The 72,089-nt window shown below is 39.5% G+C and overlaps 1 protein-coding gene across 1 annotated transcript; it reads left to right on the forward strand.

Moving 5' to 3' along the window:
• The first annotated feature begins 22,577 nt into the window (after nt 1–22,577).
• BOD1L1 (biorientation of chromosomes in cell division 1 like 1) lies at nt 22,578–59,483 on the forward strand. The gene is made up of 25 exons (XM_066548611.1): nt 22,578–22,772; nt 23,170–23,294; nt 24,526–24,716; nt 25,887–26,492; nt 26,960–27,106; nt 28,424–28,587; nt 29,466–29,589; nt 29,940–30,084; nt 30,781–30,856; nt 31,747–37,861; nt 39,936–39,997; nt 41,412–41,472; nt 43,945–43,988; nt 44,908–44,995; nt 46,049–46,128; nt 46,718–46,802; nt 47,778–47,851; nt 49,102–49,177; nt 49,258–49,292; nt 51,146–51,191; nt 54,479–54,513; nt 54,619–54,703; nt 55,152–55,305; nt 56,974–57,117; nt 58,237–59,483. Exons 1-25 carry the CDS (start codon nt 22,578–22,580, stop codon nt 58,343–58,345), a joined length of 9,066 nt encoding a protein of 3,021 aa, XP_066404708.1. The 3' UTR covers nt 58,346–59,483.
• The last annotated feature ends 12,606 nt before the right edge of the window (nt 59,484–72,089 follow it).

Consider the following 72,089-nt stretch of genomic DNA (forward strand, 5'->3'; position numbering starts at 1 on the left):
AAAGCAGAAGCACTGGGGTTGCAGAGTGGGAGACAGGCTGAAAGAAACATAAGAGCAGACAGGCATGTGTGTGCAGTCTTGAGGGAGGAAAGCCAAGTCTGGACACCTGGAGCAAACATGGGAGCTCAGTGGAAAAACAGGATTCTGCATGAAGTGTCTGAGAGGTAGGAGGTTTGAGAAGAAAGAAAAGGAATCTGCTATGCCTACAGGAGAAAGCAGGTATACTGCCACCAGCAACATTCCGCTATGCAAAATAAAACAAAATTTACCTAGTGAGTGTTATTACTGAAAGAGGCAGTTTCAGGTGTCACATCCACTCATGTCTCACACTGTTCAGTCTTTATTAATCTACCCACACTTACTTCTTTTTATACCCCAGTCATACTGGTATTTCTGAGCATTCTGTTGGACCTGTCCTTATTATACTCAATAAGTATTCTTCAAAAGTATTGTTTGCTGTGTTGTGGGAAAAGAAACTGAGAAATGGAGCTGAATTTTCTGCCTTGTTTGCTCTGTATTTTTTTCTAGACTGCATCACTCTCTTATTTTCTTTTTTTAAGTACAGCCAGTTCTTTACAGTCTCCTACCCTTAGCAATTTTTCTTATGCTCTTTATTACTGACAGTGTTCTTTGTTATGTCCCTCCAGTCTTATTTACAGCTGGGCTGGGCCAGTGTTGTTCCAACTGTTCTAGCTGAGGTCCTGGGTGACATGACAGACAGTAGTCACACACCCCCTGAAATACCAAATACACATACATGTGTATGTGTTCAGTGTTTGGTTTTGGTAGGAGTTTATACATCATCTGTACATCTGAGCATGCCTCTTAGACAGGTACAAAGACTTGCACTTGAGGAAGAAGACAGTAGGTTTGGGATTATCCTCATCTGCTGTGGGTGCTTGGTCTAATCTTAGACAGGCTGCCAAGAAACCTCTGTTCTCAACACAGACAGCATCACCTTTATCTGTAGGAAGTTCTGTTTCACTGGCGACATAGAAACCTTGTCTTTATCACAAAGCTTTTGTTAACTGTGTGAAAACTGAACCCCAGACATCAGAGGTCAGAAACACGAGGTCCAAAGCCTTGAATTTTTTTGGACTTCTGCAGGTTGGTTTGAGGAAGAGAAAAGATATTGTGTTATGTGGGTTCACGTTGTTTTCTGTAATGTGCTGGAATGGTCAGAGTGCCAACCCTCTCCACACTTACTATATATTTATCAGAGATAACATCCTGCTACACAGAGCTTCTTTTATTCTAGGGTTCCTGTATGCAATGAACAAACAGCAGCAAGGAAGCACAGATATATCTGCCAAATACTGTTTTCTTCTTCAGGTTCTGGAAAATTTTTATATTTGATGAACAAATATAGATGTGATTATTACTTTAAGACCTTTTATTTCATTTGAGAGCTGAAAGTTTTTCTAAGAATGTATTTAAGATCTGTAGTGGACTCTTTTTTTTCTGCATGTTTTGCAAAAAGAGGCAGTCAAAACTTCATTTTTTCCCTTTCAGTTTTCTCCATTAAAGTTGATGTTGAAAATTTGACTTTATGTCTTATTATTGACAATATATTAAGGCCACACACCATTGGTAATTTGCTCATGAATACCACATAACCAGTAGAAACACATTTTTAAACTGGTGGCTTCTCACACCACCGGAATTCTCTTCTAACACTGGAACAAATTTCTGATGAAAGGGAGGCACTTATGCAGTTGCTAGACAAGAGCTCACACCTGTACAAAGCAATGGACCTGTGTCCACAGATTTTTTCCAGATCCCAGTAAATGCACCAGTCCATGTGTATTTTTCTTGGAGTTACTGATATACTATTTTTCACAAATGAAAATACCTATGAATCCTGTCTGTAAATCAATCAGCTATAATTTTCAGCCTCAACAGCAGTACAATGTGATAGATAAAATACCTTGCCAATCCAATTTCTTGATCACAGCTGACTGTCTTGGACAATGCTGTGAGAAGTAAGAAAAGAAAGCATTCCTATTTCATAGTAATGCCATGGTTCTTTAATGACAGTGAGGCCTGTTGCTAAGAATCCTCTTTATAATACTGACTTCATACACCTCTATCTTAGGATATGTTTTTCAAGTCACGATTATCTAATCATGAATTCATTCAACAAGAACTTTGTCGTCACACGAAAAAATATATTATACAGTTTTAAATAAAACGTGGAACTGCAACCATGTAGTTTACTTTTGCTTGCAATGCCAGAATACACAGTTATGCTAGCTTTTCAGAGGAAACACAAACTAAAAATGCATATTATGAAACACATTTCATGCGAACAAATGTCAAAATGGCAGTTTCACCATTCGACTAAGCTAAAGAATTTATTTAATATATTAAAATGAAACTACATCAATTACAACAGAGATAACATTGGCAGAGTAGCAAATTCAGATTATTATTACCTGCTGTCCTACAGAGATTGCCTAAAAATGAAGGATTCTATATTCTTGTTTTTCTACTTCAACTCACCATCCACCCCACTCACGGTTAGAAATCATGTTTAGTTTAAGGAAGATATACTGGGGTGGCAGATGTAGTTCACACAAGCCTGTGGGTGAGCTGTAATGCAGAGTTGTTAAATCTTAGGAGCAACACTGCGCATTCCAACCTCTGCATCACACAGCCCAACACCGAGACTGCAGGGATGCTGCAGGGCGAGGGTGCACCAAAGGTACAGCCCTCTTTAAAAGCCCTTCACTGCACTTCACTAATACAAATTACAGTGAGACAGAAAGGAAAAGATAGCACAGATTACCACATTAACAAAATTTCCTACAGCCATGGATTTTTAAACGGTAAGCAGAATCTGAAATCTGTCGTGCTTTTAAAAGATAAGAAAGGGCTAAAGCATCTGCACACATACAGCAGGTAGCTAATTTCAGTCCTTTTCCCTACATATATTTGGGAGAAACTAACATAATTATTAATAGCAGAACCCCCATTTTGAAAGCATTTTCTAACAGAACAAAGTGTGTAATAACACTATCTCATGGACACTAAATGCACATAGGACATGGGAAGAAGCTAGAGAAAACAGTTCAAGTAGGAAAGCACACTGAGTTTAGCAGCTGTTTTCCTCAGCCTGGATCCCATTCAATCCATTAAATAAGGGCATAAATAGTTAAATAATAGCACCTTCTGAAGGTGCTCAGCTTGCTCCAGGGTGACCCAGAACAGGCTATCTAGCCAATGGCCATTTACGCCTCCCTCCTGATCCTCTTACTGAAATGTTTCTCCCCACTGATAAAGGCTGTTAAGCATGATTTTCCTTGCACCTGCTTTGGGGACTTGCACAGCTTTGCAACCAGTTCAGCTACACAGGGGAAAGGCTATAAGAGACTTGGGTTTCATAGTTTAAATTTTTTAAGCATTCATGGGGGTCAGGTGAGATCAGACCTCATCCTAAGAGAGAGTGAGAGTGAACAATGGTAAGACTGAGCGAGATAGGAGTATTTAGGAAGAATAGACTTTGTCCTTACAAAGAGGAAATGATAGAGACAGAAACTGCTTTCTGCCGGAAAAAAAAATGCACTGCATATGCAAAGCTGGAAGATGCCTAGGGGAAAAGACAAAGTTGATATCAGTGTGAGTGGCATCTTGGGGAAAACCTCAGCTGACAGAAGGAGGCTGCATAGAAGGAAGAGTGCTGGGAACTACTAGACGACTGACTGGCACATATGTGCTTTCTGGTGATTAAAATAAGCCATTTAAAAACAGACCTGCCTGAAAAGCAAAAAAGTAAATTACATTATACTGGATGGAACAGCTACCAGATGGTCCAGTTACCAGCAGCTACTAGATTTTGGTTTTGTTTTTTTAAATGCACACATGCACTCACACAAGCAAACGCTCATGGGCCAAACTGGACTGTAAAAGCCATCTGGCACTCCCTGTGTAAGTTTACTACACTGTGAAACCTCATTCTCTCTGACATTATTTGTGGTTAGAAGACTAATTCCAGTTTCAGCCAGGCAACTAGACTGCAATCTGGAGCATAAGAATCAGAGGGCAACAGAAACAAAGAGGGAGCCATAGGGTGGATTTTCAGCTGCAAAGAAGCAACTTCCAAAAGGAAAATGAACTTTATTCTCTCAGTTCCTAAAATGAGTAATGGATGGCAAAAAGAAAATTTGCTCCATTCTTTGCTAAATCAAATACTGTAAGACACACATATACCCCTTTACACATGGCAGAGGTCCACAATCCTTTTCTAAATAGGATTTGTATTTTTTACAGTCACCTACTGCTTTAGTCACCTACTGTCCATTAGGACATCACAGTATTAGATGAGTTTCTATTCTCTATTTACTCATCTATACTTCCAGTTCAATTCCATTTTCCTGCTCTGGCATATTGATGGTTCTGTAATCAAATCCAGGTATATCCTAAAAATAAAGAAGTATCTGCCACCATGCACAAATGACATTTGATGTCATCACAAGGCATTTATAAAATATGCTTATAGCACTCATCATATTAACATCTCCTATGCATCTTTCTCCTAAATTTAAGGATGATGTTTAACAATGAATATTCCTAAAGAATTTCATTCTGGTAGTAACTAGGAATTATTTTATAAAACAATCAAGGCAATAAGAAAAAGTTAAACATGTACCTATTGTTGCACTAGAGACAAAATCCTTGCCCTGAGATCTATTCTGGCAAATAACTCAATACAGTCAGAATTCAGCTCAGTTTCATTAAATACTCTCCTTGGCTATAATTTTTTTGTCATAAAGAAAGAAAAAGAAACAAAATGCAAACAAAAAATTTCAGATCTACAAATATGCACCAACAATCAGTATAGAGCTAGTTTTCTACCATATTAAAAGCTACATCTGCATCATATGTTTTATGGGTACCTTCCCAGCTGAGGATGTAGTACCAGTGCCTCAATATTGGTGCTAGACCCAACGTCCAGAGCCCAAGCTGAGGTTCAACACACAGTACAAGCACAGCCCAAAGTAAAGGCTTGGCCCCTGTTTACCTTCGAGTCGCCAGAATTCCCTGACAAAGCTGTGAATTGTGTGAACATGAAATATCTCTGATCTTCAGAGCATCCTGACCAAGCTTAAAGCACTGCAACCAATGGACAAGCTACTAACACTGCTACATGGCTCACCTGTGAGGGCAGAGAGGCTCAGCCTTGTTGAATTCATCTACATAGACTTGCCCTTGCTGTACTTCACAAAGAAATTTCTAATAACATAAATTGTGGCTGAGCACATTTGCACAGGCATTGGATGTAGTTCAGTTTGTTTCCAGTATTCTGACATGGCAGTTTAGAACTCTGAATTAGGAGGTTATAAAATTTATGAGTCTTCAATATAAGAAGAAAAATGCTTGTGAAGGAGGTAGTGGAAGCTTCAAGCTCCTCCCTGTAAATCTACTAACTCTTTGTAACCAATTCAACCCAAAATGTTCCTAGGAGAGTAGCAAGTCAGATAAAATGTTATAAAAGGCCAATTATCACTATATAACTCATTCTTAAATTAATTGAAGTTACGGATAATGCTCTGGTCACAAAAGATGACACCTGCAATGCTTCTAAGCCATTTTCTCCTCAGAAACACTCTAGAAAAGTAAAGCAAATATAGTTATTTATAAATATGTGGAAGCTAAGATAGCTCACTGGGATTTCCATAATCCCCTTTCCTCTCCTTCCCATCTTAAAAGCATTGTTTTCATGCTTGAAAACATCTGCTGAGGAGGCTGATCCACAGAGATTCAACCCAATTCTCTACAGAGGTCAGGGTGGGCTCAGTCCCACATCTGATTATTGTCTATATTTTAGAACTGTGATATCAGCTATATATAATAGACTAACTTTAAAAAGCAGAAATATCAATATTTTGATTACAACAATTTTATTATAGTCAGGCTGTAGGTATTTCATTTTACAGCAGTGGAAGTACTAAGCTTTCATTATGATAATTCTGTGGAATTTAGAGAGAAAGATCTATTCCCCAAGGACCTGTGAATCTCTTCACCAAATGTTACAGCAGGCCTCTGAATTCTAAAACTTGAAACCCACTAACTCTTTACATGTACTTATGATGCCTTTAATGGAATTTTGCTGATGGAGGATAGCTCTTCAAAACTTCTTGTTGTAGGACCAGAAGATGACAAAGCTATTTCTTTGCTTGAACTCCTGAGAAGCTGTGTACAAAAATGTTCATGAGTCAGACTGGAATTTCTCAGCCCTCTCCCAGTCCCACCACAAACAAAAAGTGGGCTGGAGGTCTCACTTCCTCAACTTGTAATAATCCCTCTAATTTAAAAAATACAGTTTGCAGCAGATTTGGTGTATTTTAATGATTTCTGGTTCATTTGTGCTTATTTTCTGATCACATAAACTAAGAGACATTCCTTTGGATTTTTAAGTTTTTGACAAAACTAATCCTTTTGGTGCACTGATAATCTTTTAGGTAAGCCCCAAAAGATCAGACCTGAGCACACTTTCCCAAGGAGGACACAATCAGATGTGCCATAGCACAGAATGCTCTGTTCCTGTGGTCCTAGAATCCCTGGTTACTCAATACACAATCTCCTATTTAAAAGCAAATACTCCCACTAAAAGAAAAATATATATATCCACAGTTAACCTACCCTTCTGCAGGCACCTGCCTCGTCTTTTCTACTTGCAGCTACATGCATTTTCTGGAGGAAAAAGAAAGAGTTAAAAGAAAAGCAGCCTAATCTCCACTCACACATTTGTCAACTTCCCCAAAATAGCTGCAGAATTTGAGCATAGTATGCCATTTTCCTCCCTGACAGGTTAATCCGTTTATTATTCATCCATTTAATGAAAATACCATGTCTCCATGCTAAGAACAAAACAAAACCTCCAACAACACTGGTTCTCTTTAAATCATAATAATAATCTTGCACAATTTGATTTGTCTTTGAATTCAGCTTCATTTTTAACTCCAATTTAGAAGCAGGAAGCCTATTTCTTCAGATTTCATATTGCTGCCTCTAGCCACATTTATGGAATGTTTTCTGCAAAATTATCAGCATTTCATTACCTGCTTCTGCAACAGCCATGTATCTACTGTGAAAAGGTCACCCAAAAGTTAATGAACCTCATGCTTATCCAAGCTGCTCTTCTCCAGTGGGACAGAAATTTTCATGAAACTCTGCAAGGCTCATCTTGCAAAGTTTCCTGAATATGCTCTAAAAAAAGAATATTTAGTAAGTCATGGAGCAAATCTGTCTCCTTTTCACAGGCTCCATTAAGTTTTCTGCAAAAACTTGGGGCTTGAGTTCTCAATGGCATTACTCCTAAAGGGAAGCTACAGCAGTGTTTTGAACCAGTCACAGAACTATTATGACCATGTACTACACAGAACAATCATACTCCTTTTCAGGATTTAATTCTTTTGCAGGATTCCCTGTCTTACCTGGAAGCACCTTTAATACAAAAATGTGGGGGTTTTTACAGATTTGTCATATTAGAAAACTGGATTCATGATCCATTCAAGTAGCATGCCTAGATCTTTCTAGCCCAGCACCAGCCAACCAGCATGGCTCCCTATGTTTCATTGATGAAGGGAAGAAACAGAAATGGCCCTATGAACAATATTTTATTATCTCTCTGGTACTTTTTTCTCCAGTACTGATGACTTTTGTCACAGTCTCTGCCTTTCAGTTCCTTCAGGTAGCCTCTACTCCAGCAGCTCTCACTTCAAGACCATACCAAAAGTTTGCTTTTATCGAGGGGTGACATGAGAGAAGTGCAGCACAATCTATTATTTGTGAGCCTCTTTTATTATACCTCACTTGCCTTTATTAGGTCCCAACACCAGAGAAAAAACTGTGGCCATTTACTGCGTGTTTAGTTGGAGCTCACAACACTCTGAAACGTCTTTGTGGAGCCTGACACTGTCTCAAAAGCGAAACACTGCTGTGACTTAGATTTTTAATCCAATCTCCTGCTTAGACAGAATATGTGGCTGAAAAAATTGCTGGGAAAAAAGATGATGAAAGGATGATGATGATGAGAATGATGATTATTAAATTTTTGGAAGACAATTTCTTGTACCGAGGATGACATTTAAAAGGCAAATACAAAATTAAGAAGAAAAAAATAAAACATAAAAGTCAAAGACAGTTGTTTTGGAATAGTTCTGCTTTGCATTACAGGCAAATTGCTCCAATAAGAAGAGGGATGTTTTGTCTTTTAGTCTCAGAGGAAACGATTACAGCACTAAATGTCTGTAAGGAACTACAAATAGAACAAGACTTGAGTTTAAGGATTGTTAACTCAACTGAATGCAGATTCTGCTAGACTCTGTGGAGTCTGGATTTCATTCACTGATATCCATAGTTTCTAGTTCAAGTGAACTGTAATTTCCACCTGCATTGGCCACTCAGTCCAAACAATGCCATTTGCAAATGAAACTATGTTTTCTAATGCTTTCAGCTCACAATTAGGAGTTGGTGTTTCCCAGCTGGATAAGGTTATGGAATTGAACAAAAGGTGTGTTCTAATAAAAAGCCAGATTAACAGCAAGGGAAAAATGTAATAGGGGTAGATAGGTAGATAGACAGATAGATAATTTTTTTAAGGGGGGAGGATGGAGACAGCAGAGTAAGTTTGTAGAAACTACAAAAGCTTTTGGTAATGACTAGAAAAAGACTAGGCAAATCCAGAATATCTACAGGTCAAAAAATCCATGGTGTTTCTCATTGGCCCAGAAATGGTAACCTTGTCTATTATATGTCCTACCAGTACACCTCTCAGTTATTGGTTATTCTTGGATCCGAATAAAAGAAAAAAAAATTCTTTCTCTATCTTGTCTTTGAAATGTCCAGATTTCAGCCTAGTACAAAACAAGAAATTAATTTGGAGTGGAAAAATGGTTCCTTCTCCAGCTGCATTACCAAATCCCAATCTCAGCCCTCATGGAGGTCTCCCTGGGGCTTCAGCCAGGGTCACCTATTTCATGGTTTTCCCTACAGTAATATGGGATAACAGCTCCCAGAACAACTGAAGGTTAAGTGTTGTCTGAAGCACAATTTGGAAATGACTGGCATTGCAGATGTCTTAGGGCCAGGACTCAGAGGCACAGCAGGGCTTGGCCAGGTTCAAGGCTTGAGGCATTGCACAGGTCCATGTGCATGAGCACAAGAAGTCAGGCTGGAAGGAACCTCCAGCAGGCTTTAGACCAACCTCCTGATCAAAGCTGGGTCAGCTGAGATCAGATCAGGGATTTAGCTACTTGGGTCTTGAAAACCTCCGAGGGCAGAAACCGTAGAACCACTCTAGCCAAAATGTGTATTTAAAATACATGTTGTTCAAGTGGTGCCTCAGAACAGCAGTTATGCCAGGGCTGAATATCCCACTGGTTTTAAGTCAGCAACCCTTCCTACTTACCTGTCTTGACTGGAGTTGTCACCATGGCATCCAAGACCCTGAAGCAACTACCCAAGGAACAATACTGAAATTGCAAGGCAGCTCCCAGCACAGCTATGAGAACTCAAGGACAGCACAACACCCAGTGCATTTGCAGGCTGCCAAGGGCTAACAGGATATTCTTATTTCTCCCTAAATATGGGTGACCCTGCTCCTGCATGAAACCTCCAGCTGCCTGCTTGTGGTGAAAGCCAGCAGTGCTTCCCAGGCTGCCAGAAGATGCTCATTACTCATCACCAGCAGCACAAGTGTAGGTGGAGCAATGAGACAGGTCATAAACAAAGCAGGTGAGGCTCTTAAAAAAAGCGACTCTCTTTGAGAAGTTACACTAAAAAATGTCATGAACTGCACTTTTTTTTCCTTATCTGCTGCTGTAACTACAAACTGCATAAAGCTCTCACTTCAGTCTTTAACTGAACAAAAATAATGTTATATACTCTGCTTTTGACCACCAGACAGAATGAATCTGTGCAGGTTCATTTGTTCAGGTAGACTGCATGCCTCAAGCATAATTATTTAACTTAACTGTAACACAATTTCCTAATAATCCTCATCAAATTTCCTCGAGCTGCCAGAATACAGACTGTATTTAGATAGCAAATTCTAGATATTAATAGTCCAGAGCAAATGGCAGTTAAACAATGAAAAACCTATTTTTTTCTTGAAACTGCCAATAGACAAGCAATCACAGTATTTTAGCTTATGTATTTCAGGCAGAAAGGCTAAGATCAAAATACCTTTTGTGAAAAGACTTACACATATGTCTCTCCCAATTTCAAAGAGAAATTCAAATATTCCACAAAGTTAAAGCAAAAAAAAAAATCAGTATTCAATAATTTTCATATGAAACTATGACTGCTGTAGCATTTTGGTATGCAAAAGAGTTCTCAGAATGGGGCAGGGAGAGGGAATATCAGTACTGAAAGAACCTCAGAGCTGCTTTGCAACACTGCACTTACACAGCAGAGAGCTCAAGGACTTGCTGACCTTGGATACAGTTACTGGCCAATTGTTCCTCAAGGAAAGGACATTACATTGCTTGGACCTAATAAGTGAGGCAAACACTTAACAACAGGCACGGAAAATATCTGCTTCTTTTTTTCTCATTCCATTACCTGTTTACAGGATTAATTTAAAATATTAATAAGTAACATTGAGTCTGGATGTTTGACCATGAAGTTTATGAGGTCTGAGTAGTGGCATATTAATTAATGTCTGTGGTTCACAGTAAAAGACATGATACGCACAACTCGATTTATATGGCTGAGTTTTGAATTGTGGGAGTTTCTGTCTGTAACTGAGAGCTGGGAATGGGAAAGGAACAACTATGACTTATAAAGCAACAGGCTTTCTAAGTTCTGCTTTTAGAAATACTTCGATGACTAAGTAAGCGTTCAAATGTTAAGAGAGATTTGGAATGAGATCTCGCCCCGCCGCCAGTCAGAGCAGAGGCAGCTCTTTGAACAGAGCTGGGGCTGGGGGGGCACAACTTTCCAAAGTTCTCACCGAAAGTAGAGATTGCCACCTCCTGGCCGAACCCAGGGCAGCGCCGGGGACTCGCAGAGACATCCAGGCTCGGGCGAAATTATGTACGGGGACCTTATAAATGCTTCAACCACAGAGGCAAGCTTCAAACCAGAGCTCTCAAATACCAAAGATAATCACAGATGGATAATCCGGAGGAAAGCAAGCTACATCAGAGCAAGGCCTCACACTTTAACAGGGGAACCAGGCATTATGATATGCTAATTCCTTTTCATACTGTCAGGAGAGTACAAATACTCAAGGAAATACTTGCTTTGTTTTCTTGTTAAAACAAAACAGTCTATTCCAAGACATCCATTGTACACACTACTAGAAATTTGTAAAATATAAACCCTAAAATATAAATTTTGGTATTCTGTTTTCTTTTTTATTTTCCCTTTCTCCCCCATCCCGATTTTGGATTTTTTCATTCAGGGTTGAATTGAAAGCAAAATGTCACATTTTTCCAACCTGAAAACACAGCCTGATGTGCTCAGGGGCAGCTGCAAGAGGCCACTGGACACTGGTCCTGGCCTCATTTGGCTCTGAGAACAGAGCCAAACCACACAAAGTTAAAGCACTGGAGAGAGATTACTTTCATATTGCCCCAAAAGACCTTGTGTGGACTAACACCATGTCACCAGCATCCAAGCTCTGCGTTAAACCCCAGTTCAGGAACCATGGTGAACTCCAGCTGTCCTAAGGAGTCCCTTCCTTTCCTCCCCAGCTCTGGAGCAGCTGGAGAGCTGCCCTGCAGGAAGGGTCTGGGGGTGCTGCTGGCCAACAGCATCTCAGTGTGAGCCAGCAGTGGCCCTGGGGCAAACCCCACCCTGGGGTGCATCAAACACAGCACAACCAGCCAGGCAAAACAGGTCACTGTCCTGCTGGGTAACACAACAGATCACTGTCCTGCTGGGTAAAACTGGTCACTGTCCTGCTGGGTAACACAGGTCACTGTCCTGCTGGGTGACACAACTGGTCACTGTCCTGCTGGGTAACACAACAGGTCACTGTCCTGCTGGGTAAAACTGGTCACTGTCCTGCTGGGTGACACAACAGGTCACTGTCCTGCTGGGTAACACAGGTCACTGTCCTGCTGGGTAACACAACAGGTCACTGTCCTGCTGTGCTCAGCCCTGTCCTGCTGTGCTCAGCTCTGGGGTGGCCTCACCTGAGTGCTCTGTGCTGTGCTGGGCTCCACAATTCAAGGATGTTCAGGTCTCTGAATGCATCCAGAGGAGGGTAACAAAGCTGGTGACAGGGCTGAAAGGAATGTCCTGAGAGGAATGGCTGAGGACTCAGGGCTTGTCTAGTTTGGAGAAAAGGAGGCTGAAGGGTCACCTCATTGCTCTCTGCAGCTTCCTGAGGAGGGGAGATGGAGGGGGAGATGCCAGTCTCTTCTCCCTGGTATCCAGTGACAGGACATGTGGGAATGGCTCAAAGCTGGGCCAAGGGAGGTTCAGACTGGACATTAGCCAGTATTTCTTTACCAGGAGGGTGACCAAACACTGGAACAGGCTTCCCAGAGTGGTGGTCAGTGCCAAAAGCCTGTCAGGGTTTAAACAGCCTTTGGACAGTGCCCTAAACAACATGTTTGAAAACTTTTGTTCAGCCCTGAACTGGTAAGACAATTGGAGAAGAGGTTTTTTGTTGGTCCCTTCCAACTGCAGTATTCTATTCTAGTCTAGTCTATTTTATTCAAAACTGTATGTTAAGCAAAACCAGGAGCTCCCAAATTGCCAGAAAATAATTTATTATTGTGAAAAAAATGTTGCTGCAATAATGCTCAAAGTGAAAAGAGCTTTTCTGTGCTGCAGGCACAAGCACAGATACTGAACCTGCTGGTGTCTCACTGCTAACTTGTATTCATGACTTCTAAGCAAGTTACTTACTTTGTAAGTACATTATTTTGTACAGGTATGTATTGGCCATTCAGTCAACTACTCTCTTGCACCCTCCTGCCCTCCTTCCTAGCCAGCAGATTATCACCCACTAAAGAAGCTGTTGAAGTTTGTCTCAGAGTTGCCATTTTGCAGCAAGTGGCACACAAATCCCAAACTGCCTATTATATGTGTTGTTGATGAGGGCATAAGAAATTCTGCCTGCTTCAGACTCTTTCCAAAATGTGTAAGTCACACACCAACACACAAAGTGATTTGTTGTAAAGGTGAATTTAGGGCTGAGGACAGTTGGAGGATCTCATTGGATTACTGCCTATCTCTTCTTACAGAGAACATGGGAACATTTTCCTCAACAACAAATTTAAGTTTCTGGATATTGGAGGGAATGTGCCCCTTTGTATAAATGTTGGAGAGCTTCTTTCACTGAAGACAAGGTTCAAATATATGTAGCTATTGAGTTACACAGGTGTCCTCAATGGAAGACTTTGACAAAGCATCTTGGAGAGGACACAAGGAGAAAAAACTAAGAGAACTGTCATCCTTCAAAAAAAATGTGGAGACTATTGCTATTGATTGGAAGAAAAGGAATTATATGGTCCTTGTTTGGGAAATAAAGACACTAGATTGAAAAAAAAAACATCAACAGAACTAAGCCTGTACATCAGCAGAAGAAATAAATATTGGCAATAAATAGACCTGCAAATACTTTTGTGGAGACAGTAGTATGCCTGAACTGTCTAAAGTTTGTTACTTTAAGTCAAACTGCAGGAGCTGTGAAAAGAGGGTTAAATGAGAAAGCACAAGGAAATAAACAATTGGAAAGTTTTAATGAGTTTTGCAGTCCTTTAAAAAACATGAAAGACCGCTGGAGATTTACAAATGAACAAAGGCAAGATAGAAAAGGAAATCAGGTGCATGTTAGTGGAGATAAGAGCAGCATGCAGCCAAATAGCAAATACTTAAAGAAAATTTTCACCTCATTATGTTTAAACCTCCAGGAGAAACTTTGCTCTTTTACACTCTTACAATATGAAGGCTAAAAGTAAAATTGTGCTTTGAGACTTTAAATAGATCATGACTCCCTAGCAATTTTAATTAGGATGCTTCTGTTTATACAAATGTGTCTTTGGGGAGCTCATATGAAGAATAGAATAAGCCTAGATGAATAAATGGAATAATTTTGGTATCCATAACTTAGGTTTCCTTTGTCTGCCCAGGAGCAAAAGGACCCCAAAATGCATAAAATTAATATTTTTAAATTAGAAAATTCCCTGTTCATTTAATACACTATTTACATTTTCCTAGCTTGCTCATATGCTAGTGCAAATAGACATCTTAAATAGCATTGCAAGTACACACAGAGCAGTATCTCAACAGAATGTAATTGTGAGAGGCAAGCTCTAGCTGCAGTTAAGCAGGAATTTAAAAATATAGGGTGTGGGGATGGGAGGGAGGGAGGGAGGGAGGGAAGGAAGGAAGGAAGGAAGGAAGGAAGGAAGGAAGGAAGGAAGGAAGGAAGGAAGGAAGGAAGGAAGGAAGGAAGGAAGGAAGGAAGGAAGGAAGGAAGGAAGGAAGGAAGGAAGGAAGGAAGGAAGGAAGGAAGGAAGGAAGGAAGGAAGGAAGGAAGGAAGGAAGGAAGGAAGGAAGGAAGGAAGGAAGGAAGGAAGGAAGGTTAAATGAAATTCTTAGATAGCAGGCTATCTTTGCTATTTTGTGACAGGATGAGAATCTTGAGGTGAGCTTTATAGAGGAAACAGATATTGAATGCCCTTCCTTCCCTATTCACTCTGTCTGGTTTAATAGCAGAGGGGTAATCTATAATATACAATCCCAGGAGAATCTAGAAATACATTCACCTGTCCAAGAGTTTTGGATTACTTGTCTAATAAATTGTTTTAATCCTTCCCTCAGGCAAAGTGAGAAATTTGGCATATGGCAAATCTGTCCTTCCCTCCTCTGCTACATAAAGGTAAAATCCCACTCTGATTTACATGCAATACTATACCACCACAACTAATGAAATCGTGTCAGGAAAAGTCAAGGCATAATCTAGTGCTACAGATGTTTTTCAGGAATGGTAGATTTCACAAACTTTCACTGTTACCAGCTTTTATTGAGTTCTGAAAGTTCATGTATCTTTCTCCTGACTCCCTTTCTCTTTCGAGATACTTTATTGCAGGCTTGTAAAGTTCTGTTATGGTGCATAGGATTTTAGTTTATGGGGAGTGATCATATTTTTATAATCTTGTCTCTTCAGACACTTCAACAAGAGGTAAATCACAAATTTTGCCAGGGAGATCTTTGTATTAGTTCTTAAATAAAACTGATATTAACAATCACTCAGTAAACAAAGTTGAAAAAAATACCTTCCAAGCTCATAACAGGAGAGGCACAAAACCAGGATATAGAGAGTTGTTCTATTCATATGAATAGGCAAATTTTGGAACAATCTAACAGATGGATTTGGAGGCAGCAGTCCTAAGAAGCTCCTTTCCTCTTTAGCTTTCTCAATGGCTACACAACTTCATGTTCTTGCTCCTTTTTACTTTAGAAATCAAGAAAGGAAGACTAAAGTATTCTTGTCTAATGTGGGCAATTGCTCATTCTGTCTCCATGGAGGAAGAGTTGGAAGCTAGTGCTTTTTTCATTAATGGACAGAAGTAAATACAATCAAAACTCTGGAAAATTTCAGACTGTTTTCTCACAAGAGAAATCAAACAGTCCTGGGAAAGGAATTCAGACTTATGGAGAGTCAAAGAAACAAATTGTCATCTATTCTCAACACCCAGAATGAGAAAACTGTCACCACTTTAGATCATTTCCTTTGATGCCAGCTGCCCTGGCAGGACTAGAATATTTTGTTATCAGCGATAAACACTGCAAAACATCCCACTGTGTGTATCATCTGAGGGTAGCAGAGCAGTCTGAGGTCCAGGGGGAGTTGTCCTTGTTTCTCAGGTTAGACACCTCAGCTACCAGCCTCTGAACCTGGCACACATGTTTTCAGCAAGCCAAAAACCACCTTGTCCCCCTGCAGCATGCAGAAGCATTCCCCTCCCTCTACCAAAGCACCTACATTTCTAACTCCAAAATAAATCTACCGAAGTGCAATGCTGCTCTCTTAAGAATTCCTTTTACTAAACAAGCTCTATGACATTAACAAAGCCAGTCAGGTGATGATCACTAACACACAGCAATAAAGATGACAGGACAAAATCTATAAAGGACCTGTTTGTGATATCCAAGGCACAGAAAAAGCTGCACACAAAGCACTCCTGCCTCTCCTCACAGAAGGGGCTACAGCCAAGCCAGCTGGATCCTGTGACAGCAGAGCTGTTTCAGCCACCCATCTCCCTTCCAGCCAGCATACCCATAAAACGGGAAAAAAAGGCTTTTGCAAAGTTGTCTTCTTCCTTTACAGCCTCACTAGCTCCTTTTTACTGAGCAAAAATGTATTTTTACTAATCCCATTGCTGAAGCAAACACGACACTTCTCCATTTCAGGAAGGTTTAAAACCTTGCTAAGAGCAAATAAAAGCTAAAATCCCAAGACATTCAGGAGAATAAATTTTAAAAATGCTCTCTTCCTACTGTACAATCAAAATTGGGATGTGTGAATGTTGGGGCTTAGCATTGGTAATACTGTTAATACTTTTTCTTGACTTTCCATTCTCCTCTGGTTAAACAAATTAAATAGGAAACATTGCATTTCTCACACTCGCCAGCGTGAGTCTGGGATTGTTTCCCCTTGTCTGACTCCTATATCAGTTCCTATTCAGAAAGCAGCTGGTCTCTGAATAGATTCAGAGCTGGTTATCTCCACACACAATATATCACAGTCGATCCAGGCTTCAATTATTTTTTTTTTCCCCAGGAAACAATTATTTCACTATTTGTCAGTCTTTCTCCAACCCCTGCCCCATAACTTTTGAAACGGTTGGCCAATTTTAATGAAACCTGGCAAAAAAGCACAAATCTTAAAGACATTAAATTCATATCATCTTTGTGCAAATCAATAGGTGAGGAGGAAAGATTTTGAGCAAGCATTATTATTTCTGCTGTTTCACTGAAGATTTTTTTTCCTCACATTTTTCACATTCTTCAGAACAAGTCCCAAGGGTTGTCCTTGAAGTGCAATAGCTGGGGGGCACTCCTCTGGGAAGGCAGTAAATCTCAAGTCCCATTCAGACACTCCACCTGGATTTACACTGGTGTCAGCCTCAGGTGGGCAACGCACTCCTTTCTCTCTGCCCCCATGACAGAGAGACAAGCAAGGATGCCAGGCCTGTGCTGGGGTATCCAGTGGGATCTGCAGCAGACTGGCAATGGGTGCACCCTGACTGCACCTGAGCCACTGCCTCAATTTGCAGCCAGAGCCAGCAGGGTGGTGTTTTCCTACAGCACCTTCACATTGGCCCCTTCCACACACCCACCTTTCCAGAGACCTCAGACAGCGTTCTCTTCGTGCTCAGCAGTACCAGGAACCAAGCATGGAGGCAGTCAACAGCAACAAAATGACCCACCTCCTTCCCTGCCTCCACCCCACCTGTCCTAAAAGAATGCTGTTAAAATGTGACTCACCACTCCTACTCCTCCAGACCTTCGGCACCCCCAACAGAAGAGAACAAGACAAAAGCCCAAATTATTATTTTTTATTTTTGCTATTTTCCTAAATAACACTTTAAAATTTTTCACAGAAAGTACTATTTTTGCACTAGATACAATAACTCTCATTTTTGCTTGAGGATTACAACCAAGGTTGCAGAAATGATGGCATGAGCAATTTTGAGCACCCTATTATTTAGTAGCAAAGTCCTGCTTTGATCCATCTCCCTGCTGACTTCAATGGAACTACACCAGGTATAAATTAAAGCAAAATTCAGTCCATCAGCTCTACTTTAAGCTTCATGCATTCCATTTAAGCAATGCCTCCACCTTGATTTCACCTTGCTGTAGTCAGCAAAGAATGCTGATATAAAATGTGTCATGCTTTTGTGTATCCACTCACTCTGCTTTCATGTTTAAGCTGTACCATTTTACCTTATCATTAAAATTACATTTAGGCAAAAGTGAAAGAGTGTAGAAAGAATGCATAATCTCTTGTGCTCTCTGGAGAACAAGCTTCCATTAAATTTTCTCTGTCCCCCTGTACACAAATAGCAAAAACATGTATTTTCCAGTCAAAAACAAACACCAAAGTAAAAACTCTATTAAAAGGAGAACAGTAACTCCTTCTAACATTTTTCTCCAGAATGGAGAAATAAAGTGGTATTTCTCCAGCATGCAGGAACATACATTTCAAAAAAGGAAAAGAAAAGGCAAGGGAAAAAAAAAGGAAAAAAAAGATATGCTGAGATCATCAATCACATTAGCAGGAATTAGATGTCTGACTCCCTAGATGCCAATAACAATCCAAACAATATTACATCCATTAGTCATTGTTTGCTTGTGAAGAGGTAAGAAAGCTGTAATGTGCCTGTCCCTTCTCTCATTGCCATGAAAGTGAACAACACAACCTCGCATCACCAGTCACAGCCACAGCCACACAGATGGGCTTTCCTCTCACAGGCAGGTCAAGGTTCCATCTGCCCTGAAGATTCCTTTCTTGGTTACAACAACAACAACAACAACAAAAACACCCACAAAAAATCATGTAACACTGTGTATTAAAGTAATTTGTGACAGTAATATTTTTTTGCTCTCAAATGTCACCCTCTAAACAGGCTCTATTCATCTCACAAAACCTGGGCGTCCAGAAACTCAATTTCTTGGCATTGACAGAGACATAAAATAAGAAAAATTGAGAAGAGGCATAGCTGTACCTTCAAAATAATGTACTTTAAAAAGCATTATGTGAGAGTTTGGTGTCACACTGAAGTTCTGAAATTGGAAAAAATAATCTTAACTTTTCAGATAAAGTTATACACAGATCTGTAACTTTAAATGCTTCTACCATGTTAAGCTGCATAAAATAAAATTAGTTAATGTCTCTGGATATCAATAAAAAGTATTAAAAAATGCAGGTTGATGAAATGTGAGTTAGAAGACTTCTCAACTTTTTCTCAAATTATAACCAGACAATCTTCCCAGCAAACACAACCGGTTATATTAGGTAATGAACATGAAACTTTAGTATTTTTACAAAGCACTTCAGTCTATTTATTTAACTTGCCAATTTGAGAAGCCACCAAATGTCCATCTCTGCTGAGCTTAAGCATCACTGACAACAATTATCCTGCTCTCCCTACTTGAAGAACCAGGGTCTCATGGTAGTTTTAGTTTTGCTCAAGGAACCTCATAGAAGCGACCAAAAAGTCTTAGAAGTGTCAGTGCAAGGTCATGACAGCCTATTCCAAATAAAAGATTTCCTTTCATCTCTTTAAAATGTGTTGTCTAGTCACTGTTTTCATTTCTGCACTTGCCAAAGGCTTGCCTGTGGAAAACACTTAGGACAGGCAGCCTCCTATTGAAGCAAAATACATTAGCTGTTCTACAGATAATTCACTAAAGCCACAAGCTTCACTTATGCCACAAGCTTCACATATTACACAGGATCTACTTGCCAGTCAAACAAGAAAAATATATACTGGTTTGAACAAATAAAAACATAACTGACACCTGGAGAGAAACATGGTTGCAAAGCCAAAAAGAGTACTTCAAGCATGCACCATTAAACAACAGTTTATCTAAATGCTCTTATTTACATACCAAAAAAAAAGGTGACAGAATTATATCCTCCATTTATGGCAGTCCAATAACATTTTATCTGCTGCAGCTATTCCCATGTAAGGATATGGACGTCACTGCAGTCACATCACAGCTGAAGGTACAGTCCGTGCCTTGGCTGCATTTCGGTCTTGCAACTACAGCGTTTCACGCTGCAGCTCAGCTGAGGCCACATATGCTGTTATTGATGAAGCATAAAACCTCAGCAATGCTGGCACCATTTCTCTGCTGCTCCAAAACACAGTGCACTAGATTGTGATTACTAGTGCTGCTCCAAGGCATAATTTTGCCATTTTTTTAGAAAAATTCCATAACAGTAAGCACCAGAAAATCTGAGGTTTTCTCTAACTAGAGACAATTATACCAGTATACTGTTTATACACAGGGAGTAACAAAAATGAAATATGCATCAGGCAATACACATTCATACAACAAATCAATTCAGCATCCACAGTTCTGGGGTTTATCATGCCATAATGAACATACCAATAAGCTACACACTAAAAGATAATAAACCTCAGGGATGGATGGTAACACAGATGGTGCCAGGCACAGACATGTTATCACATATGTAGAAGAAGAAGTGAGCAATTCATCCATGACAGATCTCTTGTTCCTGTTGGGCAGCTTTAGAGCTTTTACTATCCAAGAATCTCCTCAGGCATTTCAGTTATTCCTGTTGAAAAGTCATGATTTTTACTACAGAACTCAAAATGTTACTAAAGAGCTCCCCTTTCTGTGTACCCTTGTCTGTAAAAGATGACAGTGGTTAAAGAGGAACATCACCTTTGTATGCTCAGTACTGACAGCAGTACTTTATCTTTGCAGAGCACAGAATTTTGCAACAGAGTTCATCACAAAGGAAGGGCATCTCCTACCACTACCAAATTTGTTCAGATTAATCCTTGACTCCCATGCAAAGTGAAAGACTTTTACCTTCTTTTTTTAGTTTCTTAATTCAGCTGTCACCTGGATTTGAGATACTTTATAAACTTAGATTCATTATCAGCATAAACAGAATGAACAAAGTTTTTGAGGAAAAACTACACAAAGTGTTTCACTGAAAAACAGAAACCAGAAAACATCAACTAACCTGTCAAGCTAAGTTACTACTTTTATCAATTATGGTATGAACTGACCTCAAGAGAGTTTATGAACACTCAGAATCAGCTGGGCACGTTGGCCACTCTGAATCTGATGCTTGTGGTAGGCATCCACAGAATAACATTTCTGCAACATTGTCTAAAAAAGAAAGTGAGCTATTGCCAGTGCTTTATTTTTATTCATGCTACTACAAGTAACAGTGTTTCCAAATTCATCATAGTATTTTATTCCTATTTCTGCTTCAGGTGAAAATCATGCCATTTGTGCCCCTAGTTAGACAAAAATGAGACAAAACGTGAGACAAAAATATGTTAATCTGAAATCACAAGTTGCATGGCTTGCTGACGTGACAGCAATGGCTGAAATGGGTCTGCCCAGCCCTGGAGAAGTTCTCATATTCAGGGACAAAAAGCAAGCGTAGAGCCAGAAAGAAAAAAAATACTTTCCCAGTCCCCTACAGAGAAGGGATTCCGAGCCACAAGCACCTTCCCTGAATTTTGTGACTTGTACTTTCATATACTTGTCCAGCCTGCAGCCATGTAACAATTTATTCCCACAATACCATATACATCTCATTTCTGTTTGTCTCATATCTTACTAATTCCTCAGCAATTTAAATATTGTTTGAAGTTTAGCAACTGCATCTGGAACTACATCTGCTGTCTACTTCATTTGGAAGACATTAGGAAACTTCCTGAGACTTCCTGTATTAAATATATGTCAAAAATATTTAAAAGTTAGACTGTCCTAATAGAGAATGCAAAAGTAACTTTAGTCATAACCAGTTCGTAGACACATAAAGCAAGGGATACATGTTAAATTGAATCACACAGCACCAGGTCCAGATGCCTCAAACAATTCCAGGGACGGTGGCTCCACCACCTTGCTGGGAACCCCACTGCAATGCCTGACCACCCAAACAGTGAGAAACATGTTTTCTAATATCTAATATTAGAAATATATTGGAATATATATCTAATATCCTATCTAATATTCCTTGCCTCAGCACATTGGACAGTTGTGACCGTAACACTGACACGTGAAAAACAATGGCTAAGAAGGTAACCAGGACACAAGAAATGGGTGGAAAACATTTCTTTTACAAGAGCACGTGAGAATACACTGATGCGTAAAGGTAACAAGCTTAAATCCAAGTATTTTAAGTATCATCTTCCAGCCGCCTTCTCCAGGGATACGGCGACAGCGGCCTCTGAGGCCGGACGGGGCGGGAGAGGAGGCAGTGCCCGTTATCTGCCAGGAACAGCTCCCCGGCGTCCCGAGCGGGGATGATCCCGGTCCCGGTGATCCCGATCCGCCGCCGGTGACCCCGCGCGGCCCCGCCCCGCCCCCGCCCCGCCCCTGAGGGAGGAAGCGCGCGGCGCCGCCCGCACCGTGATGGCGGCGGGCGCAGGAAGGGGCGGGCCGCAGGGCGGGGCCGCGGCTCGCCGCCGGGAGTGCGGCAGCGGCGCGGGGCGGCCGGGGAGAGGGGCGCGCCCGCGGTGCCCGCAGCGCCCGGCGGCGGCCGCGCCACGCGGGGGGCCGTGGGCGCGGCGGGAGGAGGCCGAGCGGCGCCGCGGCCGCTCCTCTCCCCCCTCAGCCCGGCGGATCGGGGTCGCACCGGCCCGGGGGCCGCGAGCGGCTCCGCCCCCTCCGCCCCTGTGCAGGGCCCGCGGCGGCTGCGCGCGGCCCCGCCAGTGCTCGTCCCGCGCCGATGGCGCCGCTCTCGGCGGCGGCGCCTCCGCCTCCTCCCGCGCCGCTTCCTCCCGCCGTCCCCTTCCGCTTCCGGGGTCAGCGCCGCCGCTGCTCGCTGAGCAGCCCCGTCCCGGGGCCCGGCCGGCACCGCCGGCAGCAGCCGCCGCCCCGCCGCCCCCATGGCCACCAACCCCCAGCCCCCGCCGCCCCCGCCGCCGCCCCCTCAGCAGCCGCCGCCGCTGCCGGGGGCCGGGGCCGGCGCGGGGGGCGGCGCGGCCGAGCCCGAGCTGGTCTCCATGATCGTTAACCACCTCAAGAGCCAGGGGCTCTTCGACCAGTTCCGCCGCGACTGCTTGGCCGACGTGGACACCAAGGTGCGGGCGGGCGGGACCGGAGGCTCGGGGGGCTCCCAGCGCTCCGGGCTTTGGCAGGTCGGGGACGGGCCCGGCCCGGGGCAGCGCGCTCGGCGGGGCGGAGCGGCCGCTGGGCCCGCGTGGGGCTCCGGCTCCGCTCGCGGCCGGGGGAGAGCCGGAGGCCCGTGTTTGGCGGGGAGCGCGGCTGGCCGGCCGTGCACGCACGGTCACACACACCCGGTTCGCGCAGGATCCGGCGGGCAGCGTTTAACGCGCTGCCACCGCCACAGGGCAGCGGCTACGCCTGCACAGAACGGGGGGTCCGACGGGGCTCCCGCTGTACCAGCCTGGCCTCCCGGAGGATGACCAGCCACTCTCATGATCCTCCCAGTCCAACATCTCTGCTGTTGCTTTCCAGCCTGCCTACCAGAATTTGAGACAGCGCGTTGACAACTTTGTTTCCAACCACTTGGCAACTCATACCTGGAGTCCTCATCTCAACAAGAACCAGCTGAGAAATAACATTAGACAGCAGGTTCTCAAGTAAGTGACAGCTCTGGGATTTCTCTGAACATGCCCGTGTGCTGTGATAGGTGACAAAGGGTCTGGGTCAATGTAAAGTGGGTTGCTTTCTTCAGACACTTCTGAGGAAGTTGGGTTGTTTTCCGCTCTCAGTGTTTAAAATGTAATACTGCTGGAGGTAGTAACTCGCCATCAGTATTAGTCAGGATGAGACTGCAGATGTCCAAGTTTATGCAGGGGGGAAAACCTCGATTTTGATTTGAGTTGTAACCCCCTAGCTAAAGGCAACATTACTTTTGCTTTTAGGGGAGGTGTTAATAAAATTGCAATTATCATTTTTAGATCTAAGGAGAAACATTCCACGGACTACACTCTACAAAGTATAAAGCTAAAGTCACAAAATAGAAAAATGGATTTAAATCTGGCTGGACAGAGAAGAGGTTTAAGAACTGGTGTTATGTTAAAATTATGTCAGACACTTTAACCTGTATGACGTTATTTCATGAAGGTTCCTCCAGTCTTCTCAAATTTTAAGGCTCACAAGAAACATTAGGAAATTTTTTCAAAGTACCATGAGTTTGGCCATTAAATTGGGTCAAACCACGGATTTGGGAACAAACTTAATGACTTGTGTTGTGGTGGTACCATTGGTAACTTGTACTGAGGACTGTTTGGTTTGTAGGGAGGGGAGCAACCATTCTTGTTAAAGAAGCAATGACAACAAGAGGTAGCGTATGTTCCACAGAGGACTACAGGGGTCTGAAGAGATAAGCTTTATAGCTGTGGGTTTTCTTTTCTGTGTTATTTTACTGAAGGTAGATGTGTTCTATAAAGCTGCAGAACGTGCTGCCTAATACTAGGCAGAAAGTAACTTAGGGTAGTGACCAGTGGTTTTGTAGCTATTTATGCCTCATGCCAGCTATATTTCATCTCTTTTTTGCTATGGTAATTGGTAATACAAGGTTTTTTCTAAATTTTCTTCCAAAATATGTTTTTTGCAGTTAGATAACACTTGTAAGTGTAACCACTAATGATGTAAGAACAGGCTGCTTGTTGTATCAATTCTGTGTGCTTGGATTGTTTTGTTTCTCTAGCACATTTTTTCTTACAGGTAAGGCACAGGCTAAAAGCATAGCTGTGGGAAGGCTCAGAAAATATTAGTGCTTCATTGGAGCACATCTAAATGATAATATTTCATTAATATGTTCTTAAAAACTAATTTTTCATACTAACTTATGTAACTTTGTTCCAGGTCTGGAATGTTGGAATCGGGAATTGACAGAATTATTTCTCAGGTTGTGGACCCAAAGATCAACCACACATTCAGACCTCAGGTGGAAAAAGCTGTCCATGAATTTTTAGCCACATTGAATCACAAAGAGGAGGCAGGCCCCAGTACGTCTCCAAGTGAGGAGAAAGCAGATGCTTCTGTTACAGTACAAGGTATTCTGCTATTTCTCTGAGCAGTCTATTAACAAAAGAATGGGGTTTAGGAGAGCAGAATCATTGACTAGGTTTTCTGCTACCATAACATTGCTAGAATCAGTATTAGCAAGCTGAGCTCCAGGCAGCATGCCAGAACACTTGTCTCTTACTCTATGTGTAAAGGTAGAAAGCACAAGAGATGTCATGCTGTTATGACCATGTCACTCTTTCACTTCTGCTTGAGATTATGAGGGATCAGTTTATTGTGGGGAGAAAAGTTGGTCTCAGTATTAGAGGATCAGATGAGACATAGACTGTAAGAGAAGAATGATGCAACTTTTTGTCTGTCAGTAGAGATGAAAGAATTCTTTAAGAGACAGTTACCTGTGCAGTTGCTGTGTGTCATAAAATTTGGATGGCTATGGTCCTAAATTACCTGAATCAACTTCTAAACACTCCTGCAGGTAATTGTCTATTCTTTCCTGTTCTAAGAGGCTCCACAGCCATCTGTCTATTTGTAACCTTTATTTAAATCCAAGTCTTTTTCCTCTGAGGCCCAATTCCTTTAAAATGGGTTAACAAGCCAGCTGCAGTTCTCAGTGCTAGTCTAGTTAATGCTTAGTTGTCCATCTTCAGAGCTGGTTCTAAAATGATAGAAAAGTGATAAGGTATTTCTGATAGTCCTGTTTTGTATAGTCAATATGCTGAGTCAATTTTCCATGAAATTTATGGAGATATTAGAGGTGTGAGCTACTGACTTTCTGTTGCAGTGTATATACATATATATACATAGAATATATATGATATACATAGTATTTTAGCCACAGTTGTCATCCTGCTTAGGATGCTGGTGAAGTTGAACAAGGGCTGTGCTCAGGTGTCACTCCCATTGCCAATCCTCGTTTTCTCTAGGCAGAGCTCAGGAACAGTGGTGTGCCACAGAGCAAAATGGATCTCTAGTAATTGTACGGTGCTTGCTGCAGGAATGCAATGTCTTGGAGATTTTTGTTCGGTTCTTTTTTTTTTTAGCCAAAATCTCTCAAGGCAAAATTAGTCAAATATTTTTGTTAGGTATATGTATTTTGTAGGTATATGTATTCTGTTTCTTTTCACATGTTTAACCTTCTATCAGAACAGAATTATGGAAACTAGGGTGAAGTAAAACTCTGTTCTTTCTTACTATTCAAGGTGTCTCTGCTACAACTCCAAGTGCTAATGTAGCTAGTGATGCAATGTCCATTTTGGAAACAATAACTTCTCTTAATCAAGAAGCAAGTGCTGCCAGGGCTTCAACAGAGACCTCCAATCCCAAGAACAATGACAGAATTGCAAAAAAACTCTCATCTCAGCAGAGTGTGGATGGTAGCACTGATAAAGAGAGAAATGCAGAGGACTTGCCAGACAAAGAGAAAGCAATTTGTGACCTTTCTGGAGAAGGGGCTGAAACACTTGCAAAGTGTGAAGATTTAAATGAGCTTCTCTGCCAAAGTGAAGAAACAAAAAATTCAGCTAAGGATGCTAATACGTTTACAAGTAAAGATATTCCACAGGAAAGTGAAGATGTGAAGAGTAAATTATTGGATAAATCTGACAAGAAATCAGAGAGCAGTGAAAAAAGTGAAAGAAGAAAAGAAAAGAAGGAAAAGCTTGACAAGAAATCTGATCATTCAAAGAAAAGCGATGATACTACAAAGTCAAAAGAAGAAAAGCAAGCAAAAGAGTCGGAGCCAGTGAAACACTTTGTTCCAGAAAAAAATAGCAATAAACATAAAACAACTGAAAGTGCTAAAGAAGGTATGGTGTGGGCAATGATCTTCCTCAAAATATGGATAAGGAGTGAGGTTTTTAAGTTAATTCAGGAGTTGAATCAGTATGTTTGGAATGTAAGTTTTCTGCTAGTTCTGGCAAAGTGGTCTGCTAATGACAATTGGATTTGATCTATCTCTCTTAACTGAGGTAGCTGAATTAGGAGTCAGATGGCCTTTGATTTCTCCGGTGTGTGATTGGTCATTTTAATCTGACAAGTCCTCAGCATTTTCAGTCCTCATTTAAAGTTTATCATTCTCCTTCAGAGTGATTTTTGTTTTGAATAAACCAGAGTTAGCCTGGTTATTTCATTACAGTGTTATAATTTTGTTTTCTTATTTCTAATTTTAACATAGTTTTGTTTTCAGTGACAAAATTGATGTTTTGGTAGGAAAAGTTTAACAGACTCAGTGTGCTGCCTTACAGCTCTTTGTTTTTACTTTTTGCTTTGCAAGAAAACATGTTAATAGATTCAGATATGGATGTACTCAGTGACATCACGGTCAGCTCTGTCCACACCAGTGATCTTTCTTCCTTTGAAGAGGAGAGTGAAGAGGAGCCTGTAATTTCTGACAGTACTGAAGAGGGGGAGATCACATCAGGTGGTAAAATAATTACATTGTTAACTGGCAATAAGGAGTATGTAATGCTCTTGTTGTTGTTACCATGTTGTAAATTTGAGGATTTGCAATCTTGTACCTACCTCTGAGAGAGGCTTTGAATGTGAACTGGATAATATTTGTGCAGTTGCAAAAGATGAGTAGTAGGTTTACTTTTAGAATGTTTTTATTAATATAGTATATTCTAAACATTGTAAATCTTTTTATGATACAGTATTACATTGGTGACAAAAGCACTTAATGGTGAATGTCACTGTTCTGTGGCTTTCTTCCCCTCCCATCTGCCATGAACTTGGAATAACACTGAAGTGCTTTGTGATCCCATGGTAGTGGTTGTAGCTGACTTTGTAGATCAGATTGGGTTTAGAGCATTAGGATTCAGGAGTTTGGCCACAGTAAAAAGAACAGGAATGGATCTAGCTTTAAAAGTTCAGAAACACCAAGTTGTTTCACTGACTGTGTTGCCTTTTTGTGTTCTCCCTGTGTAGTACAGACTTCAGACTCTGTTTTCTGTAATTAATAAAACTTTCCACTTTATAATGCAGAATGCCTTAGTACCTGAATGAGTTCTCTCTAGTATGCTCACAGCTTACCTTTTCTGCTTCTAAATTATATTCTGAAAATATAATTTAGAAGCACTGAGTCACTTGTGTATTCTCTGGCTTTGGTTTTACTTTGAAACATGACAGATTGTGTTCAGTTACGACTAAATATTTATGAAATGAAGGCAAGCCTTAAGTACGTTGGATGAATACAAATAATTTGTACAGTATTGCACTATATCTAACAATGATAAAACTGGAATAGATTTATTTATTTTTACTTGATTAATACTTAGATGTGTGTAACCAACAATGTGTTTTGTGTATGTATTTCAGTAAGCCAACTAGTTTTTTGTGCTGAAATACCGTACTGATATTTTTGGTGTGGGGAGAACTAGAATTTAATACATAGCAGAAATTATATTGACTTCTCATGCATAGCTATTTAGTAAAATATTATATGTAAAGGGGCAGTGGGATTAGAGGCAAGAGGGGTAAGTTGTTGTGTTGTGGTTTATTACTGGGCTTGTGTTGTGCAATTTTTTGGCTGAATGATGTACACAAACACATCAATGCACTTTTGATTTTTTCATAATCTAGTGATACTTTGAAACTCAAAGGATTTAATTTACCAGTTTATGGTGTTAGAGTAAATAATGGTTGATAGGTTTTGAGTAGCTTTGCCTTCTTAAAACTTACGTTGCAAGCACTGGCCTAATTTATCAATATATCTCTACACTGACCAACCTGTGTTTAGATGAAGAGGAGAAAAGCAGTCAGAGTAAGACGAAGCCGCAGGAGCTGAGCGACGGGAGAGCCAAGCCTGTGCGCCACGCGTACGTGCGCAAGCCATTCCTGTACTCCAAGTACTTCAGTGACTCTGACGATGAGCGAACCGTGGAGCAGCGCCGGCAGTCCATTGTGAGTGCGGGCGTGCTACTGCTCACGCTCCTGCCCCAAAACTTTTAGGAGCAGAAATTCCACTGCTGGTTTGGTGGTGGTTTGTGTGAGGGGGAGTCTTCAGTTTCTTCTCCCTTCAGGGATTTTTTTTTTACCCTTATACTACAGCTGCCCTTTCTTCAGGTTTCCATCAATATGGCATGATCTGCTTTCCAGCACAGCACTTTGCTGGTTATAGTTTGATGGCTTCTGGCAGTGAAAGCGATGACAGAGTTTTCTATCTCCTTCCCGCCCCCGAAATACTGTGACAATTTGAATGAAAAATGTAGCCCATATCTACCTGCAGCCTGCCTTCAGCAGGGTTTTTTGGTAGATCAGGCTTGTGTAGAGTACTGCAGGCTGATTCATTACCCCAGCTCTTTACAAATGTAGTCCTTGCTGACCATGAAATCAGTAGTTTGTAGCAAGTCTGCGGTCGCTGAGAATGGAAACAGATTTAAGCATGTGCACTCTATTCTGTGGCAGAAGAGCCAGCAGACAGAAGAGGGAGCAGCAGTTGTTTTAGATTTTCTCTGTTGGCCAGATACATATATTTATACTTACAATTAAAATGTATATATTGTATGTACATACAGATAAAACATATGTTCTTTGAGAAGGTTGCATAGCTTCAGTCTGCAGTGTTGAGCAGCAAGGAGATTCTGGAACTCAGCTAATTTAACTTCACAGAAATATTAGAGGATTCCATTAACTTTTATATGATTTCGAAGGTGTATTCATGTTTTAGTTTTCTCTAAGCTAGAGTGTTCTGTTTTCTATGAGGTTTAGACTTATATTTGTAGTCAAAGAATGCTCTTTGACCTAATGATAAATTGTTTTCCTTGGTTTTGTATCTTTAGGCCAAAGAAAAAGAAGAGAGACTCCTCAGAAGACGAATTAACAGAGAGAGACTGGAAGAAAAACGTAAACAGAAGGCTGCAGAAAAGACAAAATCCCTAAAAACTGGAAATCAGAATGCTAAAGGTATGAGTAGAAAAGCTTTGAGTAGCCCACACCACCCTGCTCTCACTTACCTTCCATAGAATAAAACATTGAGCTTTGAATAATGGTCATATAGGGCTGTAGTCATTTCCTTCCCTTAATAACCCAACATCTCAACAGTGATGTAACAGAAAAAATTATAATGCAAAGAATTAATAGAGAATTTCTTCTTCGCTTTTTCATATATCCATTGCACTACTTAAGCTTAATTAACGCCTAACTGCAATTCTCTGCTATGCCTTAGTACTCTATGTACTGCTTTCTGTCATGTTCATACCTGAAACTCTAATATAATGATGTGTATCTATTTCACCATTTGTGTATTATTTTAGGAAAAAGTGGCTTGCAATTCGAAGAACCTTCATCAAAAAGTCTAGAGTCAAAAACAACTGGTACCAGCATTAAGGATGTGCTTAAAGAACAGAAATTTTTGGAAAAAAAAGTGGCCTTGAGCAGAAAAAGAAAAAGAGATTCAAGGTATTTATGCATTTGCTCAAAAGGACTTAATGTTTTGAATATTCATTTTTGCAGATTGGAAAGGTTCTTTTCAACTTTGTACTTGGCCTTATCCATTTAAACAGTTTTCTTCTTAAAATATTTGCATCATATTGTTACTAATAAACATGAAATTCTGGCAGAAAAATTACAGCTGATTAAATATGTTGCAGCTCAGACTGCAGTAGCAGTCTTTGTGGTTTTTCACAGAATAATAATAAAGTAATAAAGATAATAAAGGCATGAGACTGGAGAACTTTTACATGTTTGTGTATCTAATAGGCAAGTCAAGTTGGCTTCATCTTTAGATAGATGTTTCATGTACATATCTACATGATAGATAACTGTATATAACTGTACATAACTGGCTACATATAAGTAGATATGGGGCAAGGAGAACTTTTACCCATTTTACAGGGACAACAACAGTACTAATGTCATCCTAATACTGCTTAAAAGCACTGGTATTCAGGGTGTTTTTGAAGCTGCTATATATAATTTTACAAGAGGAAAAAGCCTGGGTGCATTGGTTAGTCAGAAGTTTGGTGATTGTGCTCTGTTTCTGTATTTTTAGTGGGCATTTCTCTCTTGCATTCAGTTTTGAAAGCAGAAAGTTTGCAAAGCAGTGTTAGGCTGGTACCAATTGTTCTTGTTAAATTGTCCAAATACCTGTTTCAGGCATGCTGAAGATAGCTGCAGAAAGAAAAATGAGCCAACTGAAGATGATTCTAAAGAGATGCAAAAGACAAATGAGGTAGGTGTCTCTTAAGTATAAATGTTACAATCTTCCTTTTAATTCTGATGGTACTCTTTCATATGTCCACAACAAACTGCATATAATTGCATTCGTTCTCACTTATAAGTTTTTCCCTGCCTGTTCCTTCCGTTGTATTAGTGATCTGACATCACTGTAGTAATGTTTTCTGAATTGCAAGAGCCACTGAAATGTGATCTGTGTATTCAGTGCTGATGCATGTTGTAGTAGAACCTGAGATGCAGTTTGAGCCCTAATCTGTGAAGCAGGCTGGGTTTTTAAAAAGAGCAGTATCTTTTATATAAGAAAGACTTGAGCTTGATCTATTTTAACTTCTCACTGGAAAGTCAAAGGAAGACTGACTGTGCTCCACCACAAAAGGAAAGAACATTTTTATGGTGAGAATTTTATGAATAAAATTGTTTAAACTAAAAAAGGTGGGAGTAGGAATTCAAGTAGAAGTCAAGATGTATAATTTTTAAGTTTTAGTGTGTTGTTTAATTTCAGATTTTTAGTTACAGTTTTGTTTTACCAGACAGCATAATAGCTATTTAAGGTAGCTTTAGAGAGTACTTGAAATTGTGGTTGTCTATTCAAAAACCTTTTAAAGTCATTTTAGAAAAATTACCTTATGAAGAAAAAATAATAAAGTTCAGACGGCTTAAGGATAACTTCTTCTGCTTTCGATTTTTCCACTATAGTGGATAGCTGAAAGGAAAATGGCAATTTTCATTTCCTGGCTAGAATGATTTTTTATTATAATGTTAAGTGTATTCCCTAGTATATTAAGGTTTTTTTCAAGAATTTGTGCTTGCCGTTTCTGTTCAGGCATGTTAGTGAGGGAACTGCATAATGTGTACTTATATATATTAAAAAAATCTCTTTTGTAGACCTGTGAAAAAAATTCTTCCAAAGAATTGAAGCACAATCATGGAAAAAATGAAATCTGTAAACAACTTAGAAGACTTTCGGAATGGGGGCATTCAGCTGAGGAAAGCAAAAGTGATTCTAAAGCAGAAAAAGAACACAAAAGAAAAACTTCCTCTTCTCTTCAGGCTGAAGGAGCTCAGCAGGACAATGAAACAAGGGATCCAAAAAAACAATTGGATAAAGCAGAAGTCAATACTGAAGAACCACAGAAGCAAAAATCCATATCTAAGAATGAAAAACACCCCAAAAAAGATATTGACACAGAAATTCAACATATGAGAAATTCTGCCAAAAAAGAAGCCAAGTCTTACAGAGATAAAAATGAAAAGGAAAGAACTGCTTTAGAAGATAAACTTCCTTTAAGGCACAAATATAAAGGAGATGGTATTCACAAGTCAGGTGAAGATGTTGAACTTCATTCATTTGAGCGAAGTTTGAAAGGAGAGGATGGTGGCCAGAAACATAATCAACAAATAAAGGTTTCCTCAGATGACAAATGTGAAAGAAAAAGCAAACACCGAAGTGAACGGAAAGTGTCAGTAACAGGGAAAGATGGAAAAAACCCTTCTGAATCAACCTTAAAAGCTGAAGAATTGCTGCGGAAGGAAAACAGAAAAGACAGACATCTCTTAACAGACAAACCAAGAGCAGAATGCAAGACCAAAAGGTCCTTGAGTGATTCTAAGCCACAGAAGGATTCCCTAAGTGCCTCAAAACAACCTGGTTCAGCATCACACAGAAGGAGTGAAAGCTACTCAGAAGATAAACATGAAACAGAATCAACTAACTCTGATAGTAATGTAAAACTTGAAGATGGTGTTCATAAAGATAGACGAAGATCTAAGAGCCTTGCAGAAGACAAGATTTTGTTAAAGTCCAAGTCCAAGAGTCATAGTAAACAGTTCAAAGCATCTGAAACAGAATTACAGGAATTAACAAAACAAGACACTGGACAGAAGCTAGACAAAGATAAGAGCATGGAAGACAATGATTCGGATAAACAGCACAAATCCAGGAATGAAGATAAAGGTTTGGAGGAGAGTGGTGCTGAGTTTCAGCTTGCAAGTGGCCCACAGTCAACTCAGGGATCACAAAAAGACTTTAGTCACAGAGTTAAGGTACATTCTGGAGAAAAAGGAGCTGTAAAAGAGAAATACAGAGGTGATAAAGACTTAAGTAATTCCAAACTAGAAAGAAGGTTCTCTGCTGAAGGTCATAAAAGCAGAAACTTAAAGCACAGCCACAAGGAAATAAAGAAGAAGGAAGAGAGCATCAAATTAGAAGATAAAGATACTAAAGAAATGGATAGTGGGCATGAAAGATTATCTAATGTCACAATGGCAGTGGATAAAAAACAAAGCAAGAAAGTCTCCTGTGAAAATAGGAAAGGCAGTATATCAAACCAAGATTTCCTTAAGGAGGAAAAGCAATCAGCTAGCACAACTGAAAGCAGCCAGGTTCCAGCCCTTCAAAAGGCAACTATGAATAATGATGACTCACATGCTGGTCATGAAGAAGAGCTGATTGAACTTGATTTGAAAAAAACAAAAGCACACGAAGCATCTAACATTGATGGGAAAAACATTCAAAACTCTCTCCAAGCCACAGATGCCAAGTGTGCAGTAAAACAGAAAGGATCTCGTTCTATTTCAAATAAGGAGTTAAAACACAGCTTGGCAGATCCTGCAGCTTGTGAATCACAGTTTCTGCCTGCAGCTGGAAAAACTGTTGAACAAGATACTTCTAATAAACAAGTTGGTGCCTTAGACTCTTTGTCCAAAAAAGCTTCCATGGCTCAAGGTCCCAGTAAACAAGGGGCTTATAAGACAAGTATTGTGTATGAAACAAGTGGTAGAACCTTAAAGAATGCATCCAGTAAGGATCAGGCTTCAAAAGACAGCAGAAGACCAAAGAATTTAAAAACTGTGATAAATTCTAATTCAGATGATGTTCCTTTAGCAATTAATTCTTCAAGAGAAGATGCTGCTGATGCAAAGTCCATGGATATGGATATGTCAGATTCTACAGATTCTTTAGGTACCTTGTCTAAAGAATGCCACAATTCAGATGGGACTTCCTTATTGGAAGATGCTTTCCTTATGAAGAATGATACAGCACAGGTTGTGTACATGGAGCAAGATCGTGCAGTGCCAAGCTCTGTCATGAAAGATGGTGATAACACCATCGTGGCAAACAGTACGGAAAAAGTGAATGAGGTGTCCCGGCCTGATGGACAGGCAATGGAAGACAGTACAGCTGGGGTGCGTAGGCAAGAAGATTACAATGAAGCAGCAAAGTCAGATGGCTCTCAAAAAAGGAAGTTAAAAAGAAAAGAGGGAAACTTGATGTCTGGCAAAACTGAAGATCATGGAGATGTAACAACAAAAGAACTTACAAGAAGAAAAGGAAGAGAGTGCTTGAATATAGATCCTTCCACAAAGGGAGAAAGAAGCACAATAATGGATAGTGTGGAAAAGAATAAGGTGCATAACACTGATAATATGATCCAGTCTTCCTCTGTTTTAGTGCCTGAAGGAGTTCCTGAGGAAAGTTTCAAAGGCTCTGTTATAGCCAATGGGCAAGAAGGGACTAATGTGATTGGCATGGACAAAAATGAAAGCAATGCTGTAGGTACCAGTGCAGGAAGTAGTAAACTTAGTTTGTTGTATAGCAGCCTACAAAAAACTCCTGCCAGTGCAATAGGAACTAGCACAGAAAAGATCACTGAGAGCACTGCAATGGCAACTAGTACAGGAGGAGAAGGTGCTGAGGGTACATCACATTCTGGAAAGGACAGTGATGCTACAACCACTTGCTCAGAAGAAAGTGAGGTGACAGTAATCTGCACAAGCATAGAAGCTGATGAAGGTTTCACAACAGGCATGTGGGTAAAACGTAGTGAGGACTGCAGTTCTGTCACAGGAGCAGATATTGGTGACTGTACTGTTGCAGCAGCCGAAGAAGGTGGTGGCAGTGTTGTCACTGAAGGATTAGCAGAAAGTGAAAGCTTCCTAACAAGTACAGAAGGAGAAGCAAATGGTGACTGTACCATGGTTGATGCAGAAGAAGGTGGTAAGGACTTAGTGAACCCAAGTGGAGTAGAAATTGAAGACAGTGTAAATAGTGCTGGGACAGAGGAAAAAGATGATGCTGTGACTAGTGCAGGCTCTGAAGAAAAGCCAAAGACCTCAACTTGTGTAGATACAGGCAAATTGGAAAGCTCTGTGTCCTGCTTAGGTGAAATGGAGAGCGATGGAGCTGTAACTAGTGCAGGGACAGAAACAGGTGAAGGGTCAACCAGTGGTGATAATTCAGGTGAATTTAGGGGCAATGTTACAGCTGGCCAAGTAAAAGAACATGAAAGTACTGTGACTTGCACAGGTGCAGAAGAAAGAGGTCATAACTTCATTGTCTGTTCTGTGACTGGTACGGATACCCAAGGAGAAGGCACTGTAACTGGTGCATGTGTTGCAGTGGTCACAGACAACAGTGCCACAGCTGGAACTAGCGGTGACAAATCTGAGGATATTGTAAATGGTGAAAGTGCAGTGACCAGCACAGGCATAACCCCAGAAGATGACGCTGAAATTTCAGCTGTCTGCACAGGGATAGAAGACAGCAATGAGGGATTTGTAGTTTGTTTAGAAACTGAAAAATGTGAAAGTCTAATGGACAGTACAAGGGCAAAGGAAGAAGCCAGTATCACTACAGTCAGTGTAGGTCTGTGTGATGATGAAGGTTTTGTGACTAGTACAGGCTCAAAAGAAGAGGATGAAGAAGGTGAGGACATCGTGAGCAGTACAGGAAGAGGAAATGAAGAAAATGAGCACGCTTCTACTTGTACAGGAGTGGAAAGTGAAAGTGCACTAATTTGTATCAGTGCAGAAGAAGGTGAAAGTTCCATTATCTGCATAGTTGCTGAACAAATGGAAGCTGAGTCAGGAGTGGCTGGCACAGATACAAATAAGCTTACTGTCGACAGCATGACAAATGCAGAGAAAGAAGCTAATTGTGGCACAGACTGCAGAAGTGATAAAGGCATTGTTGAAAGCAGTGTGACCAGTGCAAGTGCTGCAGATGAGGGTGCCTTAGCTGCACAGACAGGAAAGCATGAAGGTACCTTGCTTCCCTCAGATGCTGGGGAATGTGAGGGTCCCATGACTAGTGCTATGGCCATGCAAGATAAGACACAGTTTGGTGCTGAAGATAAACGTGAGAATGCCATGACTTTCTTTGACAGCAGAGGACTTGATGCCTCTATAAGTAGTGCAGTTCCAAAGGATGAGGCTTCTCTTACTCCTGCTGACAGAGAAGTAAAGGTAAAAGGTGATGTCATCTCTACCAGCACAGTGGAAGAGGCTCCTTTACATTCAGCCACAGATGCTGAAGAGGGTCCACTTGCTGTTGCAAGAGTAAATGAAAGTGGGGAAAACTCTATGATCTTAATAGACTCTGAAGACACAGTGCCTATGCCCAGCACAGCTACAGAGTTTAAAGAGTGTGTGAATACTTCCAGCAGTAAGCAGGAGAAAGATGAGTGTGCTATGATTTCCACCAGTATTGTGGAGGAATTTGAGGCTCCTATGTCAAGTGCAGCTATTGAATATGATGGTCAGCTCCCCTCACTGAAAACAGAAGAAATAAATGAGAATACCATGGTTTCCGTAGATATGGAGGTGTATGACGTTCCCATGCCTAGTGAATCCAGCAGAGGAGGAGATGATAACAGTGATGATGGAAGTCACCCAACTGTTAGTGGGAAGGAAGAAAAGGATGAGTGTGCCATGATCTCCACAAGTGTTGTTGAAGAACAAGTAATCCTAATGTCAAGTGAAGTCACAGAAGAGGTGATTCAACATATCTCAGACACGGAGTCAAAGAATGAAACATTAATGATCTCTACAAGTTCAGCAGAATGTTTTGAAGCTCCTATGTCTAGTGTAGCTGTGCAAGATGAAAACAAACTCACTGCTTCAGAAACAGAAGGAAGATACGAAGCTGCTATGATCACCACAAGCATGACAGAAGAATGTGAGATAGTCTTGATCAGTGCAGCACCACAAGCTGAAAGTCAGCTCATTGTAGCAGGAAATGAAGGTGCCATTCTCTCTCCAAATGCATCAGAGGAATGTAGGGTGGTGGAGACCACTGCAACTGTAGATGAACAGTTTGGACTAACTGCTTTCAATGCAGATGGGAAAAACAAAGGTTCTGTGATTATTGTGGGAGAATGTGGAGCTCCTGTGCTAAGAGTTGCAACTGACAGTGAAGATCAACACACTGCTTCAAATGTAGAAGATAAGGAGGAGGGGCCAGTGATCACTCTGAGCACAATGGAAGAATGTGATAGTCTCTTCACCTTCACAGTCATAGAAGAAAGTCAACTTCCTGCTGAGAGCACAGAAGTGAAAGACAAAAGTGAAGAAATTTTTGATACTGCTAACCAGATTGAATGCATCCTTTCAACTACAGGCCCAGAAAAAAACGAGAATTCTTTGCTTGTTACTGGAAGAGAGAACGAGACACCTGAGAGTGGGGTGAGAACAGAATCAGCAGCATCTCAGGCCACAGTAGACAGTGAAATCACAGAAGCGGATGAAAATGCAGTGAACCTCATGAGTGTAGATGAGGCCCTTTGCGTGGAGATTAGTACAGAGACTGCTGAGAGCCCTTCCCCAGAGGCAGGTGGGGATGATGAGCAAGCAGAAGATGTTTTGCACGAGGACGTCACATCAGAACTCTCCAGTACGATTTCAGAAGCAGCAAAAGAGAGTGAAGCTGTAAAGAATGTAAACTATCAATTAAATTCAAATGTACTTCTAGAAAGTGACTCACCTGAAATAAGGACTTCCCTGCCTAAGACAGAGGCTCTTTCCTTAGTTTCTGTAAATGAAGTGACTGTGAACACCAACCATGGTGAAGTAACAATAGAAGCAGAACTAGGGAAGAAAAGGGACCTCACTTCGTTGCATGTAGAAAAGCTACATGACAGTGATGACAAAACCAACTTGGTCAAAACAGGTGATACTGGCACTGAAGTTACTTTTCAGAAAAGTAATGCAACCTTTAATTCAGGTGAGGATTTCTTTTTTTTTTAAGTTCTTCAGTTCATAAGTTGTCATAAATGGATGCATTTTACCATTATAGTTAGGAATAACTTATACTGTTCAAATATACCTCACTTCTTTGTTAGTTGCAAAATGGCTGTTTATACACCTAAGAATTGGTGACAAATAAATAAGCATGTGATTTTGGGCAAACAAGACTTAACTGAGCACAATTACCTCAGCTGTGTTGGAGAACAAATATTAGAGTGCAAGAAATTACTAAAATACCTTGACTTAAAGTTGTCAGCCAATATATAAAGTTACTTGCAAGGGGTAATTATTGTGGAGATACGCATGGGTTTTGTTAATAATGTGTTATGAAATTCAAAAAGATTTTTAGGAAAGAAGATGCATGTCATTTTGACATATGTTCATCATTTTAGAAAGGTAACTTCATAATAATTTTGAAGGTTGGGATTTGCCATCCTTAATCATAACTGCAGATTTTTTTGGGTTGCTATTTAGTGGTCATGTTCAGATTCATATATTACACTTACTATTGTCTTATGAATAACACTTGAAATGGTTCTGCTTTGTGTTACAAAGGAATGGACCAGTTATCCTAAATAAGTGTTTTAAGTGAGCATTAGATGTCTATTTTAAATAGAAAATGATAGTATATGGCATGAAGGATATCATACTCTATATCCAGATCAATTTTTCTACACTAGCATTTGAAGTGAATCTGCATGGTTGCTGGTTCCTAAAATAAATTGTAATGAACATCCTACTATTTTTGACCTTGCATACTCTGAAGTAGCTGAAGCACCAGTTTTTTTGAACATTAATGAATTGTGTAGATGCTGTAATGAAGTGAAGGTTGTGACTTCATTATAAATTTTGGAGAAATTAAACTGTAGAAAAATCTATTTATGCCACAGGAAGTGGAATGATGCTGGTCAAGTACCATTTTTTAAATCTTTTCCTTCTCTTGTCTGTCTTTGCTATAATTTCAAAAAAATATAATGTGGATTTAGGTCCAGTTTATTAAAGGCTGGCTTTATTCTCCAGTTTTGTTGATATTTGGGTTGAGAAAGCTGTCTTTGCAGATTTTGGAATTTTAGGAATTTTTCTAGGAAAGATGCTGGTTTAGTAAGCTTGAAAAATGTTATTTGCTGTTTATACAAGAGGCAAATGAGCCATGAAAGTTTAAAATATTACACAGTAAAGTATTCTTATCTCAGTGCTTGCCTCAGTCCTTGTTGTCCACTGATGTAGCTTTTATAAATGGTAATGGTACTTATTCTGTGGATTGCAACCATCATGTAATTATTTTGCATGCATCATTGATAAATTACCATGTTGTAGCTATTTCTTTTTGTTTAGGAAAAGCTGTCTTAACAGGGTTCTGAAATAGGTTTCCAAAAATGTTGTAAAACTCATGTGACTATGCTGTTGCCATGGCCTGTTTTTAAGATGTTACAAGCATACAGTTGTTCCCCTGGGGAATGAAATAGGAAGTGGGTTTATGATTTTCTGAAACTGTGTTGATGCTAACAGGAACTACTGAGTTTTCAGTCTCTGTAGAAATTGAACACTTTCAGTGGTTATGGTTCTAGAGCTGATAGATTTAGACCTAGTTGTCACTTAAAATATGTCATTAGTATTAACTGTTAGCTCTGCATTTATTAATACAGAGGTAGTTTCCTGTTTGGAATTTGATCTAAAAAATCTGTTGATGGTTTCTTTTTGAAGGAAAAGCAAGAAGTAAAAACCAAGGTTAGAATTCATAAATAAGAAAGAAAAAAAGGCCAAAGTCAGAATTCATAAGTAAGCTGTGGTAAATCCTGATACCCCATATTTTCCAAGCCTTTTGTATTTAAGGAGAACATAGCAGTACTTGTGTTCTTGCAGATGACAGGTTTGGTTTTTATTGAGCTGGTTTGCTGTAAACAGACTGGCTATTGTTTCTGTTGTCCACAGGAAGGGTTTAAATTTATGTGCCATATTCATGAGGTAATACTCAGAAATATCATTCTACTGTAGCATGAGATAAATGCATAATGTGTTCTGATCATTTTAACATATTTCTATTTCATTAGGCAATAATGCAGCCTTACCAAAGCCAACAGAAGAACTAGAAAGTACCTTGAGAACTGACAAGGTATTTGTTATTTTGAAAATTTTTACTGTTTCTTGCTTATTCAGACATTTTCATAGGGTTTCTTCCTGTACCTTTTGATTTCTGGGCAGCAAAAATGGAGATTTAAAAATTTAAACTGAAGAACTTTGAAAGAGTAATTTTTCAGATTATTCAGCTGTAGTTTTCTAAGCAGCTGACGTTTAAATTGTGGGCTCTCCATGTTATTCTGTGTTAGGAATAATTCCCTCCTGCAGCCATACTCCTTCTATGATTAAGACATTGAAGCTTGTTTTTTTGAAAATTGGTCATATTGTGTGCATGTTGCTTGATAGTGCCTGCAAAATAGTCACCCACACCCCAGCTCTTAGAGCTGGCAAATGTTGGTTTATTCCTTTGAACCAGTAAACAAACTTACACTGCTGTTCATTGTGTTGCAGCACTTCCTGGCCAGTCTTCAGAGTCACACATCTCTGTGTGTGTGTGTGTGTGTGTGTGTGTGTGAACAGCACTTGGTGCTGCTGTGTTCTGATAACCACAGCCCCTTATCTGCTCTCACAGAAGGGTGGGGCACCCTGCATAATCCAGGGTGTTTGGGCTCATGGTCACCTAGAGCTTGTGTAAGACCAAAGCTGGCTCTGTGTGTCTGGGCTGTGTTCCCTAGTAGGCAGGATTCCACGTGGTTTAATTCTTCATTCAGATGCAGAAGTGCATTCATGTATCCTGCCAAGCTCTGAGAATAAGTTTTTGAGAGAGAACATGGATCAGAGATTCAAGCATCTATGAAAGGGTGGACTTCAGGAGAGTAGAAGTCAACTTCAGTCTGGTGGGAATTATTGATGATTGCACCTGCAAACAGCTGCACTGTTTACCAGCATAACATGGTTGTGGAGTCAGTATAGCCACAATGTAGAACTGTAGCTGAGTTTGCAATGTTCAGATCAGACTTAATACACTTAACTCCATATAGCATTATTTATGCTGTTGAGCTGATCTGCAACTTTTTTTTTTTTTTTTTTTTTTTTTTTAAAAACAAACAAAAAAATCTGTCCGAAACACAAGTTGAAGGGAGGTCATTGTACCTTGTTATACATAGCAGATCTTTTTTTTCCATGTACAGATGAACATTTCTAGGCTATTGCTTTTATTTGGAGCTCAGAGTAGGTGTTGCACCTTGAATTCCTGAAATCTGCTATTTTAAGCTAATCTCTGATACTAATGTTGACTCTAAGGTCAAATCTAAATACTGTACTGTTGAACTTAGCTCTGACTGTTCCTTCTTAATATATGTACTGATGTCTTAGAAAGCTTTTGAAGAAGACTTTTATAATTCATGATAAGACAATGTTCATCATGACCTGCAGGAGTGGAATGAGACGTACTTGTTCTGAATATCTGCAATATTTGTTTCTTTTGATTTTGTGCTTAATCACAACAGCCTGAAAGTGCGAGAAGTGAAGAAGGATGTGTGGATCTTCAGTCTAAAGAATTGCAAAAAGGTGATTTTTGTGCTTGATAGCAACTTAGTTTCATGCTGAAGGGACTATTCCTTATGATTGGAGGGTTGCAGATTTGTTATATATGGTGTATAAAGGAGTTGAAGGAAGCCTTCAGAAATTTTTAACTGTATTTAGGAGTTCAGGGGGCCTTGAATTTGGTTTGTGGGAAAGGAGGGTCAGACTTTTCTTCCAACATGATATGCTGAAAACAGGAAAGGATTTTAAAATTTGAGATTTAAAAAACAGTCGACTGCTAATATTCTACTTAAAATCACAAAAGAAAAACATTTGTCCAGGAAAGATAGAGAAACTTCCACAAGGAATGACTTTCTTCCTTATAGGTTTAGAACATCCTGGTTTTAGGGTGCTGGGACAGGCCTTGTGAGAATATGAAAATAGTAGGTACTACAGGATAAGTCATAAATAGTTTACAGAAAATTGCTGTTTGTGCTTTTCTTCTTAATCTCCAAAAGATTAAAATAGTTGTGGCCATTCATTCAAATTTGAAGAGCAGTTAAAAGTAGGTAATCATCTAGTTATAAACCTCAATTAGTCAATTTGGATCTGTGCTCAGTGATTCCTTTTCCATGTACTTAAACTAATCTTCAGTAGGACCAAAAGTGAAAAAGAATCCATGCTTCCCAAACCCAGATTATGCATTGCAGTTGTTTGGCTTTCCTGTTAAAGCAGAAACAAATGCCTGCTTTGTGCCCATCTTGATGGATTTTGTGCTCCAGATGTGTTACAAAGATGTTTACAGCACTACCAGATGAGAGCTAATCCTCAGTTATTGGACTAGCAAGCAGAACTAAAATGAATCCCAAGAGGTGCCAGTGTTACTGCTGCTTATATTGTCTAGGGAGGTTAAAGATGCATTTCCTCTAACAGAAAGTTGCAGCTGAAGGCCTACATGCTATGAAGGGACACACTGTTAAGCTCACTGCTAAATTTTTAGACATAGAAAACAAAAACAGCACTAAGGTGAGATATGAGCATTGGTATAAAACTTTGGAATTCTTTTTTTATTTTCAGGGTAGGTCAGATGCATATACCTGGTTATAGGGTGGTATATATGCAGCTGAGTGATAAGAGACATGCTCTGCTCACAAGAAAGCAAATGTAAACCCTGAGAATTGGTTAGAAGAATGTAGACTTCAGAATGGCAGATCTAAAATTTGAACAGGTTTTTCTGTACTGTGAGGTTTCTTTGAAGTGCCTTTAGAACTCTGCCACTTCCCATCACTCAGTCACCCAGACAGACAGTACTTAAAATTTTAAATGTGCAGATTGAACTAGCTGAGATAATCCTGTTTCTTGTAAAATGTTTAACAAAAGTCCATTTGTTGTGTAAATCATGTTGGATGTGACATACTGAAGACTAATGCTTTGCAGATATTAGTAGAGAGGTTTTTTCTCCCCCACAATAATCTCTCTTATATGTATATATGCATGCATATATACATACAGCTCAACATACGTAAAAGGAAGTTGTTTAAAAGACAAATGTGTGTCCTGTCATGAGTATGAACAGCAGACACAGTAGTTTAGTAGTCCAAGATTCTTTGGAATGTAAACAAATCATTGCTGTTTGAGTAGGTAGGAACTAGCTCTTAATTTGACACTGCTTTAAAAATTGAGAGATGTGCAGCTCAGCAGTATAGCTGTGGAGGAATCATTGCTAAAACATGGAGATGTAAGAAACAAGCTACAAAATACATAAAATTCTATATAAAAAAATGTGGTTTTGTTTGATTTTAGGTTTATGTTTTTAAGGGAAAGTTGCTTGGAATGTTTCAGCAGCTTTTTTTAATCAAGGTATTAATTTGGTGCTTTTATTAATCAGATTTTAAGAACATTTGATAAAGCAGCTTCTTTGTAATTCTCTGTGTATTGAAAGTTATGAAATTCTTTAAAAACTCCAGACCACTCATCAACTCTGATAGTTATTTTCCCTGTTTTTGTGATATGGAAGGCTGAGGCTGTACTTAACCTGAGTATTCTGGAGTTTAGCAACTGGACAATTTCCTTATGTGCATTCTATCAGCTACAGGTTTTACTAGTACAATTAAGCAAACTTATTTCTCTGGAATTATAATGTAGCTTAATCATGTTCTACTTCATCCCATGATCCAGAATCTAAGATTGTGATGGATGAAATTCTAAATCAGATGGTAGAACTATATTTGAAATTTCAAAGTCACCATAAATTTGAAAGGTGACAGCTCCTTCATTGCCTGGATTTCAACCATAAGGTGATTCTCAGTTATCCTGTGCTGAGGAATTAATATTCTTCTTTTATTTTGTGGGTATATTGTTAAAGAGAAGATTGGATGTCTTTTACTTCTGACATAGAAAGTAAGTTTTATGTAGTTTCAGGTTCTCTGGAATCCTTTCAGGGAGGTGAAGTAGAGGATACTGTGATACTTTGCATTTGCTTAGCTTTTCTAATTGTGTTAAAATTATTTTTAATAGATGCGCTGCAGAAGAATATTCCTTTGGAAAGAGAAACTTCTCATGTAAGTACTTGTTTTTTAAATTTATTCTATAAATCTCTGCTGCTTTTCTCTTACTTGAATTTACTTCTATTTACATTAAATATTCTCTAAAGGAAAATATTATTTTTGTATATGCAGAGACTATGTTTATTGAGACTCTGCAGCTGTGTAGGTTGAGATCTAATTATTCTTTCAAATCTGCCAGTAAATAAATCTTGCATTGTTATTCTATAGTCTGTGACTGTTTCAAGACTGTTAACTGGCAGAAAAGAGAAGCTTGACTGATCTCCATGAGACTAGAGAAAAAAAATAGGGATTATTCTTGGAGGTTCTGATCACAATTAGAAACCTATTTTAATGCAGTCTGCTGTCTTTTGCAAGATTTTATAAGAGGCATAACTCTTGCCTTGCAAATGTAAACTTGCAAATGTGAAGTGTATCTTTTGGAGCAAAAATAAGGCATTTAATACAGATAGCAGGCTGAAATTGTGTTTGTGGTTAATTAACTCGGGTAGTAAATATATTTATTACTATATTGAAATGCTGGTTGGCCACATTTCTGATGCTAATGAGATGATTCTGTTGTTCCTGTGATAGGAAGAATGTTCTTTAATCCCAGAAATATTCTTTGTGATTTACTGTGATTAAGTACTTTTAACACATGTACTAGGGTGCTTAATTCTGATCTTGGTAGAGACTTTTTTCAATAAAACTATCAGTCAAAATTTTTGAAAATACGGCAGGTTTGAAGTTTTTTGATCGTGCCGTTCTGTAGTAGGAATGTTACTTGAGTTCTAGGAATAAATTCCTTTGTAACAGCTGCTTTCCATTTTAATGTACGTTGTGCATGGAAGAAGCCAGTAGGGAAAAGTTTCTCCCTTCTGTGTTGATAACTTCTTTTTTTCCATTAAGTTTATTCTTCTTTGTGTTTTGTGTGTAGGTGGAAAACTCAGCTACTCAGATAACTGAAGAACATAGATCTAGAGGAAATCAATATAAGTCTCCAGAAACAATGGATGAAAAAAAATGTAAGTGATACAGAAGTACAGGAATTTGTGCAAAGCTTTTCTGTGGCAAAACCATGTTCTACTGTGTCTAGACCATAAAATGGTATTTTTGAGAAAATAATAGAGATTGGGAAATTCCAAACTCCAAAGCAATTTATACTCCCAAAATAATTTCTAATATATTTGATAAAAATATTGCAACAAATTTAATTACTGCACAGAAAAGCATTATAGTCATTTTCTCAATCATGGGTGAAGAAACATTTTTTTGTTCAGTCTATAAAATAATTACTAATTTTATCCTTCTAAAATAAAAGATAAGGAAGCTGATCATTAGGAAAATCTAAACTTTGTGGGGATGGATGCTTCCTTTTCTTAGGTGGAAAGAAATAAATTTTAGTGTAGCCTTTTCTTTGTCTGGAAGCAAAAACTGAGAAGGAATATAGTCCATTGAATGGCATAATCATTTCTAAATTTCATTTAGATGGAGTTAGCATCAAAATAAGTTGGGCATTTTGTTGATATAGTAATTACAAGACTGACAATGTAATACCTCTTCAAGCTCTGGATTCAACTTCTTATGTCTTTTCACCATCAGAACAATTTAGAGAAAACTTAGTATCGTTAATAATAGCATTTTTTCATAAGACCTTTTATTCCTCTTCTAAGAATTGTGATCTGATGAAGTGAGTGATTAGAAGTCATGTATTCATTAGTGTCTCACATAGCATTAACGGCTTTCCCTGTCTCTGGGTGAGTTGAAGCTGAGGTTGGTGTTCTATTTCTTGATGTGTTACTTACCAAATTTCAATTTTGAGCTTATCTTTAAAAACAAACAAGCAAACAAAACAAACCACACCCGTGACACACAAGAAACATGTAATTCTCTTCTGTTATTGTCTTCCCATTTCAAAGAGTGGTTAGAATAACTTTCTGTTCATATTTTTGGTAGTAAGAGGCTGCTTTTCAGACTTTTCAATCTCAGTAATAGTGAGCTGGTATAAAAGTGACACAAAAATATGACAAATGCAGACGACACTTTTTTAACACTTCAATTGTCACTTGCTTTTGCAGGCAACCAGCAGATTGCTCAGGATGTGCTAAAAGATGATGAACAAAGTCAGTGTTCCAAAATGAAACCTGGTAACATCAAGGTATTTTCAAGAACTCTTATGTTCTGCAATTGTAAATAAAATGAAAATCTTAATCATAATTTTTTCAGCAGTTTATTTTAGGAGATGTTTCCATAATTAAACTACTTTTGCATTGTCTTGAGTACAAAAGAACTGACAATCAGATGATACTTTTCAGTGGGGGAGACAATTAAAAAACAAAAAAGGCAAGTGTCTGAGAGGACTGGGTTGCACAACAGTTGGGAACTTGGGATCTCATGGAGCATTGTTGGATGCCAGCTCTCCAGTCAGTTCAATGTCTGCATGGGTGTACTGATCTGAGCTCTTCAAGAGGGTGTATTGCACTTTACCTGAGTTCTGCTAAATCAAAACAGGAATTAGGACAAGATAGATGTTCTTTTTAGGAGTATATGCAGTATATTTGGGACTACCTCACCCACTGATTTGTGATGAAGCTTCTCAACATGAAAGTTTTTAAGAGACAATACAAAACCTTGATGAATAAAATAACTGCTCATGTATCGGGATGGGGTATTGTTTTTAGTGTAACTGACCACAATTTTTAATATGTAGTAAAGCATCTTTCCTCTCTTGTTTCAAAATAATGTAGGAAGTTATTTCAGGTGATGCAGCAGAAGTGTCCAAAGAAATTGATGTAACACAAACACCTCCTAGAAGTACTGTGGAAGAAAAAGGTAATTAAACTGCCCATTATGGCAGATTTTCTGAACACATATTGAATGCTCATTTCTTTTCATTTGAATGATTTTTGAGAGAAAGTGGGAACTTGATCCCAGCAAATATACTTGCATATATTCTCTGGTTGATTTCTGCTCTATTACTGCTAGCAAATAATGCATTAATCTTAGTTTCTTTAACAATGAGAAAAGTTTTGATGCTTTTGCTGTTACCACCCACTGGCTCCATTATGGCTTTAATATGTATCTTGGCTGGGAAAGCTGATGGGAAATAAGCAGGTAGGTGAGGAAAATAGAACAATCAGCATTATGTGATAAGAACATCTACCTCTGACTACAAGAAAGGGCTGTCCTACTAAAAATCCATGACATAACCAACAGATCAGTTTTGTTTGTTTCTGTAGAGTAAACGACCAGAAAAGAGTGCAAGTTGCACTGTTGTAATTGACTTAATTGCACTAAAATAAATAATAAAAGGTGGTGTGTCCACATAATTAATGTGGCCTTGTTACTTCAGTCTGGTTTTGTGGGAACAGTGTGAGAATGTTCCCTGATGTTAGTTTGGCCTATTAATAGTTTTGTTTCTCATGCGAGCAAGTTGACGAGTCTGAATCTGTTCTGTAAGGTGCTTGTATCCTCAGCTTCCTGTTTCATGGAACATGTGAGAAAATGGAATAGGGGCTTGTATTTGTCCTACCATTTTATAGTATGTCACAAGTGTGAGCTTTTCCTCTTACCTTAAAATAGAAGGCCTCCCTAACTCATCTGGCATTAGTGGGAAGCATTTTTGGCAGATCAATACGCTGTTGCTACAAGGCAAGCAGTGTTGATTTCTGATGGGTGTTTTTAGGGAATTTTGGGCTAAAGAATGAAATAACATTTTCAGTGTGGAGGTTGTGGCTTTTATTAGTTCTTTTGCCTAATAAAACAAATGTATACAATTTCTTTCTTTTTTTTTTCTTATGTGTGAAGATGAACTTAACTTTGAACAGGAAATATCTGAAAAGAAAAAGCACAGTCCAGAATCGAATGAAAATTCTCCAGAGGTGAGTGGTCTTATTCATGTTAACTCACTGAGATTAGTGCAGGTTCACAGTACTGTCTTTGTGGTACATAACTACTTTGTATTTTGTTGACAGTCATATTAAAATTGTCTTCAAAAAGTACCAAGAACTTATGTTGCTCTGTCACAAAGTACAAACTTACAGACCATAAAACATCTATGTCTTAATATGGAAGTAGGACTGACTCCCTTCCTAGGCTTAATAGTGATTACAAAATGTTTAGAAAGCAATTATATAGAGTTGTATTGTATAGAAATCATATTTTCTGAAAACTTGGTAATTGATGTGGACAGTTTAGTCATTAACAAATAAAACTTGCCTTTAAAAAATACTATCTGTCAACAGTTTTTAAAGTCTTTGTTATCTCCTAGGCATGTACTTGAGATACTCTACAGTATGGGTTACAAACAAATGTCTGATCCCTTGAGATTAAAATTGATGCTGGCCTCTAGAAATAGACACTGATCTCAGAAAGGTTTTGGATTTCATCATTTGTGGGTTTTTTGCCTCAAATTTGGAAGAAGGAAATTTAAAGAATATGTTTTTATATTTGTTTACTCAAGACTTGAGTCTCTAAGAACCATTCTGGGGGAGATACTGCTAAACTTCAGTAAATGCTGAATGAGGCATTTAAGCTTTCCTTGTGTATAAGAGAAAGTCTTATTGGGGATTTTGCAATCTGAGCATCTGACTTTGTTACTTAAAAGCTCTCTTTCAAAGCTTAAAAGGAGGTGCCCTTCTTTGCTGAAGGTTTGTATAAAGAATATCAGTAATCTGTGTATTGGGGTAATTAGAATATTAACTGTTTGAAGCACTTGCTCAGCATACAGGACATAGCTTGTGCTATATGGCACTGGGAAAAGGGGCTCATGAGATGTAAAGTCTGGGGTTCTTGTATGGGGTAAGCCAGCAGCATTTGTGAGACCAAGTGATAGACATTTTGGGGCTAGGAGAACAGAAGGCACTGCATTCTCAGATATGCTTTGTGCCTGAGTCAAACCACTGAGAATTTTGTATAACTGGGAGTTGTCTTGTTTCTTTTCATATATATTAGTTGATTTCATAACAGGCAGTGTCTCTTGCTATTAAACTTTCCCTCATCTATTTTTTAACTGAAAAGTACTACTTCTGCCACTGTCACATTATGAATTCAGTTAGCAGTCTTTGTATTGTATTGCTCAAATGCCAAAAGTCAGTTACAGTAAACTATTTCTGTCCTTTATTTTTAATAGGAAAATCAGCCTGTAGTAGTGAAACGCAAAAGGGGACGACCTCGTAAATACCCTCTTGAAGCAGTACAGCCTGGTGGTAAGTAGCTTATAATAGCTGTGAGGGAAAACAAGGATAATAGTGACATTCAAGTTCTGAACTCATATTTCTTCCCTCAGGTGGGGAGTCAAAAGCTGATATGAGCACTGGGAATGTAAGTGCCTTTATTTTGTTTGGGTGCATTTAAACACAGTATTTCAAGAGCCATTTATCTGCTTAACAGTTAACAGCATTTCAGAAACATCTTATGGAAAACTTGATACTTGAGTTCAGTCTAAGCAAACAAAACTTTATTAATAGTGTCTCTTAATGTAGATGAACTTTTTAAGCAAAATATAGTGTTATTTCAGAATGTAGCAAATGCCCTACCAGCTTCACACTTAGTTCACTCAATACAAGTGTTATTCTAGCTAGCAATATGTACCTGTGTGCAGGGTGTATTTTTGGTGGTATGCATATGTGACTTCTGGTTCATGCTGGGAGTAATTTTGGCCTGAAGAGCAAGGGTGACTGTATTTCAAAAATGAGGGGTTTTCTCCTCTACTGAATATATCATAACAATAGCACATAGAATCTTTCCATAGCTGTAAAATAAAATATTAGGTAAAGCAGTTGTATTACACCTCATGTGAGAGATAGAGACGTACTGGTGAGTAACCTAGGGGCTCATGAAACATGTCTGTTTTCTAAAGCTCAGTGGTAGCTTTGTTTCCTAAGCCCTGTGAAGGACATTCACAGCTAGGAAGGTGGGCTGCTGGTATTGTTTCTGCAATCCAGTTGGATTACAGCACAGGGCAGTGATGGGTCAGGCATGTTTGTGGAGTGCAGCCAGTTGGATTTATTCTGGTTAAAGGCTTCTGTCTAGGGAATGCCTCTATTTCAGAATCAACGTTATTGCATAGAAAAGGGTGGATTTTAAAAATGAAGTTGTCTTGAAACACAGGTTTTCTTCCTGCTTGCCTGGTGAGGTAGCATCTGGCATGGCTGTTGGAAGTCTTGGGAATTTACCTAGTTTATGGACAAAAGGAATTGTTGTCTCTGCTTGTTCTGTCCTCATATTTCAGGCAGCCCTTTGAGTCCTGTCCCTTCTTACAGGTTGGCTGGAATTCTGTTTGAGAATTCCTAGTCTTTCCTGATTGATTTTTTTTTTTAATGTTAATTTAATGAAATGTAATTTGAACTGGTGTGGATTTTGGTATTTGGTTTTTCTGTTTTGGTGTTGTGGCTTGGTTTTTGTTTGGGTTTTTTTTTTGGGGGGGGGGGTGTTTTTTTTGTCCAATTAAGGGTTAAAATTAATTTTTAAATCACCCTCAGAAATAGGTGTACCTTGGCACCCTCAGTACTGGAACAGAATCATCTTGTTCTGGTTCAAGTGTATAAAGGTCTTGTACTTCCTAGTGATGAGTGAGGGGTTGGTGTGAGCTGCAGGCTGGCTCAGGGAGGAGTGATACCTGCCCTCCACCTGAGACAGGGGGACATGACAGTTTCCCCAGGGCTGCTGTGGGAACACATTGCTACTTTAGAGGAACCATAGGCATCCTGGTGTGGTCATTCAGTGGTGAAAGCACTGAAGTTTTTGGACAGTCATAGGGACATTGTGTAATTATATATAGATTTTTCTGCATACTGAGTAAATAAACAATTTTTGGTGACTTGTAGTTCTAAAGTGACTGTACTAACTTCTTTGTTGATAATTAAATACTTGGAAATGTGTTTGACTGAAACTGCTTTTATCTTTTGTGTCTTTTATTGCAATGACTTTAGTGTCAGGTTAGTGAAAGTGCTGTGATTTGTTTATGGGCTGATTTGTTTGTTATTTATCAAAATGGAAAAATGCATCCTACTCTTAAACTACAGTACAAACTTTGTGTGCTCATTAATGTTCATGTTTTCTAGATTTACAGATCCATTCTACATTGAATGTGAGCAAGTTTCTGTGATAATGTAATACAATGCTGAATTTTTCTGATTTTTTTTAAATTAAAAAACCCACTTTTTTAATTTCAGCTGCAGTCTCCTACCTCTGCAAGTAGAGGGAAAACACCTCAAACAGGTAAGCAAATTATACCTGCCTCAACATATAAAACAAAAGATGGAAGAAATGGAAGAGAGTTTTCACAAAAATCACATGGGTCCTTCTTCATCCTGACACCATCTCTGGCAGTCAGTGTTATTCATGAATGAAAGCATCTGAAGAAAGAGATGAAGTGAAGACTTGGCCCTAACTGCTACCAAGTTTTTAGTTCCAAAAAAGAGCAGCTTGATAAGAACTTAGTTCAAAGATGCAGCAGCACTGCTCAGTGCTGAATAATGCATTGCAGAATATACCAAATGATGGAGTAGGCTAAGTACATGGCAGAGCTTCAGAGGAAGGTAGGTGCCCCATCAGACTGGCTCTTAGTGATTGCTTTCCATTTCTGCATGTTTTCTTTCATACAGTGACAACCCATCACACTTACTACATTACATTTCACATTTTATTCAGTTAATTGTTGTATCTGTGGATATGTATCTAAAGATCTTAGGGGTATCTTGAGGGGATATTTCTTTCTCTTTTACAACTGCTGTAAGATCTTTGGAACACGGTTGTTTAGCTTAACTCAAAAATGTATTTTAAGTGCTTCAAACTAAAATACAATTAAGTGAAATTCCTTTCTATTTCCCTTTTCTAATTTTTCTTGTGTATAGAGTCTGAACTGCACTGGTTGTTTAAATGTGTCTTTTTAATTTTGGCCTGTGTATTAACGCTTGTCGGAATAGCTCTCTAAGCTACAGAAAGTTTATCTAGCAAGATATTAGGAAGGGTAAAGCTTAATAATGGAGCTCTGTGCATTGTGTTTTAAGGCTTACAAGTAGGTATTGTATTCGAAATAAGGAAGCATTGTTTTAACCAAAGGTACGTGTGCTTATGGTGATTGGATAGAAGTACTGTCAATATGCTTTTGCTTTTTGTGATTGGTCAAAAAGCTTATAGTAACTTGTAACATTAAGTTTTTTGTTTGCTACCTGGAATGTAAGCTGCTGGCATCTTCCCATTGTCGTAATCATGTAATGAGACTGATGCTGAAAAATAAAACAGCTCGAGGCGCTTTCCGCCGCAGCCCCGTCTCGTTCGTGTCTGTAAATAGCCCCCCTTGCCAGCGATAAAGGCCATTCATAAAAAAACTTTAAAAAGCCATTTAAGAAGCAGGTGAACTGAAAAGTAGATTAAAATGGTTTGCAAACAAATGCAAACAAACATGCAGAAAATCTGAGAAACCAAACCTTCAAAACAAGTCTTCTGGAGTTCCCAAAAGCTTAGGTTTCTACAGATAGACTAATCTGGCTGCACTGAACATATGGGCTGTTTCCTTTTTTCTCCACATTTGTTAAAATGTCAGCTTTAATCCATATGCTTCAGAATTGTCTCTGGAGGGTTAGCTCATTGTGTGGTACTTGACTTCTGTGAACTGCCAAGAGAACAGACAAGAATGTGAAAATGAATAAAAGTGCGTTCTGCTTTGCTTTTTATTCAAAAGCGGACACCTGACTGTGTACTTAAAGTTTGAGTGTGTTATGTAACATTTCTGTTTTCCTGGTAACAGGCTGTTGGTATCACAGCAATGTTCGGAGGAGTATATAAAGGGGAATGTGCTGTTAAATTTTTCATCCTGTATTAGCATTCATGGGCATAAAGGGGTTGAGAACCCCTGGTGGTGAAAAGGAAGCCAAGTTGAATCCCTCTGTGCAGTTCACTTACTCTGGTACTTTCTGGGTGTTCTGCATAAGGATTTGCAGTAGGGACAGAAGGGACATGTGGAGTGGGATGCAGAGTTTTATTTTTGGTCACTACAGCAAATGCAATTAAGAGACACATGTTTTCTGAAAGTATCATCCTCCCATAACACTAACACTAACACTGAACTTGAAACTAATTACTTAACACTAATCAACAGTTGCTGCTCTACAATTAGTATGATTTTAGATACTATGTCTTAATATTTTTATACTTATCTTTAGGCAAAACGCTACATTTTGGTATCTTACAGAGGGTTATCTGTTAAAGGCATATCATGGACCTACATGGGATTATTTTTCAGTCAAAAACCCCTTTGCTACAGATTTGCCAAAGTGAACCAGAATTATGAAGTATCTCTTTTGAACACAATAGAACTAATACATGCTGATTGTATTATGTATGTGCTTATGTTGTGTGTAGAGCTTAATACAGTGGACAGTCCAATGCTTTATTTCACTTATTTTTTAAACACTTAACTATATTTCTGTTTTACTTCATTTGCATTTGTATAAAAGTTTTTCCCCATAACCTTACAAAGGAGTGCCAAAAAGCTTGTGAGTTTTAGAATATGTTTCTGCTCTTTGAGATCTATTTTAGATCCTTGGCATTGTCATTCTTTTGTTTGTTTTCTCAGTCTAATTGGTGAGGGGTTTAGAGTTTGTGTCCTCTGTTATTTAGCTTTTAGAAATTAGACAGCAGTTTTTATGGCAGGGGGTAAAATATATAAAAGCTTGCTTTTATTTAGGTTTCTCTTTTTTATTGCTAAGGATTTTTATCCTTGCAGTGTTGGAGATTTGACATATATTGATAATTTGATTTGATAATTCCATTTGACAGAGGTCAAAAGCTTTGTAAAATAATCACTCTCATCACAGAGTTAGGGTAAAAGTAGTAACCATGGAGAGAAGCCAAGTTGAGACATGGGATGTAGAGTTAAAAATCTGTTTTAACATGTATGGGCTAGCCTGTAAAAATTACTGAGTTGGAAGTAAGAAGTATTTCAACAGAGGAAGTCATGTAATTCGCATACTAGAAAAATTTTAAATAGTGTCTTTTTGAGCTTCATCTTAGTATGAGCACAGTTAAGCACTAGAACAAATCACCTGAAGGAACCATGTTCTTGGAGACTTTGAAAATTGGACTGAACAAGATCTTGTGCAAGATTAGATTAATTAATTTAGCCATGCTTTGAACAGGAGATTGGACAAGGTGACCTCTAGAGGCCCCTTCTAAGCCAAATTTTTCTGTGATTGGTTGACAGTAGTTAAAGGGGGAAAGTATCTTCTGCTTTTCCATTAAAACAAAACAGCATATGCAACAAAGCAATAAATATGGTCAGTCATATAAAGCCTTAGTACTTAACAATTTAATCATTGTCCCAGTCTCTGTATGTAAAAAAGTACAAGAAAGCTATTTTCTAAATTAGAAAGAGACTTGAAATGTTTTTAGGGCAACTGTGATGTTTATACAAAGATGAGAGAGTATGAAAGAACTCCCCTTTAAATTGATTGGTAAAAGATTTGAAGTTCAGGATCAAGTTTTGTTCTTTCCTTTCTTTTTAGGTACAGACATATCTAATAAGAAAGAAACAACAAATGTAAGTGTGATTTGTAAATTTACAAGCAGTATATAATGAGAAATGTCTGTCTTCTGTGTAAAGTAAATAGTTCTTGACTTGCATGGTTCCATTTTGTCTTTTCAGGAAGATGAAGCTGAGAAAGCAGAACTGGTTGTGCGTAAAAGAGGAAGAAAGCCCAGGCGCTCTCTGGTTCAATCAGAGGAAACGGGTAAAAGCATGAGAGGCTGTGCTGCTCCTAACAGAATAAGAAAACACTGCTGTGCCTTTCTGTTTACTAATAGCAACAAGATAAGCTTTATTCAATTTTCCTTTCTTGAGGAAAAATCATTGAGTTACAGCTAGTGTAAATATTATGTAAATATGTGTAAATTGCTGTAATCTCATGTCAGAATTGCTACATCCCAGATGCTTCTATAAAGCCTCATGAATTTTCTATGAATTCTGGCTATGAGCTGTGTAAGTAAACTGTGGTGAATGTGTTAGCAAGATTAAGTCAAACAAGTGTGAATTAAAAAGGTTGAAATATGAAGGAAATGGAAAATTACTTACTGAAAATGGGACTTGTGACTAGAATACCTTTTCTAAATTAAGTGTTCATATCCTTTTGGAGGCCTTTTGGAAAATTATAGCATATGTGTAAAATTTTAAATGGACAGAAACACTGGAGCCAGAGAAGAAACGTCGGAAATTGACATCTTCTGAAGATGAGCTAAAAGAGCAAGAGGAAGGTGAGGAAGAGGATGGTGAGGAAGATGATGACACACATTCTGGGGCCACAACTAGATCAGCCACAAGATTAGAGGCTCAAAGGTAACTGTGTAGACACTCCAATAACAAGCTTTTTTCTACCTCGTTTTTGGTAGTTTGGGGTTTGTTGCAGGGAAGAGTTGTGACTTCCTCTTTTTGCCTTTTTCTGTTTGTTTATTTTAAATTGATAAGAGCTTCCCAAATATTTTTCATTATAATTCTAGTACCACTCTTCAAGGAATGAAGAGACAAAAGGTGAGGTTAAGGGAAATTGTTAGGGTCTCAAAAGACATACTTGAATATGTAACAAGGTAAGAATTGATCCTATTGCCACTCTTCCTAGTGATATCTCAGAATTTAAGGACACTTGATTCTGATGGGTAAAATGGGACATCAGAGCTGACTGTACAATTCACCTTTTGGTATTTGGTGTTGGAACAAGGTGAAAATATAATTAATCCCTGTCTATTTCTTTAAGTACATTCCAAGTTAAATACATGAATCTGCAGTACTGGAGGACTTCATTTCTAGTATGGTGATCTGCAAGCTTGGAAAGCAATCTTGCTGTGCAAGACAAGTGTGGGTAGCAAGAGTTCTGTTTTCAGGAAGCTGTTCTTCATCTGCCTTAACACTGGTCTGCCTTTTTGCAGGCATACTGAATTCTAGCAGAGCTCATCCTCTTGATCTTATTGTGGAAACAATGAAACATAGCAGCTTTGGGAAGTTTTGATCTGTGTTGCTGTCTTTTAGAAGAGAATTGGAGTCCAGGCATTTTTTTTTTATATTGGTGGTGGAATTACTTTCAATTGACTGTATCTACTTCCCTCTTAAGGATATTATGTTTTATTGTATATATTATGTGTTAGCCTATGGGCAGTACTTGAAGCACAGTTGCCACAGTGCTCTGGAACTGATAATTTCAGAACTGAATCTGTAAGTAGTTACATGATTCTTCATTTACATAAAAACTGTGAAGGTTTACCACTACCACTTAGTAAACAACAGTTTTGGTAAAGCCACAGGGGCTTCTTTAGTCTCACATAAATGTTAACTCTAAAATTGTAATAAAGGTTTAGGTATTTGTGGGTTTATTCTGCTTGCTTGTGGAAACATCAACTTTGTTTATAAATTTGGAGTTGTGTCTCAGATTTCCAGTGCTACCTTTCTGACTCTGATTGCAACAAAGTATTTCTACCTTAAGGTGCTGCGTACAGTATGCAATTTATAAATAGCATCTGGGAATAATTCTGTGGAAGAGGATGCTTCTTCATATTCAGCATTGCTGGATTTCTCTGACTTAAGTCACCTGTTTTCTAAGCTATGAAATTAATCACCAATAACCAGTTTTTCAGGTTTCTGAACTCGTGGATACCAAGGCTTACATGAGTGAATTCAGATTATAGTATGTTCTTTTAAACATAGACACTTATGTACAAAAATTATTGCAAGATTTGGAATGGATTGGTTTGGTTTTGGTTTTCTTTGTAAATACCAAATATTGTCAGTAAAGCAGTCTTGTGATTCTACATTTGATACAAAAATACCGAGGTTGGCTACGCAGTGTGTCTTGAAGCAGGCAAATATGGTTTTCTCACTGTTTCTTTTGGCAACTTTGATTTACTTGTTGCAAATACTGTGCAGTCTTGATTATCTGCACTTGGAATGCAAGAAGAAATTGACTTGGTAAAAGTATTTTGTTATATATAAATTCATCATTCTTTTGTGTTACAGAAAAAAGGCCAGCAAGCCAACCACACGTGCAACTTCTAAAGGCAGCAGTCCAAGTTCAGTTTCTCCTAGAAAACGACAGAAACTAGCAGCTAAAAAAAGATATCCAAGTGATACAAAAATTAATAAATCTCCTCCATTGACACAGTAAGTATTAAAGTTGAATTCACTTTGAGGATTTGTTCTGGAAGCCAGTACAGTGATCCTTTCCTTATATGTAACATACTGCTTCAAAATCTGAGCAGCAGACTAGTTTTGTTCTGTTCTCATGTGAATTATAAAAGCTTTTAAAGGATTTTCTTCTGTTTACATTTTTTCTTTTTCTTCCTTTATTTGACATTTGGAAGACTAGATTTTTTTCTTATATCCTTGGAAACCTCTTGGGAGAATATGAAAATGCTGTTTATGTAGTATTTTAACTTCAGCTGTGATTCTTTCCTGGATGGGGGGTAAGAGCATCGGTGGTTCAGGTTAAAGCTAAATATGATGATGTGATTCTAATGCTTCAAAGATCTAAGATCAGCTGATAAAAAGAGGAGAGACTGAGAGCCCTTACGCCAAGTTTTGAATATATTTCCCTTTCCCTCCTTTCCTGTTACACTTTTGAATTTGTAAAGCTGAGATCATAGTGCAGAATCCCAGGGGAATAAGTAACAAATGTGATGCACAGTTGCTCTGCATCTTGTAGTTTACCTGTAAAATGTGTTATATGCCAAACAAGTGTAGCTGTCATCCTTTCTGAAATGTGTCAGTGTCTTCAGGCTGAACCTGGAGAACTTGTGCACTGTGCACTGATGACTGTCACAGTACACCTCAGCTCCATTATTTAGTGTGGTTATGAATGGCCAAGAGTTTAAGCCCATTTACAGTTAGTTACAGCTGGAATATGGTGAGCATATAGATGGGTGTGAATGCACAGGGTATGTGAAGTCTGCCCTTTACTTCCTCTTTTGTATGCTGGGCTTGAGACACTGCTGCTGCTATTCTTTGTGAGACAGGGGACAGGGTAATGAAGTCCATTATGTCCTGTTATAAATCCACAAATCTTTCCAGAGAAAGAGAAGGAAGAAGTAGAATCCTAGCCCCAAATTGTACATGTGGAGCACTTTCCAACATAAAGAATTAGTAGTCCATAGTTATTAAGAAGTGGGTTTTAGTAGTAAGCTTTTATATAATAATATATCAGAGATGGACAGTTTAGTTCAGCTCTGAATAGATTTATGCCTGAGCACTCTTCATTGTGGAAATAATGATTATGTTTTTCAGGTTAAAGATGCAGTCTGCCAAGCGTAAAAGGGAGGACAGCCCAACAGTGGTACGGAGGAAAGGCCAGCAGAAGGCAGAGGAGACACCACTAAAGAAAGCAAAGCGATAATCTTTACCAGCCAGTACTGTTCTTGGAAGAGTCAAAAGGAAAGCAAACATCTGTGCTTCTATTTTTTTTAAAGCAAAGGGATTTGCACGTGCTTGTTTCAGAGGTCTAAGTTAAACAATGCAGTACTTTTAAGTTACATTTTAAACAGCTTTATAAACTATTGTTTATACAGAATATTATGTACATTTATTTCAGATGAAAAATAAGTTTACTTTGTATCTGAATGAAAAACAAAGTAGTTATATATTTTATCACTGACTTGGAAAGTTGGAGTTTCCCAATGTGACATGCTAATGCAGATGCTTCCAGCCCATAAGGCACCCATGTGCCTACTAATATTTTGTACATAAACTTGTAAAAATAGGTTGTATTTTACTCTGTGTATGAATCTGATCAATGATGGACATTTTATTTATTATACGGAAAGCATTGGTCTGTAAACTTTAGTATATATCTTAGGGTTTTTTAATTATATATTTTACATTCTATGCAGATGTCAGTAGGAAACTTCCCCTCCGCTCCCCCAGGGCTGTCTAAAATCTGAAGTTCTCTAAAATATGCTCAGACAGTTGGTAAAATATTTTTCTCGCATGCATTAAAGTAGTTAAGCATAGTGAAAGGGACTTGGCTCCTTTCTGTTCACATTTGTGGCAAAGTACAGCATTTAAAATGTAATCTTACTAGATTATATTTTCACTTGGAAATTTACTACCAACTTCAAGAAATAAATAGTACTAGGTTAGATTTATTCACAGTCAACCAATACCACCCTAAAATGAAAGTTTTATTTTGCAACTAAACACGTGTTCTTTCAGTATTTATCTTTTTCAACAAAGAGGGACCCATTGAAATCAAATGTCACTTCTCCTAACTATAGAGCTTCAGCATTTTATGTTACATTTTATACACAGGTATTAAAAATAGAAGCTGGTATTATTGCCAGAATCTTTTTTTAATGTATATTAACTCTGGTAAGAGCAAATGTTCAAGTGAAGTTGTATATAAAGTTAAACTTTTCTTATGATCAAATGTGTCTCTTGTTATGATGTGATGAATTGCCAAACAATCTGAGATTATTTTAAGTGTTTTGTTGATATTCTGGTTTATAATTAAAAATATTTTGGGGGTTGGAATTTTACTTTTTTTTTCTTTATTTCTCTTTTTTTTGTGAGGTTTTTTTTTTTTTTTGAACTTGTTGTAAGGCAGATGTTTCGGTCAGATATTCTGCTAGGTTTCTTACTGAGATTTTTGTATAAAAATATAAAATGTTTGCCAAAAACCTGAGTTGCCATATTTTATTTTCCTTTAATTGTTTTACTGGAGAACTTGTCTTTACACGTGTCTGGTTGGAGTCATGTCTATAAACTTTACCTGGTTAGTGTCTTTAAAAAATGTTCACAGGTGCTTACATGTTAGATACATAAACAGTAGGGAAAGTCTGTTTGCCTACCTTGGGACACTATAAAAGTGCTCACATAATACTTTTTTAAGTAAATTAGTCTGAAAGAAGAAAATACCTTAGCTCTGAAAATCAATTACTTTTGCTTTCTACCTTAACTCTGCTGCCATATTAATACATGCCTTGCTAGCATACTGATTGATATATTCCTTTCCTGTATGTTACTAACACTGATGTTTATGCAGAGTTGTAGGATAAGTTGAATCTTTCCTTTTTTCCATTTTTTTTCCATTGCCCCCTGCAGTATGCATAGACCAAGGTTGTATATTTAGTCTCAGCCTTTCTTCTGTAAGGCTAAACTGCTTGTTTTTCCATGGGTGCTTTCCAGACTTTTGGTGGGATTTGGAGTCCTTGCCTGCACCTTTCCATTGTTTCCTTACACCTGGATTCAGTAGTGACATTGCTCAGGGGGGTCGTAAGGAAGCCTTGCCACTGCACTGGACCTTATTATCATTTATTCTCTCTGCTGGTAGTACCTGTCCTGCTCCAGGACAGTTCATATTTGCCTCTTTCACAGGCAGAGCTCTTCTGAAGGATTATAATGATTGACAAAGCTCTGATAGATCCTTTTGACTGGCTGTTGTCTGATATCTCAGTAGATAAACAGCTGTGAAGATCAGTGTCAAAGCTAAGCTCCTAAAAGGTGGCCTACTGTCCTTTCCCCTAGTGATGGATAACATTTAGGAATAATATCTGGGAACATCTTGTGTATGGAATGTATCTTTGATCATTGATTAAGTTATTCTGTAATATGAAAGCATTAAAGGAATTACCTTTCTGCAGGACAGCCACTTTTATGTAAAGAGAGGGGAAAAACTGACAATTCCACAGACTTTCAGCTTATGCAAATTTCACTTGCTGCCACCTTTCTTGTCAACAAAATAGACATTTATGCTAGGCCACATCACTGTCAATCCCTCTTGGGAATTTTTTCCCAATTTTTTTTTTGCTTAGTAATTTCAAAGTGTCATCTAAATTACTATTGCACTTTACAGGAACAGTACTGGTCTGCTGTAGTTAAGCAAAACTTGAGAGGTTCAGGTTGGCCGTAAGGAAAGGTTTCTTCACTGAAAGGGCAGTTAAGCCTTGGAACAGGCTGTCCAGAGAGGTGGTGGAGTCACTGTCCCTGGAACTGATCAGGAGTGACTGGACATGGCACTGTGGTGTGGCTGAGTTCACATAGTGGCATTTGATCAAGGGTTGGGCTCCATGATCTTGGAGATCTTTTCCAGCCTTTGTGGTTCTATGATTGAATGTTCACAACTTCCAGTTCTTTCGTACCTTCTGTTTCCCAGAGCCCTTCTGAGCACGACAGGGAGGGGAAGAAGAATCTGTTTTCCTTGGCTGTTTGCAGCAGGAGTCACGTTAAGGCCGAGTAGTAGAGAGAAGAGTTGGGCACAGTAAGTCTGACACTGGTTATGTGGATTATTATGACTGGATTTATTGCTGACACAGTATCTAAGTATTGCCAGTGTAAGACAAGCAGCTCTAAAGGGTTTATATGTCATCAGGAAGAGCTAGAAGTGTTTGCACTCTTTGGCTTTGCAGAATCCACAATTACAATACAAGCACCTCTGGAGGTACTTTAGAATTTTATCTCATTATGTGACAGTTCTTCCTGCAATTCTCACCTGGTTTTCATCTTGGAACAAATCATACTGCCTATCAAAGACAGCTGCAAAGTGGGAGAGGGAGGAAGACTATCTTTTGCAACAGTTATGCACACCCATCTTCTTCAGAAGTGAGGTTTGTACTCCAGCTTGAATCTTGACATATGTATAAAGCAGTGACATTTTCCTAGCCCATGCAAATTTAGAGAGGTCAGGAGAAAAATACTGTCCTGCACTGTGATGAAACAGAATGTCCTGAAAGTGTTTTGTGATGAGATTTGCTCCGGGCTTTTTGGTGCAATAACATGGCTAGGCTTCAATCCCAGTCAATTTCTAAACCACTTGGCTGGTTTTTATGTTTTAGTGGCTGTTTGTTCTTCCAGTTCCTTCTCTTGGGACAACTTCATTTCTCTGAATATTAAGATACTGAGTGTGCAGAGATGTGCTGGTGGAAGACTGAGTTCAACTCCTCCCAGAGTTTTACAGAAAAGGACCTTAATCTTGCTTGCCATACCTCAGCTGCCTGTGTTACCAGCTGACTGTTAGCTTGTTCTCAGGATCTCTTCATATTTCTGATGCATTCTACTTAAAGGCTTTTTACACCTCTTAACTCTCTTCAACTTGAAATACTATGATTTTATGTACTAATGATTTTTTTTTTTGGTGGTGGATTTTTAAACCAGCTAGAGGGTCACCAGTTACAAGTTTGCAGTTTTCATTTATAGGTGGGGTCTGGCAAAGCTTTTAAGTCTTGCAACTGGTGAAATTTCCCTCTAGAGCCTGATCCAAAGTCAGTAGGTGCATTCAGCAGCTGGGGCAAGGTTTTGCTGATGTTGGCAGATCTCTGAGTGCCTCAGTTTTCTATTCCAACAGCTTCTCTAGTAACACATCTACTTCTCTCTTGAGGGAGGCCGGGTTAATCTGTGACATCCATCCCAAATACACATCTACTCTTCTCTCCCAACCAATGTTCCAAGACTATCCTATACAGAACAATCTTTGGCCCCAATCCCTCAGAGGCTGCATAAGGTTCTGAGCTGCTTTAATCTCTCCAGATTAAAGAGAGAAACTCAGTAAAAAAATGTCCCATAACATTTGGCAACCAAGAGCAGCAGGTGCTCCTGGTTGTAGTGACAATCAGCAGATGTCCACTGTGAAGCAAGTCCAACACCAGCTTGGGGGTCTACACCTAAAAGTGGCCTGATTCCTGTATCATGTTCTGCATTAGGAAAAGATCATTTGCCACCACAGACTTTTGGTGCTGCCTTGCTTTTGGAAGAGGTGGTGGCACCTCTGCAATGCTGAGCATCACTGGTCTGAAGAGAGTTACTACTCCGAATCTGAGATGCACTGAGAGCCTTTACAGATCCTTTCAAAGCAGCATTTGATTTCCTTGGAGCTGTACCTGTTCATATTGTAAAAAGTGAAAATAAGTGGTGCATTTTCATTCTCTTCCCAGTAAAATTTTGTTTTAAGGTTTAATGGGACCATCCTGACAAAGGTGACTGCACATTCATACAGCATACACCTACTCCAAACTCTTGATAACTCCAGTATCCTCATAATTGCCTGCTCATTCATTTTGTATAGAGCTCAAAAGACTCATACCTTCAATTTCAAGAACCTTCCATCTATTTCATTTGCTTGTAGCTTCAGTTTGGAGGAAATTGCCCATGTCAGCCTTCTGCAGGTCTTGGCAACTTCTTAAAGATACTGAGTTTGCTCTTCCAGAATATTCCTTGTCCCAGCTATGTATGTCACACTCCATTACTTCCATCAGCTCCTCAAAAATCTGGGGCCTGTTTCAAACAAGGTGGGTTTTTCTCTACTAAAACATGAAAGTTTAAACACCAAGGAAATTCTATCTCCATTCTAATCTCTGTTTCAATATGTTTCACCAAAATTCCTTGAAAGGGTATTTCTCATTTAAACCCGCCTCCTCTTTCAAATCTCAGCTTTTTAGTTATCCTTGCTGGTTTTGTGAATAAAGTCCAAAAGAAAAACATAATAAAAATAAATGTCTTGCTGGGAGTCCCTGGATAGCTGTATTTAAAGCTAGGAACATAACACTCTTGCCAAACAACCGGGGAATGAAAATATGATTTGAAATGGCCGTAACGTAGTAGGGCATGAATAGATTTTTGGCACTGTCTGTCAGAGGGGTGGGGTTGCATGGTCAGGCTGTGACTGCAAGACACTTTTCACCTTCCCTTTTCTGCCCCTTTGCCAGTGCCTTTCTCCATGCCAATGTTGAGTTGTACAGTCACAGACCGCTGGATCAGGGAGCTTGAAATTACCTCTATGAAACAAAACTGCAGATAAATTTTTAATGTGATTGTTTTATTAAACGAGCTGCTGAAGAAACTGGGCAAATCCTGCTGCCTGCACAAAGATGTCCATGAGGCAGAGAGGGGCTGTGAAATCACCTTCACATTGTACCATGGATCTGAGTGCCCTTACGTTCATCATCCAGGCGCACCATTAGCTTTCCCATTTATGCCATTTATGGCACCTCTCTATCAATAACTGGTGTATAAGTGAACAGTGAGGTAATTTGTGGGCTTCATCCTTTCTAGTGACAAAACAAAGAGGCTTCTTGAAAGAAGGACAGATTATGCATCACCAAGGATGATATTTTTTATTTTGTGTATTTGTTTAGGGTTGACAACAAATTATACTGACAATTGAAATGTGTGTATATCTACCCTCACCATCAATATCACATATCAGCAAGCTCAGGTCCCCTGAAATGTAGGAAAGCTGTTGCAGAGCCCTGGTCCCTGGTGTCACCAAATACACTGAAAATATCTATGCTTTCCACTGGGGAAACACAAATCTTTCTGTGAGTTCAGTCTGGAGATCGGGTACCTGCTGCAGTCCTGGTGAGCTCCATTTTGGGCTTTTCCTTGTGGAAGGGCAATGCTTACATGTGGCTCCAGCTGAGCCATACACAAAGTGCAGCTCTTATCCAGCTTAACTAGCTGGTGGGAATAAAGCTAAAGTAGAAAAAGCTCTGTAAAATATTTCAGAATAATTTGGACCCTCACAAACCACACAAATAGACCAAAATTGAGCCAGGTTTTTAAACACAGCTCCTTTGCTGATCACACAGCTGGACAGCACAGGCACTGGCTGTACCTCTGTACATGTACTGAGGATGTAACTGAGAATGAATAACAGAGCAGTATCAAAGCTATCAGTCCTACTGTCAGCTGGAGAACTCAGCCCTCCAATGATGTCTTTTTCTTTTCTAGATTTCATTGTAACATGTCACACATGCTGTGCGATGATTTATATGAGTCAACATACATTAAAATGAATGAATAAAGAGGAATACATGAAAGAAAAATGCTCTGTGATCACATTCATGATACTCCAGCATCAGTTCCAGTATATAAACTTGAAAATGTTAAAATTAAATAGTCATTCCCGCTTTGGTGCCCAAAGCAAGCAGAGATTTGGAATGTGACTTTTCTTTCAGACAATGATAGGTTCACTCTGCTCCTTTTATATAAACAAGAGCTAAGGATTGCTCAGTAATATAGTGCTTATTTAACTCTATTTGTTCAGGATTTTTCATGCTAAGTAAATAGGCAATATAAGGCCACTTTAAAAAGAAAAATAAAACTTATGATAAAACTTCTTTCAACTAATTTTGAACTTAGAACTCTATGTGGCCCTCAATGACAGGAAATATCCTCTTGGGGAAGCCCTAATTAAAAGCAAAATGGTAGTCATCTGTTCCCAGCAAGATGCCACCTCCTTTTCTGGATCAGAAGAGGGTCTGGGGACAGAGACTGGCATGAAAGTGGAGAAGAGGAGCCACCAGATATGAGCATGAAGGGCCACAGAACCCAGGGAGGCCCTGGAGGGGGTGCCCTTTCCACACCCTGCTGCCAACAGTGCTGGGTGGAACCAGACCACCAGAGAGGGGCTGGAGGCTCTGAGAAGTTGGTCCAATTCTTTATGAAGGTTTGGCACCAACACCTCTGGAAGTCAGCCACAGGACAGCCACTCTCAGGGGGGGAGGAAAAGCCTGGCTGGTCCACTGGGCAGTTTGCTCCAGGTTGTCCCAAGTGTGTGATGTCTGACCAGATCCCACAGACACCCAGTGATGGCAAAACACACCCCACCCCCATGTCACCCAACCCTTGCTCATGATTAAAGAATTTTAGATGTAAAGAATTTTTTTCTAGCCTGAAATTCTCTGTTGCAATTTTTGCCTTTTGTCTTTTATTCCCTGTATGACCATATCTCTATACAGTGAGGTTCTATCCCTCAAGAACTGCATTTTACTTGATCTTTTCTGTTTTCAAAAATTAAAGCTGTATTTGTTCTCAGCTTTCAGTGACTGATATATTTTCCTTCCCAGTTTTCCACTGAGGAAATAAAAAAAAAGGCAGAACAGCATGAAGCCCTCAATTTCTCAATTTAGGCAGAAGCATAAAGCAAATGTCTCTTCTGTTTTGAAATAAACATATAAATAGTACAGAGTTCTGCATTTAAAAAAAAATAAAAGGTTGGGAGTTGTTTTCATTATAAAGTATCTATGGTGGGGGGGATTTCATACAACAGCTTCAGATTTTGCCCTGCAATCATACTTTGCAGGAATACCTTGGTTTGTCTCAGCCTGGAGCTAGCAGACTCAAGGATCCTCTTCAAGTGCATCCAAGAAAGAAGAAAGGCAGCTGTGCTGTGTAACACATGCACAAAGCTTTACTGCCACAGACATATTGTGAGCTTCATTTTTCTTGCATGAACAAAATAGTGTCCAGTTACCATTATCACCTCATGATGAATGTTCACAGAGTTTTGTTGTATTTCTAGAATTGGGGAAGTTATTCTTCTGAAAACAGCAATAGGCTCAGTGTGTAAGTGATAAGTAGTTAAAGTAAAATTGGTTATTATTTGCTGTGATGATTATACACCACAGTGGCAATAACCCAAAACTGAATAATCCATCACAAGAGAACACAAAGCCAAGTAGATGCTACCACAGTAAAGGATGTGGGGATGCTCTGTATTGAGGCACTCTATGAGACAGAGAAGGAAAATTCTTCCATTCCTTCATAGTGGTCTCCCTTTCAAGGAGGTAGTACAATGGGCAAGGGAGGTACTCCACTTTTCCAAGTTCTCCTAATTCTTTCCTTAAGACTTTTCCACTTGATCTCTTGAGATAGCCGGATTGTTCAAAGACACCAGTGAATAGAGGGCATGATTCACAGATCTCATTCCTTCACTCCTCTCCCTCTTTTCCCACCTTTCTCAAATTTTCTCAGCTTTTATCATCTCTTTTCTTCAGGGGAAAAGCAATGGAAAGTGACTGGCAGCTCTAAAAGGAAAAGGAATCCAATTACTTTAGTTTTCACTCAAGGGCATCAGTCTTAAACTGTCCCTCTGCACCATGTCTTCAATTCTCAGGGACCAGGGGAGAGGAATGGTCTGGAGCCAGTTCAACATGCCCATTGGACCAATATTTGCTCTGTGCTGGCCCAGCAGCTAGAGTATTTTGTCTTGGTCCAGTTGGGATCTAGCTGGGGTGAAAATACTAAAATATACTGACAAAAAGCTTCCAGCCTATTCCAATAATCTGGCCAGAATCATCAAAAGTGAGAGGTGAAGATCCTGGTGCTGCTGAGCTCCCATTTGTCAGTAAGGGAGCCAGCCCAGCAGGGCTGAGGTCTCGTTCAGCTGCTTTTGAGATTTTCCCAGCCTCCTCCTTCTGTAAAACACCCACCTAGAAGGCAGGGGAATGACCTGTCTTGTTGCAAAGCAAGGCCAAACTCTGGGTGCTCCGAAAGGGACGCTCATTCTCCACTTCAAGCATCACTCCTGTGCTTCTGAACAAGTCACTCAGGAGCTCGTGGGGACAAATTGTGCAAATCTTCTCTAGAAAAGCAGTTGCTGGGTTGTAATTCGGTAGGGAAAAAACTGTTTTCCAGGCACGGAGAGTCCTACAATAGCCACTAGATGGCAACGGGTGCCTGCCAGGTAAGCGGCGGGCAGGGCACACAGGCAGGCACAGGCTGGATCCCGCTGCTGCCGCTGGAACCCAGAGCCCGGGGCAGCTTAGACAGGGCCCACAAGGGCTCGAGAGAGGAGCAAGGCAGGGCTGGGATGCTGTGCTCCTGGGCCACCACTCCTGTGTGTCCTGAGCCACCCACCCACTAGCTCCTCCTGGGCTGCTGCTCAGCAGGATTCACCCCTTTGAGGAGAAACAGCGTTCTTCAACTCTGCATCCATGAGAGGCTGGGCAGCACACCACGCACAAGCCCAAACCCACCAAGTGTTTTGTTTCCAGATGCAATATTAAATTCCATGTAATATGGGTCTATCTTTATAGGCACATCAAACTTCTTCAGGAACAGTGCATTTAACCTTTTTTTTTAAGTGTAATGAGTTAGATTTGGTGGTTTAATAGAAGCCATCCATTCCATTCCATTCTGTTTCCTCATTTAGGTCCTTCTCATTTCTCTCATTTCCTAGCCCACTCTTCCTAGCACTTTTCCAGACTAATTCTCACCATCCTCACTTTTCATTTGACCTGTCTTTCACTGAATGTCCCATTTGTTCCCATCCCAGCACTTGAATTCTCCCACAGGATCCCCCTCAGACCTCATTCTCCTTAGCTTTCTGCTTGTTCTTTTCCTTTCCCTTTTCCTTGTCCTCATCAGTTTCTTGCACACCCTTGAATCACATATAATGTAACCTCTCCCTTTGCCCTTGTCCTCCTCTTATTTCCTAAAAAATCCTTTCTTCAGCTCCATTCTTCCCTTGTCTCAGTCTTCTTGGCATGACCAAGAACTTTTGTGGGTGAAAAAGTACATAGAGGTACTGACATTGACCCAGGTTAGCCCTTACCTAGGGGGCCTTTACCTTATTTGTACTAGCTTCTGTGAGTCAATATGATGAGGAAAGTTGTGTAAATATCAAGTAAGCAATCATAATCCCCTTTTCCTTAGCCATCCTTATCCCTCATTTCTTTCAGTTAACTCTGATGTGACTGGAATCATCTTTTAGCTTCCAGGATGCAGAAAACAAGAACTGGGACAGACTCAACGTCAAAAAACAGCTGACCCAGAAGATGGGAAAATAAAACCTGTTCTTCAAGGAAATTATTGAACAGTCTCTGGCTCTTGGAGAAAATGCACAGGGGATTTTTCTGTCAGCTGGGGCCCAGATGCTGGGGCACATGACAAGGGATATGTATCTAAGCAAGCTACAGCCTGTAGCAACCCATTATATTTGTAAGTTGGCCTTATCACGAGTCTCAGAATCAACACTTTCTGAAAAGCAGTTTATTGAATGTGAGAGTTTGGCACTGTAATGATCACAAGCACCACTATCACATACCATGTCCAAAGGGCTGGGGCTATTGGAACAAAACAATTCACAGATCCCTGCCATGACACTGATTTGTCTTTTCAGCTCCACAGCTGCTAGGCTTGCCTCCTCCTCACTGAAAGGATCTCACTATCTCATTATCCAGGTGTTCTGACATTTACTATATCCTCTGTAAAAGCAGCTGTTACCTTATACCAAAGCAGGTACCTGAGCTGCCCGGGCCTGCTTCTGAAGTTACCATGAGGAAAGCAGCCCCAGGAGCTGTAGGGTGCACCTGGATACATGCAGGCCAAGGAGTGAGGCATTTGGGGTTGGAAGGTGGAAGTTCTCCCATATCCTCCACAGACTGCAGGATGTCCACTCTTCCCTCCAGCACACTGCTGCTCTTCCAGAGCCTGCCAACAGCTCAGAGGGATTCAGGGTCAGCATTCAGGTCTTATTCTTGCAGAGGTTTGTTACAGTTAGATGTCAAGGACACACTAAAATAGATAAATTAAACCCTGTGAAAGAAAAATTATTGTACATAAAGGTCCTTTGCCCATGGGAGATTTTTGTTCCCTGCATGATGACTATGGGTAAAGTCAGAGGTATGGATATCCATAACTGATCCAGAGACATACATACCATCTGTGTTTGGAAAGCTCAGACAGCCAGACCAAATCATCACAACAGCACAAAAATCTGGGACTACAACAGCTTTGTTGCTTATTTTGCAGAAGACTATACTGCAGACACCTTTTTTTGGAGCTATAAAGCATAACAACTCATTTTATTGAGTTGTGTTTCCTGATGAGGGAGCATATCTGGTGCAGAACAGTCTTTGAGAGGTGTTGCACAAAGTGTACAGTGTGTGAAAGAAATATAGACACATCTGAAGTCCTCCAGAGATATGAAAGGAGAGTTGATAGCAACATTTTTACCAAAGTCTGTGTTTTAATGCTTCCTACAGGCAGCAGTTTACTTTGGTCCTGTGCAGGGCTGGAAACCTAAGAGAACATGGATAAAAGCATGGGGTTGTTAATCAGCCCTCGTAAAATACAGATGATACTATAAAGTACCAGAAGGTCACACCACAGACTACCCTCCTCCCAAAGCAGGGAGAGCAGAAAGCTCTCATTTGTCCTGCCAAAAATAACCTCATCCATAGTGCAGGATATCACAGTTTGCCATCTTGGAAACATTCCTTCCAGACAGCACTCCTCTACTCCATTTCATTTGCAGGCATATTTCTGCATTCTTTAGTTGTGAAAAACCTGGAGAAATAAAAGGATTTTCTTGGTTTTCCAAGGAATCCATAACTGATGTTTTGTCCACCTACATTTCTGTCCATCTCCCATCACAAAAGTTTTCCACTAAGTCATAGGAATCCTTTAGTACTGGATGCTTTTCCAACTTCCTCATTTACACTTGGTCATGTAATGGGTAGGGTACAAAGGAGAAGAGAGGGTGCTTATTTGTAGTCATCCACAACTGACATGCCCAAAGTCTCTTTCCTTTAAGAAATACTTAGAAAATCAGAACAATACCTGTATTGCCTGTAGACAACTTGTGTCATGTTTGATTTTTTGGTTTGCAATTTTCAGGCAGCCAATTAAATCTGCAGGTGTACTGAACAAAAGAGAGTCGCTAATTTAGTTGTGAAGTTCATGTAAGTATTTGGATTCTCACTGAGCAAGCCAAAAGAATTAGTGATTTAATGTAAAACTGTGTTCAGATGAAATGTACAGTCACTGTACATACAAACTCATTGCCAGTGGAAACAACTCACACAGTGAACCTGCTAATTGCCCTAACTCCATAAACTCAACCCTGGATCCCAGCTCTCCATGCTCAAACTGCTTGGCTTGGCTGCTCCACCCCAGGTCACTGGGCAAGGCCAGCACTGTGAGCTTGCAAGGCAGCTGCAGGCAGGGAGCCCCATCACACAGCAGGCAGAGCTGGAGGCAGAGCTGGGGAATTCCCTCCCGGAGGGGTCACAGCGCTCCCAAGGAGGCTGGGGTGCCTCCCTCACATGGAGTGAGAATCTCGGTCTAAACTGCCCGGTTTCCTTCTCTGCTGGACACTCCTGGCACCAGACCCAACACTGGGTGCAGCTGCTGCTGCTCTGACACCTCTGACTGCCCTTCCAGCACAGGAAGGCAATCACACAGGCCTGGGTCCAAAATAGGATGGATATTGCACAACTCTCATCTCCACAGCAAACCATGTTTGAGACACTTGAGTCAGTAGAGGAGCTCCTGACTCAGGTCTGCTCCTCAAAGCAGCATCCCAACAGCCAACACTGCATGCAGGAGAGTGCCCAAAACACACAGAAATGCCACACCCCATCTCCACAGTTCAGGCTTCCTATTCAGTGGGAGAAGGATGTGAAACAAGCAAGTCCTTGATCTCAAAATCTGAAAATTTTGAGCAACCAGTGATCTGTGAAAATTTATAAGTCCCAAACACTCCCAGATTTTACCGTTGGTGGGTGTCTATTCCTCATATGAATAATAAAGAGATAGAAACATTAATATAAAATATCTACTGAATTGCTCTCAATAAAGAGGTGACTCCTAGACAAAGAGGCAAAATCACTTCAGAAATGTAAACAGTGCCAGTATCCTGAGAGGCTCATTTGATTTACCTAAGCATCAAAAGCAATAAAAATATTTAAATGTTAAATACCCCAATGCAGCCATTGATTTAGTTACCAAATTAGTCCATCATATGTGAAAAGTGAGCTCAACTACTTCAAACAAAAAGTAGGAAAGGTTATTATTTCTATATAGGTGGAAAAGCAGTGGTAAAGGAAACCTGGACTTCATATGATGTTGTACCAAATAAACATCAAATGATTAATCTGTGCTAAGAGTGTTCTTAAAAGCCTAAAGTCTTGCACACAGCAAATGCATGTACTGTAATATGGTAGATAGTCATTGAAATGTTCTACTAAATAATAGGGGAAAATTCAGAGCAAGTAAATATACTGTATGGATGACTGACTCATACATGACATTTCTACTTCAATTTTTCTATCAGGGACTGCAAGTAAAACAGATTAAAAGCTAAATACAGGGTCTGCAAAAGCTTTACTTAATGACAGTGAGAAGAACCTGGCCATTTGCATATGCTGATTTGGTTTTTGTTAGTAAAGCAAGCTAATCTTATCCAGGTTGTATTGCTATCCTACAGGTAAGTACATCAGAAAATAAGGAATATATAGCCATTTATGTCTTTAGGAGGAAACCTAGCATAGAAATAAGGAGACAGTCAAAGAGATTTATTTCAAAAGCTGGTGGTGCCTGGAGGCTGTTGTGGGACAGGGCTCTCAGTGTGTACAGAACTTGTT

Source organism: Molothrus aeneus, chromosome 4 (assembly GCF_037042795.1).
Source record: "Molothrus aeneus isolate 106 chromosome 4, BPBGC_Maene_1.0, whole genome shotgun sequence".
In the NCBI taxonomy this organism is placed as follows: Eukaryota; Metazoa; Chordata; class Aves; order Passeriformes; family Icteridae; genus Molothrus; species Molothrus aeneus.

Bases quoted from the DNA above. Each gene is read 5' to 3' on its own strand.
- BOD1L1 (XM_066548611.1), top strand. From the start codon at position 22,578: ATGGCCACCAACCCCCAGCCCCCGCCGCCCCCGCCGCCGCCCCCTCAG. The intron at 26,493-26,959 runs GTATGGTGTGGG...TTGCTTTGCAAG, and splicing joins AACTGAAAGTGCTAAAGAAG to AAAACATGTTAATAGATTCA. The intron at 43,989-44,907 runs GTAAGTACTTGT...TTTTGTGTGTAG, and splicing joins TGGAAAGAGAAACTTCTCAT to GTGGAAAACTCAGCTACTCA.